This window comes from Tachysurus vachellii, chromosome 11 (assembly GCF_030014155.1).
Source record: "Tachysurus vachellii isolate PV-2020 chromosome 11, HZAU_Pvac_v1, whole genome shotgun sequence".
In the NCBI taxonomy this organism is placed as follows: domain Eukaryota; kingdom Metazoa; phylum Chordata; class Actinopteri; order Siluriformes; family Bagridae; genus Tachysurus; species Tachysurus vachellii.
In genome coordinates, this window is record NC_083470.1 from 15,137,777 (window position 1) to 15,209,865 (window position 72,089).

At 38.0% G+C, this 72,089-nt stretch overlaps 1 protein-coding gene across 6 annotated transcripts; it reads right to left on the reverse strand.

Moving 5' to 3' along the window:
- Positions 1-3,227: 3,227 nt before the first annotated feature.
- On the reverse strand, positions 3,228-56,721 carry LOC132853504 (citron Rho-interacting kinase). 6 transcript variants are annotated; one of them, XM_060881303.1, is made up of 40 exons: positions 56,508-56,721; positions 48,454-48,541; positions 46,738-46,920; positions 46,522-46,641; positions 43,520-43,690; positions 43,330-43,383; positions 43,153-43,206; positions 42,875-43,015; positions 42,469-42,594; positions 41,959-42,054; positions 41,245-41,361; positions 36,197-36,306; positions 35,804-35,978; positions 34,177-34,374; positions 29,897-29,950; positions 28,263-28,460; positions 26,512-26,705; positions 26,305-26,440; positions 25,913-26,017; positions 24,411-24,551; positions 24,178-24,285; positions 20,820-21,018; positions 20,440-20,613; positions 20,169-20,192; positions 17,438-17,593; positions 16,667-16,847; positions 15,953-16,041; positions 15,594-15,698; positions 15,239-15,408; positions 13,026-13,106; positions 12,633-12,768; positions 6,874-7,013; positions 6,668-6,760; positions 6,224-6,332; positions 5,846-5,974; positions 5,558-5,638; positions 5,349-5,427; positions 4,274-4,447; positions 3,825-4,155; positions 3,228-3,495 (listed from the first exon to the last, which is right to left on the reverse strand). In XM_060881303.1, exons 3-40 carry the CDS (start codon positions 46,885-46,887, stop codon positions 3,472-3,474), a joined length of 4,923 nt encoding a protein of 1,640 aa, XP_060737286.1. In that variant the 5' UTR covers positions 46,888-46,920; positions 48,454-48,541; positions 56,508-56,721; the 3' UTR covers positions 3,228-3,471. The 6 variants fall into 6 exon arrangements, with proteins under 6 accessions (XP_060737286.1, XP_060737287.1, XP_060737285.1 ...); XM_060881304.1 differs by lacking the exon at positions 3,228-3,495 and having other exon boundaries at positions 3,783-4,155; positions 24,205-24,285; XM_060881302.1 differs by lacking the exon at positions 3,228-3,495 and having other exon boundaries at positions 3,783-4,155; positions 20,440-20,610.
- Positions 56,722-72,089: the final 15,368 nt, after the last annotated feature.

A 72,089-nucleotide genomic window follows, 5' to 3' on the forward strand; every position in this document is an offset into this window, starting at 1 on the left:
CAAGGCAGGATACACCCTGGACGGAGTGCCAACCCATCGCAGGGCACACACACACTCTCATTCACTCACGCAATCACACACTAGGGACAATTTTCCAGAGATGCCAATCAACCTACCATGCATGTCTTTGGACCGGGGGAGGAAACCGGAGTACCCGGAGGAAACCCCCGAGGCACGGAGAGAACATGCAAACTCCACACACACAAGGTGGAGGCGGGAATCGAACCCCGACCCTGGAGGTGTGAGGCGAACGTGCTAACCACTAAGCCTTTCTATACATAAAAACTGCTATACTGTAAAACTGCTTTGAGACAATGTGACTTGTTAAATGTAAAAATTGATAAATAAATTAATTTAATTAAATACTTAATTCACCAAGATTTACCATGAAAATTAACGCTACCTTTCAAATGTTTTAATCAAATGTTAACATTTTACTAACAAACATATTACTGGAGTTTAGTGAGGAATCAGCCATTTCTATCTGTAGTGTAAAAATCTGCCTGGTCATCCAGTCTTAACCCATTCAAACTCATGTATGATCCAAACCTGCCAACCTTGGAAAACATTTTTGAGTAGCAACTTACTCAACTTACTTTACATTTGAGTAGCAACTAAAATAAAGAGTATAACGTTATGTGCATGATCGTTTTTGTGTATAATATCGGCATACTGTTTTAACAACTCTTTATGTATTGCCATATATTAGATCTAATGAACTAAACAGTAACTTCATATCTGACAACACATACATGTGTTCATTTTCTCAGCAATAATGCAAGACTCTAGACTTCACTATGGTTTTGACTGGCTGATCATATAATAATACCTCCCTCATCATTTCTACTTTCTGCTTCTATTTCCCTGCTTTTCACAAAAAATCTGATGTCCATCAGATGTGATCTACAGGAGCCAGTAACAATCGAGTCAGAATACGATTGATATTTAAAAAATTACATTAGTTTCGTCATGTTATAGCATGACTGCGTGCTATAAAAGGGATACACAGACGCTCGCGGATATTGATTTCTGCGTGCTCGCGCCAGTTTGTCTTTTCCGTTAAAATACGACGGCAATGCGTTTACAGGCATAACTTACGTTTCCTATATAAATACTGGCAAATAAAGTAAAACTTGATCTGTGCGTAAAACTTAAACTTGAGGCACAACACCGGACACTTGGGCACATGCCCCAGTAAAGGAGTCTAACGACGCCTGTGGTTTGGCAGGCTTATTAAAATGGATGAAATTCACAATTCTGGCCATTTACCTTTGAAACGTTAAGTCCTCACTTGTAAAAAACAGTCACTGTAAGAAGAATTGAAGACGGACAGAGACAGATGAAAACCACATTCGTTTTGACGGCTCTCCGCTTGTAGCGATGAAGAGTTTTAAACTGCCGCTATGATTGGTCCAATTATTATTTTCCCAGATTGCTGTACAATGCGGTTACACCCATAGGCGCATTGCCTGGTGTGCAAATGCACAGACAGTTGAATTCAAAGGCATCAATGGTTTTTTACAATGCGTATTTTGAAGTGACAAATCGTAGCAGCGTACTTTAATGTCTAAATGCGTATCTGCTACACAAAATGCATAAAGGTTGGCAGGTCTGTATGATCATGTATGAAATACTGTATAAAAATACAGTATGGTATTTTTGTTATTGCTTTTTTTATTCCATTTATTAGATGATTAAAATAGAGCATGGGGAATAGATGTAACAAAAGTAAACTTTCCTGTGAAAGTTTTGCTGTGGTTAATGAAACATTCACATTAGCATAAAGTATGTTTTTTTGTTTATAAGTTTAAACATAAGAAAATGTAAAATAGAATGAGAAACAAAATAGAAATGCACTGTTCCAAATACTGGTGAGAGTGGGGGCATTTTACATTTTCTTTAAATTAAATGACTGTTGCTAGTCAGTCAAAATGTGTTTTTGATTGTACAGAGCTCAGCCTGCTTGGATGAAAATATCCAATTGATGTGAAATATACTGGTATAGTTTCCAGAATACTGTTGTGGTATACAGTATTACCTCTGAAATTTTGCTTTTCTATACTTTTTGTTTTGTTTAATTTTTTTTTCTTTGTTTGTTTTTCTTTTATGACAACATAGGCATGGCAACTTGAACACTAGTTAGGCTGGCTATCAATCTAAGATGCATGACTAACTCAGCGTGAATACTGTGTTTGTAATGGGATTAGTGGGTAGAGCCAAAAATATCCTTGTCTAGCTATAGGAGAGTGCTTAGCATGTCTATGCACTAACATGAGGACAGTAAGAGAACTGCTTCTGCTTGATTTTATAATCCTCCCAATAGTCTATTTATCAAGCTTTGTAAAGAATAATCATAAGACAGGCTTGTAAGACCTTTTTAGTCACCACTAGCAGTTGGGATAGTGCAAAGCAAACATGACATCATGCATTAGTTAAGATAGACATCAGTCATTCCAGTCCAGAAAGAACTTTGTCAGCAGGACCCATAACTTGTATAGACTGTCATCTGATCAGTTTCAGTACACTTTAGGCTGGACTTTCTGCACTACTTCTTGCAGTCAAACAAACTGTGATATTTCAATCTCAATTGTAGTCAGAATTGTTACAAGTAGAAAAGGTGTATATGTCTTTTCCAATGCAAGGATGAGAAGATCATTTCTGTCGGTCAGCTCCCCACTTTTAAAGCAGTCAGGGCAAGATCATGATCAAAACTACTGTTGGTGAAGGATTCCTAAAGTATGAGTCTACAAATTTGTACCCTTTATAGGTCTGTGAGGAGTAAGTAAAAACCAAAAAAAAAAAAAACAGTTATCAGCACATGCCTAAGTTTTGACTGTCAGCTCTTACAAAATTGAGAACAAAAGATTGACAGACAATATCAGAAAAGCAGCCAGTCTGATGCTTGATATCCACAAAAGCAGCTATGTAAAAGTGAAAACTTGTGTTTTCTGTAAGAAATTTTGTTTTAAATTTATACAAACCTTTTTTATCTTTAAAAAATAGACATGGCTTTGTCATTCAACTCTCAGACTTTTAACTATATACCTTTCTCATACCTTTTAACTATAAAAGCTGGCCACATATTTACAGTTAGCATGTGCTATGTTTTTATGTTCATATATATATATATATATATATATATATATATATATATATATATATATATATATATATATATATATATATATATATATGAAAAGGATTTTGTGTATCTTAATAATCACTTAAAATATTTCACCAATCAGTTCCCTTCTTCATAAATCCTATGTAAATATGTATAATATATGAGCAAAATATGTCAATTTGGACAACAGCTAAATCCAAAAAAATATAAATAAGATGTGGTTCTGCTCACAGCAGCCAATGCCAAGATGGAATAGTTGTATTACAAGAGATGCCTGTAAAACGGCATGTCCATCCATGCTGGGACTGGACGATGGCTCTTACACTTCAGCTGTCCAGGGAGCTCGGTCACACTGAAGACTGGTCCCACACCTACACCAGCACCAGGACAGAGAGGTTACAGAGTTCAGCAGGCTCTGTCTAAGAGAGCCAAGCTCACAAATCACTAGTTACTCATAGAAGGAACAAAACTCACCAAAGTCAGTTTGAATTAAACTTATCTTTATATTTACTTCTTCTTAGGTTGTTTTTGTTCACAGCTGAATGTCATTATTAATTACAGTTTCATCTCTTGTTTGTGTAGGGATGCTTCCTAATACACAGTATCAAAGCGGTGGCATGTATCCTTGTATAGCTTTTAAAACCCTGATCCTGGCATCCTAAAAGGACACACAGTTAACGTGGCAGTGTCGCATGCGTACCTTGTTAACTGGTGTGAGTTGAGTGCGGACTGAGCTTGTGTGCAGACGTGTGCGCTCACGCTCTCTCTCTCGCTCATCCAGTGGCCGTCCTGGAGATCTCTCTCTGCGTGCATCAATCACAGCACGCCCTGGTGACTTCTCACGGTCCAGTGGCCGAGCTGGGGACTTGTCTCTGCGGAACTCAGTGCGGCCCTCGCGGTATCGGTGTGGTGTACTAGGGTCCCGGTGCACAACACTGTCCTGAGCTTGAGGACTTGAGGCTAGCCGCTTTGAAATGTGCTCATTATAAGTGGGTGGGCCACGCTTGCTTGGGCTGCTGCAGAGGTCAAAGCTGTCAAACAAGCATAGGTAAAATCAAGCTTATGTACAACTTTTACTAACATTTATTCAAGAATATATGTGTGAATCTAATATTTTTGACAGAGTTTATTTTACGTCAAACGTAATACCTCCTATTAGAACCTGTCCGTTGCAATTCTCCTGACTCTCGTACTACATGGCCCTTGCAGCAGATCACTCTCAGTTTGTTCTGGTAAGATGAGGCCAAGTAAATGGCACCTGATGAGATGGCTGGGCCTAGGTAGCGTGGGTTAGGGACATCCAAGTGAACAAGTGCAGGAGGCCTGAACAAAGTTTACAAAAACCACAAAAAAATTAACAGAGTTTATAAATGCTGAAATCCACAAATTCATCCTCAAAACAGAGTTGTCCAAGTTGCCAAATAACCACCACAAATATATAATTTTGAAAATCAACATTAAAAACCAAATAAACAATTAAGCCAAATAATGAATTATGTTGTTTGATTGCATAAAAAAGTAATATGATTTAGTCTTATTTTTATTCTTATTATTATTCTTATTGTTATATAATTGTAGCATTTTTAACAGGTTAAACATCCTTTTTTTGCATAACATTTTTTACTTATATTAATTACTACTGTAATTCAGTATTACTACTGAAATTCATGGTTGGTTATTTTTATTAATGCACTGAATTATTCTAGTTTATTGTACCTTAATGGATCAGCCATTATACAGTATCTAGTATAGTAAACAGGGTTAAATGCCTTGATCTTGTGCATGAATTGGCAGTGTGGAGTGTGAATCTTCTAATCTTCCAACCTTCTAATCACAAGCCCAGATACTTTAACCACCACTTTCCCTTGCCTATTTACTAATAGTCTCATTTAATTTTCTTGCATTGACATAACTTTTATAAATTTTACTTGATGACATGATAAAACTATGCAAATATACAAATGAAATATAAGCTGGCTGTGATTTGTCTATTGATGAAGTAAGAAAAGGCACAAATTCTATCAACATATCCACACATGAACTCTGAACTCACCCTCGACTGTACCTTATGTCAAGTAAATTGTAATTTACTTATAGATAGATAAATAGAAATATCATACCTTGCTTTCAAGTAGTTGCCTAAGTACTACCCTTTTATCATAATAGCCTTAACTTTAACTCCTACAACTACTAGATGTCTATGTGGTGTTATTTTGACACGCACCCAAGAGCAGCATGACCCTGAAGCTCAATAACATCCAGTGAGTTGAAGTAAGTCACAAATAGGTATGGCTCTCTAAAGGCTGGGAACAGAGAGGATTAAGACAGTACTATACTAATACACATACTTAATTGCTGATTTATGAAAAGCAAAAATTTATGTAATGGTCAGGCACTCTTTAAATATGAACACATTTTTTTCAAGACATGTACCAAATGTTAGAGGAAGACGACTCCATTTGAGCTCATCTGTGCGACTTCTTCGGCCATAGGCATCCACAAACACTCCAAATTCTGCCAGTGCAAACATTGCAAGTATTTAAGGCTATATCAAATTTCAGCTTGTAAAAAATATAGTCAGTATACTAGCTACAAACTATATGTTTTATTATGAACAGTCATGCCCAAGCATGGTCCTTTTTTAATATTGGAAAATGTACATAGATAATAATCAATACAGTGATAGAATAATATCAATCTCAATCTGAATTTCAATCTGACCATGGAAACAGAGCAGGTATTCCTCTTTCTGAGCTGCACTCGACACCTGCATGATGGCGATGGGGAAGCTGTAGGAGGATGCGGTAAACATAGCTGAAGCCAATGACACATCATTTTTGTCCAGGAATTCTGTGAAAAAGCACAAAATGCCTGATTAGTTTAACAATATGCAAGTATTGTTATATATACACCAAATGTTAAATATACCAAATCCTTAAACAAGACTTTCCAAATGGTTTCTCTGCAGTATAGTTGGTAATGTCTATCTAGTGTTAAATATGTGCAGTTGTATTCATATAAAAAGAGCAGTATGACAACCCTTTTATCTAAACCAATTCCAGTAGTGGAAGGAATAGATATTACTGAAATCGTACATACCCTCCAGCACATATTGCTTCATCTCAATCTCATAGAACTTGTTGGTGCCAATGACGATGCTGTAGTTGGTGAAGTAAATACAGCTACAGGGTTCTAAAGTCTCAATCTCCTGAGAGAAAGAGAGAGAGAAAGACCACAAGGGTGATTAAGGAGCAAGAGTGCACCTGTCTGTTTATAAACCCATCCCTATGGAAGGTCATTACAACCAACCTATTAACCAAGAAATCCTCACACATAAATGTTTCATAATAATTTATATTTTTTTATATTAATTATTTTTTTAATTAATTTATATGATTAAATAAATGTATTCTTCACATGACAAATGTATTCTTCACATTCTTCACATGATAAATTACAGGTTATAATTTGTCATGTGTCTTTTATTAGATATAATGAGTCAGCCTTAATTATGTTTGTGTAAAAGCTAGGTTTAGTTCTCACCTTGCGAATGCAAAATTTGCTCAGATTGTCGTTGTAGCGCAAAATTGTGACTTTACTGGGCATTGCTGCGCAAATGCAGGAACCATTTTCAATCTACAGATAGTAAAATTACACAAAAGCTATTATAAAGCACGAAAGCAGTAGACCCAAAATAGATTCTACAGTACAGAATCTATTTACGTGCACTAGAGAGATAGCAGTCATACCCTCCCTGCAGCAAAAAGATGACAACCCTTGACAGTCTCAAAAATGTATGGAACAATTTCGGGCAAGGTTGGGAGGTGGGACTGAGAGAGTGACTGTTTCACCTTCTTTATCTCCACCAGGCAGAGTGCCCTCTCATCACCTGTAAAAGAAAGCTATACCTCAAAATAGTGTTCAGTACAAGTTAACGTATATATAGACACTGAATAGTTAAGGTATATTGAATAAATCACAGTCACTTACACACATGTATGAAAATCATGGTAACACATGTTAAGTGTTGACTAACATTATGTGATTACTAATATAAAGTAATCATTAATTGTTGCATCAATTAACAAAAACAACAATGTTGGTAGGGGCATCAATGTAATTTCTAAAAATAAATATTTTTGCAGTATATATGTATATAGTGTATATATGTATACTAGTATATATGTATACATTTCTGTCAGAAAACAAAGTGTTCATTGTGTGACTGTGTTTTTAAATATCTTTCAATTCTGAGTAAAAAATTATTCCAAAAATGAAAATAAAAATAAAGTATTTATACAACTAACAAATCAAATCCAAAATTTAAAACCATATAATATTTTAATTAAAATTTTTTTGGAATCATTTTAAAAATGACTATATGTGACTATATTTCACTATATAACACTATATTTCTGTACAAACATAAGAAGTATGCTTAATATAACTCCACAAAGCTCATGAAGATTTAATTAACATTAAATCTTGTAAAACAAAATTGTACTTTCTTTGTGTTTAGGATCATTCTCTATTATTAAAATAAAACATTCGGGGGAAATCATAAGGCCATTATAATAAAATGCTACTTGAAGGGCCCAGGTTGACTTGCAGAAGAGAAGCATTGTGAGTCTGTCACAGTTTTATAATAAATAGCTCTGAAATGTAACAAACCTTAAATACAATTAAATCTACTAATATTATTATATGGCTTTTGAAAAAAGATATAAAGCTTGCCATGAAGGTCCAGAGGATAACTAGTTCGGGAGTTAAAATAATTCCCTAAGGCACAGTGGAAGGGTTAACATTAAAAAAGTATGGATCATGGTATGGTATGGATCATGTCTATTCCTGGTTTAAATCTAAATATAAAAATAGATCTTTAATTTTTTGAGCATTTACAGATACAGATACAGAGACAGATAATGGCATCAGTTTCACCCCCAGTGTTGGTAGAAGTCGCCACCACATGTCTGCCACTAGATTTAAGATTTATGTGTATAACTGTAAATTAATGTTGTACTAAGACTTAATCCAGTGCTACTTAGGGTTCATATTTAGTCTTGAGTTAAACATAATAGGAATCTAATATATATTAAATAAACATTTTTTTAATAATCAAATAAAACAGTAAATAAAGCTAGCTTGGAATGTAACTAACCTACCTAAGTTGCATAAAAGTCTTAAAAAAAACTTTGTAAAAGGTTAGCCACAGAAGATGGTTGGGACATGGCTGATATATATTCAATATAGCCATGAAGTTTCTTGATTTGAAAAACATATACTGTATATTATATAAGTGTAGGGAAATCTGTACCCACTATAGATGCAGATTCCTGTTCTTTACCGACAAGAGTGGAACCTGGTATGATACCAGTGCAGCAGCATAGCCAATCAAAATAATTGTGGGCAGGATCAACCACTAGTGTGTTATAAATTATATTGTATTTACAGTATATAATGTATTACAGTGTGAGTTGAACATATATGTAGAGCTGCTAAGTCATGCATTATATATTCTTGCCTTGATCTATTCATACAGAAGAACAGTGAATGAATGTGATCACTTAGTGGTTAAGGTGTTGGGCTACCAATCAGAAGGTTGTGAGTCCCTCAAACACACTCTTCATCCTCCTACTATCTGGAAAAAGGTATTGAAGCATTCAGGACCTCACAAACAGACTGTGCAACAGTTTCTTCCTGTAATCCATCAGACTTTTCAACACCCAGAACTGTCCCGAACACACACTCAAACACACTGTATGTACTGCATTAACTGTACCAAATCAAAAACACGCTCAATCACTCATTCAATATACATCCATGTCTACCACCCATATTAAACTGTTTATACATGCTGTTTTTGCACATGCTGTTTTGCACACTCACTCAATTGCTGTTTTGCACACCACATTTCAATACCTCATTCAACTGCTGCTAATACACAAGTGTTTACTGGAACCCTCTTAATTCATAATTTGCACAATATACACCAGCTGCATGAGATTGGAATAAACAATAAAAAGCTTCTTAACTTGACTTGACTTGACTCCAGCAGATCCTAAGTCTGCCCCAGGGCATATATCGTGTGGGACATAACTTATATAATTCTAACTGGAGCTGAGCAACTGTGGCTTAGTGGTTAGCACATTCGCATCACACCTCCAGGGTTGGGGGTTTGAGTCCTGCCTCCGCCTTGTGTGTTTGGAGTTTGCATGTTCTCCCCGTGCCTCGGGGGTTTCCTCCGGGTGCTCCGGTTTCCTCCCCCCGTCCAAAGACATGCATGGTAGGTTGATTGGCATCTCTGGAAAAATTGTCCGTAGTGTGTGAGTGAATGAGAGTGTGTGTGTGCCCTGTGATGGGTTGGCATTCTGTCCAGGGTGTATCCTGCCTTGATGCGCGATGACGCCTGAGACGCACAGGCTCCCCGTGACCCAAGGTAGTTCGGATAAGCGGTAGTGAGTAAGTGATCTCAATGTTCTTCCCCTTTGATGTTCGGTTAATAAATCTGATAAGTAAGATGGTGCAAGGGCATGCAGAGATTTGTATACTAGTAAAAGTAACTTAAAATCAATCCTGTACTGTACAGGAAGCCAATGCAGGGAGACCAGGGACGGAGTGATGTGTTCATGTTTTTTAATATTCATTAATCATCTTGCAGCGGCATTTTGAACCTTCTGCAGCCAAAAGATAGAGGCTTGACTAATTCCTTTATATAACGAATTACAATAGTCCAGTCTTGATGATATGAGAGCATGAATTGCAATTTCGAGACTCTTAAATGTCAGACAAGATTTCATCTTGGCCAGATTTCTCAGATTAAAAAACTAGACTATACAACATGATTTATCTGTGTGTTCAGCTTCAGAGAGCTATCAATAAATACACCCAAATTTTTAACACATTCTTTAACTTTCATTGACAGCGGGCCAAGATTAAACTCTGCTACGCCCTTTGCTCCTCTAGGGCTGAACACTACAACCTCCATCTTGTTTTTGTTAAGGTATAAGAAATTAGAAGCCAGAAAAAAAGAAATTATTAATTTTTCTTTAATATCAGAAAGGCAGGACATTAAAGGTTCTAGACTATTTCTATTAGTTAACGGTAGATATATTTGTAAATCATCCGCATAGCAGTGAAATGCTACATTGTATCTTCTAAAAATATCCCCCAATGGGAGCATGTAAAGTGAAAAAAGTGTGGGGGCCAGGATGGAGCCTTGTGGCACACCACATATAAGTGATGTTGCTCTTGCTGTATATGACTCAAATCGTACTGCCATGCTTCTGTCAGTCAAGTATGATTTGAACCAATTTAGAGCCTTATCCTGCAAACCTACGTATTCTTCTAGCCATGAAAGCAGCACTGTATGATCTATTGTATCGAAGGCTGCAGTTAGGTCTAATAAAATAAACACTGCTGAATCACCAGCATCCACAGTCACCAATAAATCATTAAAAACCTTTACAAGGGCTGTCTCCATGGAATGATATTTTCTGAAGCCGGACTGGTGAAGTTCACCAATCTTATTCTGTTCTAAAAAAATTTAACTGACTAAACAACACTAAAATTTTTGTCAAAAAAGATAGATGAGAAACTGGTCTAAAATTTGTCAAGTCAGTCGGATCTAAGTTGGGTTTTTTTTAGTATAGGTTGCTCAAAGGCCTGTTTCAGCATGTTAGGAAAAACCCCTGTATCTAAGCTTTTATTTACAATCTGAAGAATACTAAGTCCAATAGCCTCCATGTCTCAGTAATGAACATTAGATCTAAACAAGTGCAGTAAAAAAGTCATTTAACATGAATGTCATTCATCACTGACCTCACATTGATCAAACCAATCTTCAGCTTTATTGTATCATCCTCAGTATGAGTTGTCCGATGCAGCGGTTTAATATTACACAATCTTACCCCGCCGAGTCGAAGATGCGGTGAGCGAAACACTTGTAGCGATCCAGTAAATGTAGGGAAAATCAGGACATTCCAGTTACAGTATATAACGATTCCATGGAGCGCCATCTCACAAAACGAGAGCAGTCCATTCCGTCAACTACCAGAGCTTGAACCCCGTATGTCCTCCGGTTACTTCCAAGGGCAAGTTTAAGTTTAACCGCGAAACCACCTCTTTTCCCTCGACACTTCCTTCGTTTCTTTCCTGGCGGCAAACATTGCACCCGACAAAGGTAGGGCGGCACAACAGTGGCGGAAGAGTCCCACCAGTACACAGCATTAACCGATGTGTTTGACCATCTACCAAAGGCCAATATTCAGCAGAGTTTGCCGGTCGTAAACTAGCCCAGGAGACACGCTTTGGCTTAAGACAACAGGTGAGTTAAAGATGCCATGATTTTAAAGGCAATTAAAAAAAACCATAGTACAAACAGGCTTGAGCGTCTCAGAGACTGACGGCATGCCAGGAACATCGGCGCCATCTTGGATCTTAACCAAGACATCTGACCTCTCAATTAAATTAGAAGAGACTTAAAAGCATCCCTCCCTGTTTCTGTCCATCAGCACTTAGTAGGGTTACCACCATGACACCAACAACCTTCTGGCCACATACACTTTTTGAAGCTGCTTCTATGATTTAGGATTTGAACATGGTCCAACTCATTTGGTACAAAAGTGAAGACCTTTTGGATTTTGAAGCTAAATTTGTCTGTCTTCTGTCAAATTTCTAAGAAACACACATTGCTTATACATTCTACATATCGTCGCTGTCGGGCGGAAACCTCGTATGTCCAAATTTGGTCAATTTCATATTTTTTCACATATCGATGCTATTGGTCAGTCCCCACGTGGGTCTGTTATTTTTACAAGTTATTAACCAATCTAAAGTCTTGAAAAAGCTTGAGCGCAAATCTCATAACTCCATTGGACACTTCAACTGTCCACCTCTTCCTCACTCAGAGGGAGCACTTCGCGGCATATTTCTCCTCAAGAAGAGTCGCAATGAATCAACACGTCTTCTGAGGTAAATGTCTTCAAAACACTGGGCTCAAAGAAAAAAAAATCTTGACCCCCGCTAGTTCTGGTGCTCGTCTGAGGACAGGAATTTAGCACAAGACAATCCACTGCAACGCGGACTAAACCCTGTGCACTGCAGATAAGGTACAGCATTTTTTTAATTTCCTGAAAAATAACGGTTTTGGAGATACGAGGATTCCGCCTAACATCGACGATATACAAATGTGTGAATACAAATAACAAATGAAAATTGGAAATGATTCTTGGTATTATTTTAACATGTTGTACAACTTAATGTTATTACTTCACATTCGCATTAGCATTACTTAATGTTTCTTTATCAGCACAAAACAAACTAACCATTATTAACTTATGCATTAACTATTAAGCATGCTACAGATGCATTACTTTTTCAGTTAGCTGTGTAAACAAAACATAAATAGTAATAATGGTGGAAATTTGTGAGGTTGAATTTATTGTAAATATTGTAGGCATCTCAGTTTTACAACACATAAAACTGCCATATGCAGTTGAAGCTCACTCACCCACAATCATGAGCAGCTTGTCTTGCTCTTTGATGATGTAGATTTGAAACACAGAGCCCAAGCCTGGGATGTGAGTCAATGAGTTCTTTATAACATTCAGTGCATACAGACCTTCCTCTGAACCCACTAACACAATCTGAGCACAAAGCAAAAACATTAAATTAAAAATGTTTTTCGACTTGCAGTTTTATTCAGTGAGTATGACATTTTCTAATATATTCATCCTCGATACTTATACTTAATTAAGAAACTATGTTAATAACTATAGTAAGGTGTGAACTGATGGGCACTTCAATAACTGATCTGCATTGTAAACCTGGGTCCCAAACATTATTAAATTATTTTAATAATATCCACTGGTCCTGCAGTAGTTTGTTATATGCCCTCTGGTACCTGGTCAGTTAGAGGGAGTGTGCAGTTGATGTCCAGCCTGTCATCTCCCTCCAGCTTCAATAGAGAATTTCCCAGCAGCTTCTGAAAGTAGGAAAGAATATTATTTTCATTGTTTTTATAATAATAATAATAATAATAATAATAATAATAATAATAATAATAATAATAATAATACTTTGATTATTAAGCAAGGGCCAAACTAGAGAATCGACAGCCACTTCCTAGACAGCAAAGACAGCCAGCTCATGTGGCAGGGCATCCAGGTGATCACAAACTATAGGACAATGTCACCTGCGTGTGACGGTGATGCCTTCCTACCAGATGCGCTGAATGACTTCTACACTCGGTTTAAAGCGTAGAACAATGTAGCGGCATGGAGGACCATCCCTAATCCCACCGACCAGGTACTCTGTCTAACCACGGCCAATGTGAGAAGAACTCACATTGAGAACTCAATTAAGAGAAGAACTCAATTAAGTAGAATTAACCCATGGAAGGCTGCTGGCCCGGACAACATTACTGATAGGGTGCTCAGAACGGTGTAGCAATGCACAGCTCAAAACACATCATCATGTTCGCTGATGATACAACCCTGGTGGGTCTCTTTTGTAAGAATGATGAGTCAGCATGCAGATAGATGAGTCAGCATATAGAGCTAACAACCTGTCTCTGAATGTTGACAAAACTAAAGAGATGGTTGTTGACTTCAGGAAAGCACAGAGCAACCAACTCTCCGCTGAACATATACGGATCATCTGTGGAGACCGTCAAGAGCACCAAATTCATTTTTGTTCATCTGGTGGAGAACTTGTCACTCAGCTGGTCACTCAACACCAGCTCTAACAGTAAGAAAGCCCAGCAGCACCTCTACTTCCCACAAAGACTGAGGAAAACCCATTTCCCTGCCCCCATCCTGGCAACATTTTATAGAGGGATCATCAAGAGCATTCTGAGCAGCTGCATCATTGTCTGGTTTAGGAACTGCACCATCCTGGACTGTAAGACCCTTCGGGACAGCATCAGAATCTCTCCTCCTTCTATTATGAATATTCATAACACACACTGCATCCACAAAGCCAACAGCATTGTGGATGAGCCCACATATCCCTCACAAACACTCTGCACTCTCCTTCTATCTGGAAAAAGATATTGTAGCATTCACAACCAGACTGTGCAATAGTTTGTTCCCTCAAGCCATCAGACTCCTCAATGAACAGAACTAATCTATACCAAACACACACTCACACCCAACTGTGTGATCTACACTGGACAGTACAAATCAATCACTCACTTAATTGCTGTTTTGCACAACCACATTTTAATACCTCACCAAACTGCTGCCACTACATGGAAGTTTGTATATGTTTATAATTGCTCTAAATTCACAACGTAATTTATAACATGCATGTAATGTTTTATATTGTGTTTGCACTGTCTAATGTCATCCCCCCTCCCACTAACATACGACAACATGCACCAGTCACTTTGTGCAGCATTGGTCTGCTTTTTTTCACTTTATCTGCATGTGCCTTGCACTGCTTTATTTAAATTCCATTGTTAATATTATGCACCTTGGGACTGAGAGAACTACAATTTCAATTCTCTATGTATGTACTGTACATGTGGAAGAATTGACAATAAAGAAACTTGAACTTGACTCACACTGTTGCACTAGGTTGCGCAAAATTGCACTTTATGTGGCTATGACTTAAGTCCTTAGGTCTGTGGTGTTTTATGTAGCTTTATGTAATTTTATGTACTCCATGGTCCTGGAGAAACGTTGTTTTATTTTACTGTGTACTGCATCAGCTATATATTGATGAAATGACAGTAAAAGCTTCTTGTCTTGACGTTTATATGACACTTACTCAGATGATACTTAAATACTGTACTCAAAATATTACATTAAATTAAACAAATTATTAGAAAATGTATTATATTTCTGTTTGTGCATTGCTTTCCTAATACTGTAATCATGTATTTGTTTTTGTTGTCATCATATGGAAATTCATTATTCATTAAAAGTCTGATGTAACCAAGCCTAATTTTTGTCTTCACTAAAGTTGACCCTGTATTTGCCTATTCTATTTAGCCATTATACTGTACCACTGTCTACACCTCATTCGACTTCAACCTATTTAACCTGCTTTTTGGCAGGGGCCACTATATAATAACATCAAAATGTGCCGATCAGATTTTTCCTCTATACTCACTGCATCTGCCTCTGCTTTTTCACGGGCACCACGAGCACTTGCCACAATGGCCTCCAAAACTGCCACCCAGCGCTGCTTCTCCGCAAAGCTTGAGCACAAGAGGTAAAGGGTCTGTGCTGGCCAGCAGGATGTATGGGGGAGCGACTCCAACTTTAGCACAAATGGCACATCTGAGAACCCAAAACACCATCATTATACTACACATGAGAAACTGAAAAGTCACTTCGCTACTCCTAATTGCAACTTTTACAACTAGAGATTTTCAAAAGTCTGTAAGTGAAATCATTTAATGTATAAACTTATTAGCACAATATAATGCTGATTATAATTTTTCATTTATTTTCTATTATCTTACCAGACTTTGCAGTGTTGGTGAGCTCTGAACCACCCACAGCACTGTGCACAATCACTTCACCCTCAGATATATACAGATCAAACTCATCCACTGGCTTCAGTGACTCTGCAATGCAGTGGGTCAATTAGCATGGAATGAACACAGTACAGCCCTTAATTGTGTTGTTTTATTATACCATTGGACCTGTTATAAGGAGTCTTTTTCATGGCAGTGCAGTAAATCAGTATAATTATTTTCTTGTTATAGTAAATTTCTGACTGTGGTTCCTATCAACAAAAATGTTTATATAATATATATAACTGACTACAGACAAGCATTTTTTTTGTATTTTTAAGTACAGTAGTTGAGAAAGTAAAGACCTTCTCTGGGCTCAGTCTCATAGGTAAGAACCTTGTTCCCTTCGAGCACCACATACTTCCTCTCCCAGCCCTGACCACGCTTGCCATTCCTACAATAAGGACGCAAACACACACTTCACAGTCCTTATATTTGGACATTGAACAAATGATTAAAAAATGTTATTTTAGATGTCTACTAAGAGTCAGACAACTAAATTTAAACAAAGAATGGTTCAGGCTTTTTTTCACATCCAAATTGGATAAACAGTGTAGAATTACAGCACATTTTAGATGTGACTTTTTATAATACTCTTCGTATTATTCTAGTACAATTTTGTCTCATCTGTAAATAGAATGTTGTTTCAGAAATGTCTTTTTTAAATATGTTTTTGGGAAATTTCTAATTTCATATTCCTGTTTTTGTGGCTTACCAAAGGTTTACATCATGTGGTAAACCATCTGTATTTACTAGTTTTAAATGATTGTTGATTTTAAATTGCATCATTCTAGAACTACAGACGTCTGACCATTTCAAAGCTAAGCAGCCAACTGTCCAGTTACCCATGGAGGGTCACATATCAAAAGCGCTGTAATTCCTATATAACCCAAGAAAGGTACAGCTTTCATAATACTTTACCACTTTTACTAACTGTACTCTTTTGCACTGTCCAATTTGTCCTACTTGATGTAGAAATTATATCAATTAGTATTGAAGATAGAATGCAGTGTTCTGACCTAGGTTGTTTCATCCAGCCCTCCAGCCTCATGTGTCCACTGGAGTCTTTGAGCTGTAGGCCTGAGTTACTGCTCTTCTCCCTGCACAAAGCCTCAGATAGATGAAGGGCATATTCGGTGGGCACACCACATGTGGCTGGAAGGTAGGGAGAGCATTTTGGGTGGCACAAAGCGTGGCATTCTATTGTGGGAAAGAAAAATACAGCTAAAACAATATTATCAGTACATGTTTACAGTGGCAATGGTGGCGTTGTTGAAAGTGGCGTTGTTGAAAGCTGCAGACAGAGGGGAGGTGGGTGAGGATTCTCACCCGTGTCTTATTTTTGTCAGTCTGTTATTGTGTATTTCTTTAGGAAGAGAGAGAGAGAGAGAGAGAGAGATGAGAACAGTAGCTTGTGCATACACATTTTTCCGTTTAAAACGCTTACGCAGGCAATTCATGAGTTGTCCTATTTCTATATGCATGCTCATCTATTTTCCTCTCTCGACTGTAATTTACCGATGCGTGAGTGGCAATAACATCAATAACAACAATAATAAGATAGGTGTGAGAATTTTTACGCTTTACTTGCCTGCTCAACCAGCCTCCTCCCTGTCTACAGTTGATGCTCGACCACGCCGCCACTGCCACAGTCATTTTTAAGAATTTTTATGTACCATTAAATCTAGACAATCTGCATAAATCTGCACTAGTTTTTCACACCTTATTATGAAATTGGACCTTATTATGTAACATTTGTGTGAAATGTCATAGATGCCTTGATTGCGTACCGATGCAAGTAGCCGCCTGACGGGCAAAATGGACGGTGTCTAGACACACAGTGCACTTGGCTGCCCTCATGTTGAGACCCTGGGTGAACCGGTGTGGGGTGCTGTGACTACCATGAGTACTGTGGTGAAGCCTCTCTTTTACACGTCGGACATATTCTAAACAGTGGACAAAACACAACCGGGTCATCATCCTTTGCTAACCAAATTATCCTGCCAACCCATCATACCCACTCCAGTTGAAAAGATGAGCGTTTGGCTAAACAGAAACATAACAATTTGTCTGGACCCTAAAAAAGTTGCCCATGATTAGTTGACTAGCATTTCAAATAAAATAGATCATTTATAATGTATCAGATCAGGTCATTAGTTTGGCCTAAGGTTGCACTCAGAGATAAGCTCGGTCCTCATATTACAGTGGGGTTCGAAAGTTTGGGCACCCCAGGTAAAAATTTGTATTAATGTGCATAAAGAAGCAAAGAAAAGATGGAAAAATCTCCAAAAGGCATCAAATTACAGATTAAACATTCTTATAATTTGTCTAAAAAAGTTAGATTTTATTTCCATCATTTACACTTTCAAAATAACAGAAAATAAAAAAATGGCGTCTGCAAAAGTTTGGGCACCCTGCAGAGTTTATAACATGCACCGCCCCCTTTGAAAAGCTGAGACCTGACAGTGTCATGGAATGTTAATCATCAACTGGAAAGACCAGGTGATGTCAATCTCAAAGGTTTTAAATGCCCAGACTCATCTGACCTTGCCCCAACAATCAGCACCATGGGATCTTCTAAGCAGTCTAGAAAACTGAAACTGAAAATAGTTAGCAGGAGAACGCTATAAGAAGATAGCAAAGCATTTTCAGATTTTATATTTTATTTTATTGATGTTTTTTTGACAGGGACAAATGCATAAAACATTGCTTTATAAAATACAATGTAGATGCCATGCATACAGGTTTATAGCCATGACTAATTTGCAACCCCTGTCACTGGTTAGGCTTGTAAAGTTAAAACAGGAATTACAGAATATTAAATCAAGAATTTATAGCTATTAAAATACATGCAATAAATACATTCCGTCCATAAGCTAAAATGGGCTTAAATAAATATAGCAATCACTATAAAACAGAGTCTAGACATATTTAACAATACAAAACACAAAAGTATGCATATGTCTGTGCATGCTGACATATGCAACCTTATGTTTGCATACATTGCGTGTTATCCTATACAGTCAATGTTCACAGAGTTGTTTCAGTTTCAGCCACTGCTTTAAATGTGTATTAAAAACCTGGAGTCTTGTTAATGTTTTAATTTCTGGTGGTAAATCGTTAAATAAATTTATGCCTCTTACTAAAAATGACGAACAGATGCCAATATCCTCTGTTCGGAATGTATTTAAGAAATGGCAGTTATCAGGAACAGTGGAAGATAAAGCAAGATCTGGAAGACCAAGAAAATATCGGACAGAACAGCTCACAGGATTGTGAGAAAAGCAAGTCAAAACCCACGTTTGACTGCACGATCCCTCCAGAAAGATCTGGCAGACACTGGATTGTGGTACACCATTCCACTTTAAAGAGATTCTTGTACAAATATGGTCTTCATGGAAGAGTCATCAGAAGAAAACCTCTTCTACTATGGTCCTCACCACAAAAATCAGTGTTTGAAGTTTGCAAATGAACATATAGACAAGCCTGATGCATTTTGGAAACAAGTTGTGTGGACTGATGAGGTTAAAACCGAACATTTTGGCCAGAATGAGCAAAGGTACGTTTGGAGAAGAAAGGGCACAGAATTTAATGAAAAGAACCTCTGTCCAACTGTTAAGCATGGGGTGGATCAATCATGCTTTGGGGTTGTATTGCAGCCAGTGGCACAGGGAACATTTCACGAGTAGAAGGAAAAATGGATTTAATCAAATTTCAGCAAATTTTGGACTCTAACTTAATGCAATCTGTGAAGAAGCTGAAGTTAAAGAGAGGATGGCTTCTACAAATGGATAATGATCCTAAACACACCTCAAAATCCATGGTGGATTACATCAAGAAGCGTAAACTGAAGGTTTTGCCATGGCCTTCACAATCTCCTGACCTCAACATAATTGAAAATCTATGGATAGACCTTAAAAGAGCAGTGCGTGACAGACAGCCCAGAAATCTCAAACACCTGGAAGACTTTTGTAAGGAAGAATGGGCGAAGACACCTCAAAAAAGAATTGAAAGACTCTTGACTTGTTACAAAAAGGGTTTACAAGCTGTGATACTTGCCAAAGGGGGCAGTACAAGGTATTAACTCTGCAGGGTGCCCAAACCTTTGCAGACGCCATTTTTTTGTTTTCTATTATTTTGAAAGTGTAAATGATGGAAATAAAATCTAACTTTTTTTGACAAATTATAAGAATGTTTAATCTGTATTTTGATGCCTTTTGGAGATTTTTTCATCTTTTCTTGGCTTCTTTATGCACATTAATACAAATTTTTACCTCGGGTGCCCAAACTTTCGAACCCCACTGTATGATATACTGTAATGATGAACCACTGTTACATAGGTAACACTATTACTTATATGTTACAGCAAATGATAGCCTAATAAATTGCACACTATTATAATGATACAATAAATCATATAGGTTTATACTGATACTGTATAAGCTGACTTATTTTAGAGCATGAAAGAGTTCATAAGAGTTCAGCCAGAAAAAGCAAGAATCCTAATGCATAATAACTTACTTTCCGAAGTTGCTCTTCTTATTTCTGCAGGGGAATGAAGCATAGGAGATAAGAATGGTCGATATTAATAGATATTCATTATATAAAAATAAAGGTTCTCTCATTGAATGTAAAAAAACTGGTAACTAAGGATCTTATCAAATGTCATTGTTTTTTGTAGTGTAGGCAAAATGACTGGTCAAATGGACCACACTGGTGAAATGGACCAAATACAGTGATACCCAATTCCTCATAAGGAAGAATGTCACAAAAAATGAGGTTGTGTGCTGACCGTCATTGGAGGCTGTCTCCTTCCTGCGGCTGGATTGTGATTGTGCCAAGCTGGAAGGGTTGGGCTGGTGTTCAGGGGATTTGGTAGACTTAGTTGACATCATGAGCTGCTGCCGTGCCAGACCAGGAGTGGCAGGGGTACCACCATGTTCCATTGCTTTATTAAACTGCACTGCTAAAGGAAAGGGGTCATTAGGAACAAATGAGTAATCTAAAAAATACACATTTATTGATTGCAAGTATTTCATTTGTTTGAACATCTTGATCAATGACCATTAAATGTTTTATGACTAAGGCCAAAATATTTACTTTGCACAGCTCTAATAATCTGAAATAACCGTTTTATGTTATCTTCTTATGATTATGTAAACTACATCACACCCTCTCTAAGTTCCATGCGTGTCTTTTGGAGGGCCTCCTCTAGTTCAGAACAACGGGCACGCTCTTTATCCAGCGCTGCCTTCATATCACTGTACTGCAGGGGCACTGGTGTTACAACAGGCACAGAGGTTGTCTGGGTCTGACTCTGGGCTGCCAACGCAGCCAGCAGGTCCTCCCGACGCCTGCCACCGAAGATTCCCTGCACACAAAGCAAAGCCAGAGTGAACCGCCCAGGCTCAATGATTTATTGACATATGCTTGAAAAAAATCCTAACCATAACCTCACTTAGCTAGACTGTCCATGTATTTAGATATTCAGTCAAATTTGGTTTCTCTCTATGCATCTTACATATTTGTATAGTTCTGATGCTTGGGCAAAGACATACATGCAGGCTAATTAGAATATGACAATGTAAGTGTGCAGCTCCCAAAATTGCAGACTACAGCTTCAATGGTCCTCAGCTCAAAAACATATCATATGAGCTCAAGTGAAACTCATGCCTGGCCTGCTCAACTCATTACTTATGGAACTCACTTATTTGCAGTCACACAATTCCTTTGAAACAGACTCTTTGTAAGTAACTTTGTGATGTACTGCTTCAGCACTTTCTCTGTAAGGATTCCAAGCCTTTGTTATATATCTTGTCCTTGTTAAACCGTATGTTGACCATACTAAATCTATATGGCATCAAGGTCCCTTAGGTTTGCAGATAACTTGGTTGAGGTGATCTAGCATTTGCAGTTGCTACTCCTAAGCTCTGGAATTCATTACCATTGTCAGTGAGGCTGTCCCCAACATTGTTTTTAAATCTAGTCTTAAAATATATTTTTATTTTTTGTCATTTAACATAGTTTAGAGGTGTGTGCTGTCTTATTCCTTTGTGTTGTTTCACTCTTTTACGGCTGGATGTACAGCATTTTGGTCAAATTCGGTTGTGTAAAATGTGGTCTACAAATAAAATAAACTTTAAACATAATATTGAACAAGCAATAGTGCGGTTATTCTGAATATGTGCACAACTGTGATTCTGCATTGGCATGAATCTATATGCTAATATTCAGTATAGTGTTAATTTCGTCAGACGAGACAAGACGAAATATGTTCGTCAACAACCTTTTTTTCATGACTAAGACGAGACGATGACAAGACTGCGCCACTGTCCAAAAACGCTAAACGCTAGACTAAGACTAAATTAACATGCATTATTGTTGACGAAAAAAGAGGAGACGAAAATGTTTTGTATAAAATAAAAACTAAGATAAAATCTCTTCATTTTCATCTACAATTGTCTCTGCTGTCAACGCTCTGTTTTTCATGGCAACGGTGTGTTATAGTTCGCAGCGGTCTGTTATCAAGAAATAAAATAGTGTGTGCGTAGAAAGAATTCGTCCACACGCCGCTCAAAAAATAAATAATTAAAATAAATAAAAATCCTGAGCGCAAGTACACCCTAGGTCTAGGCAGCTTTTTGAGTTAAATTATAATTCCTGTCGCTGCGCAGGCTCTTTTATTGTACATGACAGCTTATGTCCCGATGACCGGTCTTTGCATTACGATTAAAAGCAGCATCAATAATGTAAAAAATGTTCGAGTGTATGCACTGTTTAAACGAGTGTTCTCAACTTCTCACTGATACTTTTGTGATTCCCGGAGTTTTGACAAGTTTTATAGCCCTGATATTGTTTCTTATTCAAAAGTGGTGACAGAAAAAACTCAGCACCCCAACCTGAAACCTCTTCCCACGCCCCTGTCACAATCACATTATAATCAAAATTAATAATTAGGCTTAAAAGCAAATGTATATGTAAGGGAATCAAGTTTAACAATTACATGTAATATTGCTCCAAATATCATCAATAATGGTGTGTGCAATACCATGTATAACTTGCATTAAGTTGGTAATTTATATATATATATATATATATATATATATATATATATATATATATATATATATATATATATATATATATATATATACAACTACAGTTTTGATCTTAGGCTTTTCATTAAGTTATTTATTTCCACTATAACACTTGTGTTCCTGATTATTATTGCATTTAATGAGGCCTCGTATTTATTCTTACAATAGATTCCAAACTTACAAACAGATGTGGTCAAGCTACAATTTTTTGACTAAAACTAGACTAAAATTAAAAGACTTTTAGTCGACTAAAACTTGAATAAAGCACTATTCGTACGGGACTAGTTTTACAGGGGGTCGTTAGAGAAATTTCAGTTTCACAGACTGATTTTAATCCTGTCCGAATCTGTCATGTCTGTCTTTTTATCACACGACCTGTGTAAAAATTCCAGAGCAAATTACCTACTGTTTTTCAGCAAAATCGGCGCTCCTCTGAGAAACCTAATCCCGTCCGAATGCGAATGTCTGTGATTGCCGAAAATGTTTTTTCCAAAACGCGTTTTCTTGTCTGTCCCGTCCGAATAGTGCTTAAGTCAGTATAAATGCACCCTTGGTTGCCCCACCCCATCCCCCACCCAGGCAACCAAGTGCTCCTCCTTGTCCTTGTCCTCCTCCTTGTCTGTAAGTTTCTAGCTGACTGGCAGGGCCTGTACACAGTCCTTGAGAGGGTAGGACCAGTGGACTACTGACCGCAGCAGCTGGATAAGACACCCAGACAAACTATATTAATGTAGTAAAAAAGTGGATTGAGCCCTCACCACTGGTTCTTACTATTTCTCCTGCATTTACCCAAGAAAGTTTCCTGGAGAAACGGACCAGCACATTGGAGTGGACGTTTTTAGAAATTCAAGAAGGCCCTCACTAGTTTCCCAGTCTTTTGGAATCCCATATTCAACCTGCCCATCATCATCCACACAGACCTCCACTCAGATATCGTTTTTTACACTGAAAAGAGCTCCCGGTCCTAAACATGAGCCGAATGCTGAACCCTGCCAAAAGGAAGTATGCCTTATACTTATACTTGTATCATAGCTTTCTTCAGCTCATTGTACCACACCATACCTCTGCTGAGTATTAAATAAGAGAGCAGCTCTCCTGTGCTTGTGTTCTACAATCTGTTACACTGATTTTTACTAAAACCAGAAAACTTGCATTTGTGTCCTTCTGTCTGCTTCATGACACAATGAACCATGGTCATGCAAAATTTTTACCACACTTATGTGGTTATAGAGACCACACTTATGTGGTTGTAGAGACCACACTTATGTGATTGTAGAGACCACACTTATGTGGTTGTAGAGACCACATTTATGTGGTTGTAGAGACCACACTTATGTGGTTATAGGGACAATTGTTAAAGGCTTCAGTGAGAAGCATTTTCAGCAAGCAATTAGTTGGTGGGGAAATGAGACAAATGCCCAGCAGACTCTGACCTTTTTCTTCTTAGAGGGATGGTCTACCTTGGCCTGCAGGAAGTCTATAAGCTTGGTCTGTTGGGTGATGGTGCCTTCCATCTTCACCTTCTCATGAGAATATGCTGCCTGAAAGAATTTATGCACAAATGTTTTTAATGAAATCACTAGATTTTGTTTTTGGTTCTGAATTTGAAAAGATCTTGATTAATCTCACTTTCAGTCAGGAATTCATGAATATTTCGGGTTTATACCTGTATGTTTTCCAGCTGATACTCTAGATCTGTTCTCTCAGTCTTTAGTAGGTCTGTCTGGTCCAGTGCATCCTGCAAGCCCTGTGTCAGTCTGAAAATATGGCTCTTTTGCATGTCCAGCTGTTGCTGAAGCTTTGCTTGCTGCACAAAAATGTGTACACATAAAAACACAACCAGGGGAGATTTCTGCTTTAGTGTATATCAGCTTGCTTTGGGTCATTGTCTTATTGCATGTTAAAGTACCTCTCAATTAGATTGGATGCATTTCTCTGGAAATTTTATATCAAATGTTTCTGTAGACTTTTGAATTCATTCTGCTGCTACCATCATGAATTGCATCATCAGTATAATGAGCCTGATCCAGAAACAGACAGCTTCTGATCTTCCTATTTTTAAGTTTTATATGACTTTTATTTAATACAGTTATGTTATTTATTACTTGTTTGAATCTGTGTGGTGACTTTGAGTGAATATAAAGGTGTCTCATTAATCTATGAAGACAAATGCTTGTTTCCTGGATTTTATTGTTTATATGCATTAATTATATACTACAATTATTTTTTTTACTATTTTTCTGTACAGAAAAGAAACTATAAAATGAGATTGAAGTGATTAAAGTATATATACTGTACAGCAACATATACAAGCTCAAACTTTAAGGATACCAATCTGTCCAACCTGAAATCATCAAGTGATTGTAAATCAGTCAAAATGCCTTGATCCAGTTCTGGAAGGAGATTCCCAGGACACAATCCACCATCTCATACTGTAGGAATATTTTCAGAAGTGCAAACAAGCTGGTGGGGGCCAGACACACTACTGACCTTCTTTATGAGTTGCTATAATTAAGTTAAGCTGAATCAGATTGTAATTTTAAGATTTTAACTTTTTCGTTATGACTTTGGATCCAGACCTGATTGGGTTGATGATTCTGGTTTCCATTGTTCATCAAGATCCAATGTGTGATTTAAGTGTTATTTTTATCTTTTGAGCAGTGTCTTTCTGTAAGATATATTTACAATAATAACTGTATTTTACTGATATTACTATTAAATGATGGTACAAGAATGTATATTCACATCATTACTGTACTAAATTCCTGTGTAACTAAAATGGCAGTATTAGACTATTCAGAATGGCAAACCTCATTCATCTACAGTGGGAATCATTTAACTATTTTATGCATATGGTTCAATTTATTTTTGTTTACTTAGGGATGGGATGAAGTGAAAATAATGAGATTTATTATGGGATGCATTTTTCTCCAACTCACTTATGTACGGCATTTGCAGATACCCTTATCCAGAGTGACTTATATTTTATCTCATTTTATACAACTTTTTTATGCAATTGAGGGTTAAGGGTTTTGCTCACATTTCACTGTCTATCTGTTAATGTACCTTATGTCATCACTGCTGAATCTTGAGTTCTGTCTTCTCTCAGCAATTGCTGTGATAGTATTGTCTAATAATTAGCTACCCACTAAAACAGATAGTTAGTACCTCATCCACCAGCCTCTGTTTAAGCTCTCGCTCAGTCTCCAGTTTCTGCTGCAAGCTGCGTGCATTCATGTCCAGCATGGAGTGTTTCTTCTCTAGGTCACTCAGCTAAAGGAAAGTAAGGAAGCGTAGCATTCATTCTCTTCCTTTCATTCAAAATACTAGATAAATCATTCTGAGGAGTACAACCACCTGGAACATTTTGATGTTCACATGCTTTAACTCAACTAATTAATAAAAGTAATTAGCAATGACGAAAATCATTAATTTATATCATTCTGCTGTCGATTTATTCAGGTAAAAATAGAAAAGAAATTATGAAAAATAACTGCAACAATCTGAATGCATGAATTCATGAAACAAATGAAAAAAAATAGTGTTATTCAACAGCATACTGTATCGGAAAGCCCTTCTGCTTTCAGTTTCTGATCCTTCAAGGCCTGCTGCAGCACCAGGATCTCAGCCTTGTGTTCCTTTACTGCCAGTTCAATGGCCTGACGAGACTCGGAGCTCCGCTGGTCAGCACGCAACCTGAATAGGACAATGCATGTCAGTGAACTTGACATTAAAATATGTGCATAAGTGTATTTGTGCATTGTCACCTATTCTGTTTTTCATTGTCCAGCTGTCTCTGTATTTCTCGAGCCCTGCGTTCAGCCTGGTTTTTCTCCTCTTCCAGCGCTGTCCTCCAGCTCTCCCACTGTCTCTCCTTCTCCAACAGCTCATCGTTCAGTGTCTCTAACTCCAGCACCTGCTCTTCCAGCATGGTACATGTAGTCTTCAGGGTCTCTATGTTCTATACACACACATACAAAACACCCACTCACAGATTACTAATTCATTCTGACTTATTGATTATTCATCAAGTAATTAAGAGGTAATATGAGGTGTTGCAGTCTGTGACATTAAATTCAGCATGTGACAGTTGGGTGTAAGCACTGAGAGGGAGGTGTATTGGATACAAGGTAGCAAGATAGATAAGTAATTAACAGTGTCTCACTTATGTTTATTTGAACTCTCTCTCTCCCTGAGGAGTGTGTGTGTGTGTGTGTGTGTGTGTGTGTGTTTTAGTTAAAGAGAAAGCAGGCTGCCGTGGGTGAGCTGTAAAGCTGCAACATGGTTTGTTTTGAAATTTTACATTACTGTTTTTCTACTATGCCAAGGGCACAAGTCCAACTTAAAAAAAAAAATACCCATGCTCTTTTACCCTGACTCTGCTATCTTTATTGAACAGGAGATTTTTACAGATGTTTATGCCAGTAATTCAGAGTAGTCTCAAGTTATTTATAAGGAAAAAGCAGAAATTATTATTATTATTATTATTATTATTATTATTATTATTATTATTATTATTATTATTATTATTATTATTACTGCATCACAATGTCCCAGTTATACATCTAGTGGTCTTTAAACCCCCAGCAAGATCATAACACTTAAAGATATACTGTGTGTAACTGGGCAGCTCTGTGACAGTTTTTATGTACAGTATAGTCTAATCCTAATGCACCAAATTGACAAAGAATAAGCAAAAAAGAAAGAGAAAATAAATGTGAAAAGAGGATACCAAATATATCCATGTATAAGTGCCCCTTGCAATGTCCAACAAAGCTGAGCAGAGGGTTCCTGAGAGTGTGGATGACACATCTCTGCTTCCCACAAGTGCCTATGATTACTATTCGCTTATGTTATACAACAGATAGCACTGAGACAGTGCACACCCACACAAACCGCCTCCCACACACACACATGCAACCGCTCCATCTCTCTCTCTCTCTCTCTCTCTCTCTCTCTCTCTCTCTCTCTCGCTCTCTCTGTCTCTCTCTTAAAGCTGTTAAAGCAATCTTTTAAAATATAAAAATGTATATATGTAGGACCTATTTCCAAAATTAAGATGCAAAAAATTATGATAAACACCAGTAACTAATAATATAGAATCTAGAATAAAATGTATATTAAAAATAGAATAAAAGATTCAAAATTTGTAAATGTAAAAAAATTCAGGATGAAATTTGTTCTCCGGAAAATCTTTATTAGAACCCAGTCAGAAGAGAGAAAATGGCAGCAAGCAACAGCAGGAAGCTCATTAATCTCTCTCTCTCTCTCTCTCTCTCTCTCTCTCTCTCTCTCTCTCTCTCTCTCTCCCTCTTTCTCTCTCTCTTGCTTTCTCTCTCCTGTGAAACAAAGGAAGAAAGGAAGTATCTTGCTTTATTTTCTAATTTGTCAAATTTCCCTTGTCAATCACCCCTAGTTATTTCTATAACAAAATAAAATCTATTACAAAACAATTATTATAAATGAAGAAAATGGATTCTGTATGTGTGTGCATGTACATACGTATGTGTGTGTTTACTTGTTTCTGGTTGTTGAGGTGCATCTCTCTGTCAGCCACCTCTCTGCGCAACCGATCAACCTCTTGGCTAAGCTGCAGTCTCTCCTCATTTTCATCTGTGGCTTCATCCAGCTGTTTGGACAGGTAGAAGTTCTGCCTGTTTAATTCTGCATTTTCCTGTGTCAACTGTGTCAACTGCTCCTCTAGGTCAGTGATCACCTTAACATAAGTAGACAAGATAATATGAGATATTTACAGCATGGACAAATCAGTATCACAGTTTCTTATAGAGTATTGGGTCTTTTCTGGTATATTTCTGTAAGTTATCATGTTGAGTGTTGAGTGTTGAATAATTCATACTAATCATTGAATAATATGATTTTACTGGGACTTTTATGTGTTTAAAGTATGTAGAACATAGGGAAACACTACAGTTACAGTAAAATCATTACATACAGTGTAATATCCTCTACCGTTTTGTGATTGTCCAAAATCTCTGTAAACTGAACATCTTATCTGCCCTTCTCTCTCTCTCTCTCTCTCTCTCTCTCTCTCTTAAAGCTGTCTTTTACATATATAAATGTAAGACCTATTTCCAAAATTATGATGCAAAAAATCATGATAAACGCCACTAACTACTAATGTAGAATATAAAATAAAATATATATTAAAAATAGAATAAAAGATTCTAAATTTGTAAATATGAAAAAATTCAGGATGAAATTTGCTCTGAAAATCTTTATTAGCACCCGGTCAGAAGAGAGAAAATGGTAGCAAGCAATAGCAAGAAGCTCATTAATTATTTTTTTTATAGCAATGGGTATAATATATAGTATACAATTACTTCTCTTAATGTACATTAAGTCCTATTTTGTCAATGATCCCTCAGCACATTAGCACATAATAACCCTACTCATGATGCACAGAAAACAGGAGAACAAACTTCAGAATAAAGCAACATGGTAGAGCTGTCACAAAATGTGGCACTGGCTGATCTAGAGCCATGGTGAAGAAACTCAAACAGCTTGTGTGTGGGTGGACAGTAAAAGTAGGGCAACAAGCTAAGAAGGGAAAGATGACTATAGATTAGATAACAGTGAAGAGAAACCCATAGGTATTGCAGATAATGCTACTTTTAAAATTTATTTAAATATTAAATATGGCTATAACCCTAAGAAATTTGGCATCTATGGAATTAAATTCACCAAAACAAATACTTAATTTTTGCTTTTATAAGTAATAAAAAGAAAGGTCAGTATAATATCACAACAAATTATACACTATCTAGGCTGTATTAAGAGAGCGTGCAGTGGTATTGAGCGTGCAAATTCAAACATAACATAAATTATAACACAAAGTAGGAAAATGTAAGCCAGAAAAAGGACGCACTGCATTATTCTAAGTCTATTCTGTCATGGAAGCTCTGAGCTACTGAAAGTACTGAGAACAGATCATGTTAATGATTGCAAAAGGCCATGTGGCATGAACTGGTTCACACCAAATATGTTTCCACAATATGTCTGCTTACTCTGCAAACAGCCCCATAATTATAAGGTTTAAAAATGTTGAACGGTTCCTTTAATATAATATAGACTATTAAACAGTACAAACAAGGTGGCCCAAGGTGTAGTTAAATCTAAAAATAAAAGGCATACCGCACAACTGTCTCTCAAAGCATCAAACTTTCGTTGGATTTCATCCCGGTGAGCCTTAACAAAGAAAGCCACATCAGTTACATCCAAAATGTAAAACATGTTACAAAACTAGAGATACAGAGTTTAAATAATATAGTGAACACAAATATGCAGGATGAACATTATAAACATACATTCATGTCCATAAATATTTAAACACTGACAAAGTTATTGTTATTTTAACTTCCTACTGAAGGAAATTATTTGTCAAATTAATTTTGGTCTCATTAAAATGGAAAATATATAAATTTATAATTTTTTTTATTATATTTCATTTCATTCAACGCCCTAAAACATCATCAGAGGTCCTGTAGGTTGACTGAGAGAACCCAATTAACCAAATGAGACAAAAAATTTATGAATGGTCATTTATTTATTTGGGGAAAATAATCCAATTGCACATACAATATTCATGATTTGGTAAGTTTGAAGGTGAGTCTGGGATTTTTAATCAAGGGGTTGGCAGGTATGAGGGAGCACCCTGTTTATTTTAAAGTACAGGGGTTTGATCTTCACAACACATGTTTGTGAGAGTGTATCATGTAATGAACAAAGGAGATTTTTTAGGGCCCAGATTTTGTAAAATAGAATAAATACCACTGTTACCCTCCCTAGGAGAGGTCAACCAGCAAAGAAGAGCAAAGAGCAAGATGTGTAATATTCTGTGAGGTCACAAAGAAATACAGGGTAAAATCTAATCAACTAAAGGCCTATCTCACATTGGATAATTTGAATTTTTATCTGTCCAACATCAGAAAATACTGAATAACAGTGTTGTACATGCCAGGACATCAAGAAGAAGGTTTGCTAAAGATTACATGGACAAGCCAGAAAATACTTTGTGGCTGGATGAGACCAAATTAGAAATGTTTGGAACTAGAAAAATTGTTGAACCTTACCGCATCTGTGAAAAATGTTGGTTGTAGTAGCATGGTTTGGGACTGTCTTCATTGATTGAACACAGAATTCTGAATTTTTCAAGCGAATTCAAAAGGAAAATATAGCTGCAAGCAGCGATGGCGGGCCATCGCACATTTTTTTATCGCTATACGGTGCCTCCCAGAAAACAATGCACGGTGGGCAAGTGCAGCCAGTGGGTAAATATCAGTGGACTATTTTATGTTGTTACTGACCCATTTGGGGACTGTAGGTAAATGAAACCCCACATTTTAGACAAACAGGGGGCGCTAGTGAGCCACTTAAGAGACACCCCTTTGTCTGACCTTTTTGTCCACACTTAACAGCCGACAAATGTGATGTCAAATTTCAAGTTAATCTAAGCACACCAAAAGCCTTAAATATGCCTGAAATAAAAGTAAAATTTGACACGATGTCATGACAACAGTGTTTGAGATATCAAAAATCCGTTCGCAATTTCGCATCTCCAATATCTCTGCGTCATGGTGGCCAAGTCTGGTCTCAATTGCATGAATCCCCTAGGAGGAGTATTTAAAAGTTTACCGCATGCAGCTGTCAAAAAATCCACCTTTGTGACTGCACACTTCCTGGGGCCTGTTGGTGGCGCTATACCCAGGACTCACAATAAGCACATCGAAGCGATCGAAGCGATGTTGGGCAGAGCTCATAGTTTAGAGCGCGAAAGTTGTTCGGGTCGATGAGATCTATATGCGTACCAACTTTCGTACATGTGCGTACATAATTGCCCGATCTGTGCACCAATGTTTGTTTTTGCATTACAGGGGGCGCTACAGAGCCCCCCTGCCACGCCTGTATTCCAACCTTTGTCCAATCCTAGTGTCACGCGACTCTGACGTGTGTGCCAAATTTCAAGAGTTTTCGAGCATGTTAAGGGACCCCAATTGGCCAATGTGTGGGAAAAAAAATAAATAAATAAAAAAATAAAAAATAATACTCCCGAGGAAAAACAATAGGGCTTCGCACCATTCGGTGCTCAGGCCCTAAAAATATAGCTGCAAGTAGCGATGACGGGCCTTCGCACGTTTGTTCTTCGCTATACAGTGCCTTCCAGAAAACAATGCACGGTGGGCAAGTGCCTCAAGTGGGTAAATATCAGTGGACTATTTTATGTTGTTACTGACCCATTTGGGGACTGTAGGTAAATGAAACCCCACCTTTTTAGACAAACGGGGTCGCTAGTGAGCCACTTAAGAGACACACCTTTGTCTGACCTTTTTGTCCACACTTAACAGCCGACAAATGTGATGTATGTGTCAAATTTCAAGCACGCCATCTAAGCACGCCAAAAGCCTTAAATATGTCTGAAATAAAAGTAAACTTTGACACGATGCCATGGCAACAGTGTTTGAGATATCAAAAATCCGTTCCCAATTTCGCATCTGCAATATCTCTGCGTCATGGTGGCCAAGTCTGGTCTCAATTGCATGAATCCTCTAGGAGGAGTATTTAAAAGTTTACCACATGCAGCTGACAAAAAAATCCACCTTTGTGACTGACACACTTCCTGGGGCCTGTTGGTGGCGCTATACCCGGGACTCACAATAAGCACATCGATGCGATCGGAATCCTTGGCCGAACATACACACCGCGTGTCATCACAATAAGACATTTTTTGCTTTAGATATTAGACATTTCCTGTTTCTCTGAATTCGCCATAACTTTGTAGCCTCGCCATGGCAGCACCGTTCGAGATATCAAAAATCCCTTCGCAATTTAGCAAGTGCAATGTCTCGGCATCATGTTCACCATGTTTGATGTCAATCGCATGAATTCCCTAGGAGGAGTATTTAAAAGTTCACCGCATGCAACTGTTGTGACTGACACACTTCCTGGTGCCTGTTGGTGGCGCTATGTCCAAGATTCACAATAGGCACATCGATGCGATCGGAATCCTTGGCCGAACATACACACCGCGTGTCATCCCAATAAGACATTTTTTGCTTTAGATATTAGACACTTTCTGTTTCTCTGAATTCGCCATAATTTTGTCGCCTCGCCATGGCAGCAACGTTCGAGATATCAAAAATCCCTTCGCAATTTAGCAAGTGCAATGTCTCGGCATCATGTTCACCACGTTTCATGTCAATCGCATGAATGCCCTAGGAGGAGTATTTAAAAGTTCACCGCATGCACTTATAAAACAATCCAAATTGGCCGACTTCCTGTTGGGCGGAGCTCATAGTTTAGAGCGCGAAAGTTGTGCGGGTCGATGAGATCTATATGCGTACCAACTCTCGTACATGTGCGTACATAATTGCCCGATCTGTGCACCAATGTTTGTTTTTGCATTACAGGGGGCACTACAGAGCCCCCTTGCCACGCCTGTATTCCAACCTTTGTCCAATCCTAGTGTCGCGCGACTCTGACGTGTGTGCCAAATTTCAAGAGTTTTCGAGCATGTTAAGGGACCCCAATTGGCCAATGTGTGGGAAAAAAAAATAAATAAATAAAAAATAATATTAATACTCCCGAGGAAAAACAATAGGGCTTCGCACCATTCGGTGCTCAGGCCCTAATAATACTCCCGAGGAAAAACAATAGGGCCATTCGGTGCTCAGGCCCTAATAATACTCCCGAGGAAAAACAATAGGGCTTCGCACCATTCGGTGCTCGGGCCCTAATAAATCCGAGCAAAAACAATATGGGTTCACACCTTTCGGTGCTCGGGCCCTAAATATCAGGACAGCTGTCTTTGAACTGAATCATAAAAGAAAGTGGATCATGCAGAAAGACATTAACCTAAGCACACAAATTGTTCTACCAAAGAATGGTTAATGAAGAATAAAGTTAATGGTTTGGAATGGCCATGTCCTGACCTTTCTTCAATAGAAATTTTGTGGAAGGTCATGAAGCAAGCATTTCATCTGAGGAATCCCAGCAATATTCCAGAGTTGAAGCTGTTCTGTACTGAGGAATGGCTAAAGTTCCTCCAAGCCGATGTGCAGGACTGATCAGCAGTTACCAGAAATATTTTGTTCCAGTTATTGATAAAAGAGGGGGTCGCACCAGCAAAGGTTTACATGCTTTTGATACTCACATACATGATGTACTGGATAATTTTCCTCAATAATTAAATTGCCAATTATTATATTTTTGTCTTATTTGTTTAAAAGGATTCTTTTTGTTTACTGTTAGGACTTGTATGATCCTCTGATGAAGACTTATTTAGACAGATCTATCAAAAAGTCTAAAGGTGTCACAAACTTTCAAGCATCAATCTATATTATTTGGTAACATACATATTTCATATTTATATTTCTTGGTCTCAAAAATTATTTTTAACTTAATAAATGTTATATTACCCGAAGAACAGTGATTTCCTCCTCTGCCTCAGCAGTGGTCTCCTCTAGCTCAGTCTTGGCCTGCTGTAGCTGGCTTTCCAATGCATGGCGAGCAGCCTGCAGGCTGCTGATCTGAGACTCTCTCTCCTGTAATGACAGTGTCAGCTCGGAAACTTGCCGCTTCAAATCCAACTTCTGCTCCTCGTGTTCCAGGCCAATCTAAAGGGTAGAGGGATTTTTTTTTTTTTTTTAGCAATTGTGTGCACAGTGTCTCTATTATTGTGTTTAAACTTATTTCTATGTTCAGTCCCTTTCATTATAAAAATTATTTTTGTTCATTAGAGAACTTATTAATTGTTTGAGCTCAGTAATTAATGGGTGTGCTAAAGTATTCCATGTGTCACTACAAATTAATTTGATGATTAATATAAACTGTAAGGAACCAACATTTAGTTCAATTTGCTTTTAGAAATACTCGATTTCTTTGTGAATTCAAAACTGGCTTCCAATTCTTACAGCTTATGAATGGTTTGTACCTTGTAGTTTGTTCTCTATATTTCTGCTTATAAAGTCTTCTTTGAAGAAGGTTAAACCTTAACTCTGCCCTGTGGAGGTTCTTACTGATGACACTGACTGTAGCGTTTGTTTTTTATATACAGCTAAACAATGTTTTTGTCATCAACTGCTAGGTTGAACTCTTGGTTTGGTTGTAGGTTTCTTTCATTTTTAATGCATTCTAAATTGTTGTACTCACTATGCTCAATACTTGTACATAGGCTTTTCTCCCATTGACTGCACTGTCCTCATGTTGGTTCATCCTTTTTTAACAACAAATGTATTCTTCACAGGTGAAACTCAGGACTCTGACTAAGAGTAAACATTCAGCAATACTAATAGTTTAAACACTCAATCCAACAGGGCATATCTGTGCAACAAAAATTGCCTGTCAGTAGCATTTTGTAATATTTTTGATGATTTAAGAAAATGGGTGGGTTTGAAAAAAGTTGACGGTCCAAATTGTTTAACACATACAACTGTATGTATCTATGAAAAGCTGAAATTCTAGTGCCAAATGTCTTGACTGTATACCAAACACAAAATAATTGACTTTGCCCATCTAATACTTTTGGAGATGTATGTAAGGACAGTATATGGCCAAATATTTGTAGAGTCCTATAGAAGAAATCAAGTGGCCTGTGCACAAAGCCCTATTCTCAATTCAACTCGAATGCTAACTGTGCCACAGGCCTCCTTGCAAAATGTCATTGTTGGGTACCATTAATGCTGTAGGGCAAATATTGGCAAATTCCCAAAGCTGTGTTCCAAAATCTAAACAACTGCCTCCCCAGAACAGTGAAGATTATTATAACAGCAAAGCAGAGACTAAATCTGGAATGTGATATTCAAAATGCACAGAGGGGTGCAATAGTCAGGTGTCCACAAACATTCAGCTTAAGGTTTAAAAAACATAGTTACTGTATAATAACAGAGGTACCGAAAATGAGAGGCCTATCTTTAGAGGTTTCCACTGTACAGTAAGTAAGATCTTTAGGCTTTTCACTATGCCCTTGTGCACCAATTCACATTTTATTTTAACAGTGAAATAGCATTTCTGTTTTCGCAATTTCAGTGAAATAGCAACTCTCACCTCTCTGAGTCTGGCCTCCAGCTCCAGCAAACGGCTCTTGTTGGCTTGTTCTTGTTGACTCATTTTCTCCAGATGCTCCTCTAGCTTAGCATTCTGGGCCTCCAGTTTGCCTGCCTGTGACTCCAGGTAGAATTTTTGCTGCCTCAGTTCAGATATCATTTCCTCTTGGGCTTTCCTGGAAAGGCCAAGAGGAAATTGGCATTTCTTAGTCATAAACCATTTGTTTCCTCAAATTCTTTATATATCCATTAATATTCAGAGAAAATACTCTGAAAGTTGTCAACAACATAAATGAGCTATAATTAAACAATTTCTCACTTTTATAATTGAAATACATTTAAATACAAAACTAATTACTGTAAGATGTGAACATATGTTTCACTCTGAACTCACATGTTCTTTTGCGTGTAGATACTGCTGTTAGCCGCCAGTTTGTTGGCCTCAGAGAGCTCAGAAATCCTCTGCTCCATGCTGGACATCTTCGACTCCATAGCACTGATAGTCTGCAAAAGTATAGACCTTATTAACATGAGTAGCACGGGTGACTTGTATCAGTGAGCTGGCAGTCTAACACTATAAGTCCTAATACTAACATCATCTTACTTGTAGTTAACAAATGTTCTAATAAGGCTTATTTGAGATTATCCATTTTTTCTTCTTTTTTGAACAAGTACTAACCAACAAATAACTATGAAGTGAAAACTCATCATGAACTAAGTGTTTGAAATTCTATGTTTAAAATACTAAAAAGATTATAAATTGCTAATGTAGCTACTGATCTTCTGAACAGCAACTTACCGAATTATTATTATTATTATTATTATTATTATTATTATTATTATTATTATTAGCAGCAGCAGCAGCAGGAATAGTAGTAGTAGTATCATCAATGAAACCATGAGATATAATACTGATTTTATCCCTCCCATTTCATATCACCACCAGTCACTCAGAAATAAAAGCAGAACTTTACATTCCACACTTTTATGTTACCATGTGTGTTTTGTTTTGTTTCGATCCACTTCCCACCACCCATTTCCTATCACTGGATCTCTCTCTCATGTTTCCTGATCTCACCAATTTCAGTTTGCCCTGTAATTAGTTTGTGCTTGTGGAAAAGTAGTTTTCAGAGTTTGCACCTGGGACTATCGTGCCATTTTGTTCTATGTTGCTATTCTGTTTTTTTTTTTTTTTTTAATCTTGTTCTGTTTATTTATTCCTGTATTTTGGATTATCCCCACTATTATTTTGTGTACATTGCCTCTGTCTGTATCTCATTATCAATATTGATTCAAATTTGAAATTTGTCTATCTGCCTTTAAAATATACAGCTTTTACTGCAGGTGCACCCATCTTAAATTGCATCACCATAAATTACAAATTACCTCACAGATAACATGGAGGCATGGAAAACAGCATAATGCCAGGATGACATTGCCATTATTCAACTCAGTGCACTTACTCGAGTAGACTTTCATGTATGCCCCAGAACCTTGTTGATGGCTCTTAAGACCTTCTGAAAGGATTCTTCCTTCAATGTTAATTAGATTTTGGGACAGGTGACATTTTTGGGGAGGGCCTGCATGTTGGCTGAACCCTCAACCTATTATGAGCCTGAAGCCAACATGGTGGCCTGCACGGCAGAGATCCTTCTAGGGGCTGACAGGGCTCTCTCCACAGCAAAGCTCCAGCCTAAGGCAGATATGGCATCCTCCACTATAGAGCTCCCTCAAGAGGCTGATAGAGCAGACCTCCACCATACAAATCCAGCTTACCCTAAGTCTGCTCTCAAAAAGATCTGCCTAGGTCTGTGGACCAAGTCCAATCAGAGTACCAGATAGTGGACTACACACATTGTGCTCACACTCAAGGCTACCAGCATGGCACACACAACTGAGCTCCTGGCAAAGGCTGGTGGTTAGTCTTCTAAGTCCAAGTCAAGGCTGAGGTCTACAGCATGGTCTCCCAATTCTTGCTCACTCCTTAGGACAACAGTGCAGCTTCCCAAACCTTGTTCCTGTCACCTGACACCAGAGAACCAGTAACTGACTCATTGCCTGCTTCTCCCTAAGATTTATTTATTTATTTATTTATTTATTTATTACAGGGACAATGCATATTAATAAACATTTCTGTCAATATGCCAGAGTTAGCCAGATGGCTATTTTACACCTGTAGTCCCTAGACAGTCACCCTAAAAAATAAAAGTAAATAAAAGTACAGTACATATTGAAATAACAATAAAGCTACAATACATTTAATAAAAGTACTAAAAGTAGCTATAATGTACATTAGAAACACAAGATGCCAGCAATCAAACAAATATCAGACAAATACATAAACACATACACACACAATAAACAAAAAACCATCAGGGGGCAACAAGAGCAGGTCAAAAACTAAGCTAATGTTGACAGCTCTGGTTAATAATAAACCACTTTTTTAACTGGATCTTAAATGTAATATACGTGTTCAGGTTTCTGATGTTTATAGGGGTAAGGTTCCACTCAGTAGCAGCTCGAACAGAAAAAGCAGTTTGGCCAAATACACTTTTCCTAAAGGGAATGATCCAATCTCCCCTCACTGCACCAAGCCTTGACTTGGACTCTATCTACTATGATCAGCTGTTCGGATGTTGACAAACTGATGGAGGGGAGGGGATGATAAACCATGAATAATTTTATAATCAAGACATAAATTTGAGAATTTTACCATGTTTTCCCAGCTGAGTAATCTATATTTTTGTAATATTGGACAATAATGAGAAATGTTCGATTTCTTATCCAGAATTTTTACAGTTCGTTTGTAAAGTGATTGAAGTGGTTTCAGAGATGTAACACTAGCCTGTGACTAAACGGGCAAATAGTAAGAGATATGTGAAAAAATCATAGAGTGCATGTACATTTTTGCTGCCTGTGTAGACATTTGATGGCGAATGTGTCTAAAATTACTGAGGTTGATTTTGATTATATTACTGACCTTTTTTACATGCGATTTAAAAGACAACTTGGAATCAATTAAAATTCCTAGATATTTGTATTCTGACACGATCTGTAGCCTTTCCCCTGACACAAAAACATCTGGCTCAACACTGAACTTATTGTTAGACTTGGTGAAAAACATTGCTACTGTTTTTGATGTATTTAACTGCAGGCAAGAATGTTTCAACCATTCTGTAATATTAACCACAGAGTTAGTGATTTTCGCAGCTACCTGAGAAATATTACTACCATGAACATAGATTACAGTGTCATCAGCATACATTTGCACAGAAACATCTGGACAGACAGTCGGTAGGTCATTTATATAAAGTGAGAACAACAAAGGTCCTAAAATTGATCCTTGAGGAAGACCGGTAGATAGACTGAGAGCCGCTGATTTAACTGACTGGACATTGACATATGGGGAACGGTCAGTGAGGTAAGACTCGATCCATTTAAAAGCATTTGAGGAAAAATTAAAACTGCATAATTTTGTCAGCAAGATTTTATGATTGACAGTGACAAAAGCCTTCTTAAGGTCCAGGAACACAGTTCCAACCACCCCACCTCGATCCAACAACGCTATAATATTTTCAGTAAAGAACCAAGTAGCAGTTTCGGTTGAATAATTGGCTCTAAAGCCAAACTGCATAGGGTGGAGAGCATAGGGTGTGGTATTTAGGTTAATTTAACATAGAATGAAGGTCTCCACTTTTGAAAACAGGAACAATAACCACTGATTTCCACATACTTGGGAACATAATTTGTGAAATTGATAAATTGATAATTTTGGTAATGGGGCGTGTGACTGTTGTACTAAGCTCCTTGAGCATCACTGTATCCATACCAAAAATATCTTTACAGCTAGACAGTTTAAGTGATTTAATGATCTGTGATACCTCTGATTCTGTGATGGTTATTAAACTGAAAACAGATTGACTTGTGTCTACTGGAGGAGCGTATGTGTTCTTAGGTGTAAAACAGCTTGCTATATTAGCCACAGAATCAATAAAATAGTGATTGAATGCCTCCGCTACAACCGAAATATTGTTTGTTAGTTGTTCATTTATTTTAATTTCTAAAGTGTTATGTTCTTTGGGGCAATATCCTGACATTTTTCTTAGCTGGTTCTATATTATTTTAGCATTCCCATTTGATTTTTCAATTAAAGTAAGAAAGAAATCTGCCTTTGCTTTCCTTAATGATCTTACAAGTTTATTCCTCAACATGGTGAAACGTCCTCTGTCATGAGTTGATTTATTTTTATTTGCTATTTTTAAAGCTTGATCTCGTTCTTTCATGAGTTTTATAATGTCCGGATTTATCCAGGGTACAGTATTTTTGTGTTGTTTGAGCTTAATCTTAGGTGTGAATTCTTTAATAGTTCTCTCAAGTGTTTTTAGAAATATTTGGCTGTCTTTTTCATAATCAACGAAAGATAAAATGTCATTCCACTGAATTTGATTAGCTGCAGCTATAAAGTTTTGATATTTACTTTTAGGAATTGTAGTAATTTCTTTATTTTCTTTAGCACAAGGATAAAAACGTTTTTTGGTTAGCTTTCTAGTGATAAGAGTTAGATTGTGATCTGATAAGCCTGTTAACATATTAAATGATTTTACAATTGTTTCTGGCCTATTGGTAAATATGAGGTCAATTTGTGTCTTTGAAGAGTTTGTTATCCGTGTCGACCGACAAACAACTTGTGTTAAATCAAACCTATCTGTGATTTGTTTGAGCCTTTTTCTAGAGGATTTGTCTTCCCAGTTGATGTTAAAATCCCCCATAATAATAATTTCTTTATCAAGATCGCTTTCTTTTAACAGCTTTTCAAAATTTTCATAAAAGCTGTTATCTGAAGAGGGAGGCCTGTAAATTATAACAAGGACAAAGCACATTTGTGGTGAAAGACTAACATTGAGACCTAGACATTCTAGTAAATTACAATTAGATGCCCTATGTCTGCTTAATAGTTTAATTATAAAAAGAAAACATGACGGAGTATGCTTGCCTCAGGACCTTGGGTGTTGCATGGATCACAGGGGGCAGTGTTTGTAGGTGCTGAGAGGCCTGTCAGGTATGAGACCTGTTAGGTATTTCCCCCTTGACAAAGTGCTGTGACGTGTACACTTTTATGTTGTGACATGTTTATTTATGCTACCATGTGTATTTTGTTTTGATTCTTGTCTTTGATTCTCCCACACAATTGCTATTGAGAAATTCTGTGGTATTTATGTAGCTATTTGTGCCTTCTGTTACCTTGTTCCTGTTTTTTTTAATATCCTCTCTCTTTGTACATCACCTGACCTCATTATCTATTGACTCACATTTTGTATTTGTTTGGAACCCTTTAAAATAAAATACTGCATCTCCTCTGCCGTACATGATACAGCTACATACTACTATCACATTTATCATATCACAATTGTGAAATCATCACAAATTTTATGGTGGTCTTACCGCTGCCTGTTCACTGATCAGTTTGCTTTTCTCCCGAGCTTCCCCTTCATATATGTCCTGTTTTGATTCCAGGAGCTCTTTATCAGCCAAGTCTAGCCTCATTTGGGTCTCCAAAACCTTGTTAACATAATGTACAGAAAGTGTGTCTCATACAATGTGCTAAAGTACTGTTTCAGAATATATACCAGATCACTTTTGATGCTGGAAATGCAAATGTATATTGTACAACATATTCCACTGGAATATAGTCCTTATACTACATGTAAACAAAATGCTTTTATTAGTTATATACAGTGAACCTTTAGACATTTTCTAAAAGCTAGACATGAAATGAATGTAATCAGCATTTGAATTATACAATTTTATAGGAAAAAGGGATAATTAGGCAAAAAATAGATAAGAAAAAGATATCTGTTGATTGTATAAGCATTTACTCCACATGGTCAATATAAACTATATATTTAATATAGTTTAATATATATGCTAATATATAATATATTAATATATAATATATATCTATTTATTTTGAAAGCAGATGACACTTTGATTGTACACGTTAGCTCTATTCAGCTAATTATGTGACTTATGGAAATCCCAACTAAGTCCATGAAAGTTCCAGGGTGTAACATTACAAAATGTAGAAGTTCAAGGGATGAGTATTCATGCAAGGCACTGCCAAATTCACAGTGAAAGTAATTTTTGCTAATATACCACCTTGATCTTATCCTCATATAGTTTCTCTTTCTGCTCCAGATGAGTCTCCATACGCTGGGCTGTGGCATGTGTTTCGCGTAAGTTCTCCTCCAGTTCCTGTTAGCACAAGAGACATTAATTCCACTGTGTAAACAGGTTATGACCAATAGTGGTATGATAGCTCCCCAATCCCTCCAGGGGCTAAAAATGATTCTCTATAAGTATTATTTTTTTTTACAGATTTTACAGATTTAATTGCTGACTACATCACTGAACATTAAACATTGATCACATTTTATGTCTGTATTTCATACTATTGCTATATATTATGGCATCAAATACTTTTGAGCAATTAGTGTAGCAACACAATCTAAAAGATAAACACAATCATTGCTTGTAGTCTGTTGCTTCTGAAACTGAGACAGGTGCAGGGAACATGCTAGGTGCAGTAGGAGCCACTGTTCAGTCAGCCAGAAGAGACCAAAAATATGTGTGTGCTTGTGTATCAGTAGGTGACCTGCTGTCCCTTACCATGATTTTGTCGGCCATCTGTTGTATCTGCTGTGATTTGGTCTGGATGTCCTCTTTAAGTTTGCTCTCCCTGCGCTCCACAATCTCCAGTCTCTTTACTTGATTCTCCAGGGTCTTTCTGCCATCCTGCTCCATCATACAACCCATGAATGGTGCATGACCATTGAAAAAGAGACTAGTTCATATGCACTATAGGGTTATTCATGTTTTCACACCTTCAAAAATCAGATACATTTCAATCGTTCCTGAGATTTCTATATTTGTACTCTTAATGTTTGAGTGTATTGTTTAAAGAACAATAAAATAAAATATCCAAAAAATGCATGTGTTTATAAATATATATATACTACAGATACCACCTTATGTCTGCTCACTCAGTTAAACAGCTTGTTTTCATATATCTAACCTCTGTCTCACGCAAGCGCCTGCGCAGGCTGTCAGTGGAGTCTTCTCTGGTCTGAAGACGTGTCACATCCCGCTCAAGGCGCTCTTTAGCCTGACGAACATTCTGCAGGAGTTCTGTGGCCTCAGTACTCGCTTTTACTGCCTAAGAGAGATTATATAGAGTGACAGAATCTCTGCCTGAAAGAATTATTTTTCAACAGTTCAACAGTAATATACAATTACAAAATAAGCTACAGAATAGTTGACTGTAAATTCTGACATGAAGGTTATTATCAGCACCTTGTCTAGTTTGTCCTGAAGCTCCTCAAGCTTTGCTTGTTGCTCTTCATTGGTCTAAGTAAATAAGAAAATATAAATCCAGATTTATTTTTACAGATGTGTTTACACACTTTAAAGTCCAGGAAAACATTCAACTCAACACAATGCCCTATTACACTGAGAAAAGATTTGAAAAACCTTCTGCAGTTTAGTTAAGAGCTCCTCCATCTCAGCCTTGCCTTGTTCTTTGGCCTGTAAAACATTTATACCATGTGACATTGGAGGGTATACTCTCTTCATAATCAAGTAACTATAAGTCAGCTTCTGTGTATTTGTTTTGTATTACGTGTGTGTATTTCTAACCCCACCCTATGGCATCTTATCTGACCTTCTGGATTTTCTGTTGGTAGTCTGCTGCTTTCCTTTTTAGCTCCTCACTAGTCTGCCGTGACTCTTTCAACTCAGACTCATATAAGTCGCTGCGACGGCGAGCAGCAGAGAGGTTCTCCTCCAACTGACGAATGGACACTCGCATCTCTTCCAGCTGAGCATGATACTCCTGTAGTAAAAAGACAATTCCAGCACTAATGGTTTTAAAAAGAATAGAAACACTGCAGAAGACAAAAGGAAAAAACAAAGCCAGCCAGTGGATTCCCTGTGGATTAAGAGTATATAGAGAGACAGAAGGATACTGTGAAAAAGGTACTGTAGTGCATCAGGAAGAAAACAACAACAACAACAACAACAACAACAATAATAATAATAATAATAATAATAATTATGATGCAGAATTACATGATGCAGAAACATTAGTTCATGCCTTTGTTAACTGTAGGTTATATTATTGTATTGCTTTACTGTCTAGATGTTCCAGTAGAAGCATAAACAAGTTCCAGTTAGTCCACAATGCAGAAGCTAGAGTCCTAACTAGAAAATATGAACAAATCACTCCTATCTTATCCACACTGCATTGGCTCCCAGTCAAATTTTGAATTGATCATAATATACTATTATTAATGCACCTGACAGATATTTATTTATTTATTTTTTTAAGATCTGTTGATTCAATCCATTGTCCATTCAATCAAAAGGTTCAGGCTATTTGGTAGTACCTCAAGTACTAAAGGCTACAGCAGGGGGCAGAGCCTTTTCTAACAGAGTCCCACAGTTATGGAACAGCCTTCCAATTAGTGCTCAGGACTCAGACACAGTCTCAGAGTTTAAGTCCAGGCAGTGTTTAAGCTTTTCTTAGGTAAAGGTGCAGATCAGAACAGTAGAGGGTTCATGAGCATAGCGTGTTTGGTGAATTGGGATGTCTGGATGCTGTCGGCTGTGGAGTGGTGGGATTACATCTCAGGAAGCATTATTTACTGTTTAGAGTCAACCAAATGAGGATTGGTTACTGAGCCTGGTTCCTCACAAGGTTTCTTCCTCATATCAACTCACTTCCTGGCCACCGTTGCCTCTGGCTCGTTCATTAGGGATAATGTTAGAGATATATAGCAACTTAATTTAAAATTTTAATTCTGTTTCTATACATATGTAAAGCTGCTTCAAGACAATGTGAATTGTTAAAATCTTTAATTATTTAATTGAATTAGAATATATGGGTGTAAAATTGACACATAATAAATAAAAATCGTGAATTGTTCTTAATAATAAAATCTTTAAACTACAGAATTGAATATCACAGGAATTCAAATGTTAAAGGAACAGCAGAACAGTTTATGGTAACAAAGTTATAATAATAGGCAAACAGAAAAATGAAATGTTAGACATTTTGCTGAAGACTATAATATGAACCAAACTGTTGGTCTATACACAGTGAGTCAACATAGTCTGGTTAAGTAAATCCTCTCATCTGACATGAACATTTAATTATCAAATTCAAGATAATTGCTCTGCTGTCCAAACAACTTCAGTCTAACAAACTATCTAAAAATAAACAAATCCAATAATTACAATACATTGCAAGTATTGCATATTAACCTTGCAAAACACAGTCACCGACACAGTCAAACACTTCACAGATGCTTAAAACTGGTAGCAGGATCAGACTCTGCTGCAGTTTTCCTTCACACACAGTTAAAAACATTACACAAAACACTTACTCCGTTCAATGTTTGAAACAGAAATAAGACTGGGAGAGGATAAAAAAAATCTCTGTCATCAGATGTCTTTATAAGTACAGGAGGTAAATTGTTAATCTATCTGAAATGCTGAGAACAACTAATTGAAGCTCTTTTACCAGCATGCCATGCCTGCCTCCTCACTCATCTGCACACTCTTCAATCCTGGCTACCATTTTTGGTTGCCATGGAAACCAGAGTGAAAATGCACAGAGAGTTGAAGGAACAGAATTTTGCCTAAGAGCAGTTTTTTTATTATTATTTTTAGCCCACACCTTATAATGCACATGTAATAATAATGGATTAACACAGATTATACTAACACTCTGTGTACCCTGTGTGCTAGTATTCCCTAGAGTAAAATGTAAGAATGAAATTGAAGTAAGATTGCAGCACAGCATGGGCTCATTTTGCTTGGAAGCCATAGCTTCAGTACATAACATTACATGAGCATTTGTAAAGTTCTCAGTCTGTGCCATGCGCCATTAAATCTGATGCAGGAAGAAATGTGTTGCGCCTGGTGTGTATTTAATTAACACATGCATAACAGGAAGCTGACACCAATGTAAAAAAAAAACACACACGGTGTAAGCTAATGACAATGGGTCCAACATACTCCAAAGTTAATAGCTCTAACCAATGCATATAGTCTAAACTTTCACATTTTACCCAATTACATATACTGTAAGAGGCTAATATCATGCAGCCATAACACCAGCAGAAGGTCTTTCATCCCTGATACATGTACTGTAGGTTAATACACTATCACCATCTGCCAAACAAGGTTTTCATGACAATTTAATTTTTTTGTATGCCCTGTTTATTTGTTTTAGGATCATCTCTACCATATCTCTTTATAGCAACCCTGCATGTGATGAATATTGCATACAATGTGACCTACTGAAAATAGTTGGTCTATATATTGAATATAGTTAAATCAATTTGATATTTCCTGTCACAAGATTACAATAAGCCATTATTATTAATTTTTGATTATTCATCCTACTGTATTTCTAGACAGAGCTGGATAAGACTAAAACATCTACCACCTGGTGAGTCGAGAGTTGTGAAACACTGGCATGCATCATCTCCACCTAACTTCAGAACCTAAACACACTCACCAGTAGCTCCAGATAAGCTAAGATCATTATTTTGCGATATATGAAAGCTGAACACTGATGAACCCCGGAGAAGCAGTCACTGAAGATCACCGTAAATGTGTTTAAACGGTATGAGGATTATGTCTTAAGTCTTTCTGTACCTGTTCTTTAATCTCCTGCAGTTTATTGCTCTGCTCACGGATGTTGTGGAGCAGCTGCAGAGCTTTATCATCCTCCTGAGAGACCTCCATACGTGCCTGCTCCAAACTACGCTTCAAACTCTACACAGAAAACATTTAAATGTTCAAGATTGATATACAATACCATATGATTTTAAAAGGATAGGTTATGCATAATTTGTTTATATATAAACCTACACTGCACTCTGTGATATAGGTCGCCAGATCCTGTTCCAGGATGCTTCGCTGGGTCTCAGAAGCTTTCAGTTCAACATCCTTCTGCTGTAGGACTGACTCCAAGTCAGACATTGTCCTCTGCACTTTAGAAATCTCCTGCTCCATCTTCATAAGCCTTCACAAGCAAGAATGCATACCACTGCACTAGGAAGATACATATACATATATAAACTGTATATATAGTGAATCCATAAAGTATTCAGACCTGCTTCATTTTTTTTATCAAGTTTGTCACAATGCAGCCTGATACTTATTTCTCATTAATCTACACTCACTGCACTAACCCATAAGGTAAAGTCTGTTTGGGAATGACACAACAAGCTATGCACACATGGATTTGAGGATTTTCTGACATTCTTTTTTGCAAATCACCACAAGCTTTTTCAGGTTGAATGGGGATGGTCAGTGAACAGCCATTTCCAGGTCTCTCCAGAGATGTACAATAGGGTTCAAGTCAGGGCTCTAGCATACAGTAGTTCACAGAATTGTCTGTTGTCATGTTGGAAGGGGAACGTCAGCCCAGTCAGAGGTCCTGAGAGCTGTGAAACAGGTTTTATATCACTGTACTTTGCTCCATTTAGCCTTTCCTCAACCCTGACCGGTTTCCCAGTCCCTGCTGCTAGAGAACACCCCCACAGCATGATGCTGCCACCACCATGCTTCACTGTTGGTATGTATTGGGCAGGTGATGAGTGTTGTTTTGATTTCTCCAGACATAACTTTTAAAATTGAGGCCAAACAGTTCAATTTTGAAAAAATTGTTCAGATTGTTCAATTGTTCAAAAAGTTCAGCCCAGATCGGTGATGGCTTTCCTTCTGGACGTTTGTCCCATCTCCACACAGGATCTCTGGAGCTCAGTCAGACCATCAAGTTCTTGGTCACCTCTCTTACTAAGGCCCTTCTCCCTCGATTGAAAGAGTCCTGGATGTGAGCAACTTTTACATTTTTTTTTTTACATTTTTTTTGTAGACTTCCCCCCGATCTGTGCCTTGCAAGGATCATGGTTAGGTTTCTGCTCTGATATGCAATGTCAGCTGTGAGGGCTTTCATAAAGATGTGTGTGCCCTTTCAAATCATGTCCAATCAATTTAATTTACCAGGTGATTTTTTTTTTCTTTTTAATCAATTTACAGTCATTTGTAGATTCCCTGGGGGGGCACGGTGGCTTAGTGGTTAGCACGTTCGCCTCACACCTCCAGGGTCGGGGTTCGATTCCCGCCTCCACCTTGTGTGTGTGGAGTTTGCATGTTCTCCCCGTGCCTCGGGGGTTTCCTCCGGGTACTCCGGTTTCCTCCCCCGGTCCAAAGACATGCATGGTAGGTTGATTTTCATCTCTGGAAAAATTGTCCCCAGTGTGTGATTGCGTGAGTGAATGAGTGTGTGTGTGCCCTGCGATGGGTTAGCACTCCGTCCAGGGTGTATCCTGCCTTGATGCCCGATGACGCCTGAGATAGGCACAGGCTCCCCGTGACCCGAGGTACAGTAGTTTGGATAAGCGGTAGAAGATGAATGAATGTAGATTACCTTAATTTGGCATTATGGGGTACAGAGTGTAGATTAATGAGGAAAAAAATAAGAATTTGAATGATTGTAGTACAACCTAAAAAAAGTGAAAAAAACGTGAAGGGGGGTCTGAATACTTTCTGAATGCACTGTACAGCAATTATAATAGCTACCTTCAAATATATTTCTTGGTGCAGGTAGGGAGCTGAAATGTTTTTTCTCTTGTGATGCTGTTGGCCTAAAAGGAGTGCAGTTCTTGCCCTTTAAAGAACAAGAGGAGGTATGAAAACATATATGCCATAAATCTGTGCTTCTCAAACCAGTCCTTTGGGCCCCCAAGAGGTTCACATCTCTGTCCTTATGAGTTGGGATAAAGTAAAAATTGTGGACCATTTGGGGACTCTGAAGAATGATTTGACCACTGCAGAGGATCACTAATCACTGGACTGGACAATATATATGGCTGCATGTAGCCATATATACATCTAAATGATAAAACAATTTAAACACGCAGGAACCAAAAAACACAAAAAAAAATTGTTGGAAAACAACACTAAATTATGTATACTTTCCACTTATTTAGTTATGTAAAATATACTGTATTTATGTGTGTGTGTAATAAGATGATAATCTTATTATAATTAGAATAATCATTATAACGCATTGTACAACATCATTAACCAAAGAGGCTAATAAAAGTCATTTCAAGAACATAGTAAAGTTTTCCAAGGCAGAATTCCAAATAGTTTCAAATTGTACAAATGTTTATTTGGATAAAAATAAGAAGATAACTAATATAAATATAATAATTTGTGGAGAAAGGCTATCCAACAAATGGAAGGTGAAATATTTCCTGATTCCTATTAAAAATACAAAGCATTTGTCACTTTTGGTATTAGGCATGCACTTAAGATACATGCCATTTGTTGTGGTTGAAACTGAGAGAGAGAATGAGGGAGAGAAAATTAGCATTCGTAAAAGAGGAGATATTAAAAGAATGGACATGAGAAATGTGGAAGGATTGTTCTCTACTCCTAGGGTTAGGAGGGTTATCTGCATTGTCAAAGAATATTGTTTGTTGATGCACTCAGCTGCGCTATAAAAATGTATTAAATAAATTTATTCAAAACATGTGAATTGTTGAACTTTTACAGCCCCTTGCAGCCCCTTTAAAAGGCAGTTGTGAAAAATAAATTACACTCTGAGGGTTATTTCCCTGCAATTGGGAAAATTAGGCATTTCAAGTTGATGCTGTCACATGCTCATAACTAAAATGCTTTATCTATCTTATACCTCGAGGGTTAATTGTCCTAACAAAAGTATGTCTGGTCTCTGGAAACAGGATTTCACTTTTCCAGAATGTTGGTGAACACCTACTGTAATCACAAGAACATGGACCAAATATCCCTAAATAAAAGTGGGAAAATGGAAGGCATGTAACCCAATGTGTGACATGCAAATTAGTAAGAGGGGGAGAACAAATCCTAAAAGCCTGTCCTAAAAGATAATTTGGGATTGGCTGAAACCTCTAGTTGGCTGGATTAGCCAGTAAGATTTAAAAACCCATGACAAGAGTGAATCTTTGAGCTGGCTATAGGCCTCATCTTCTTCTCTTGTTTGTTTGCTTTCAAACAACACACTATCCAATCTAGACAACACAAGTAAGATATGTCACAATTCTTATTATATGGTGCAGTCAAATTCAAGAACTTTTGCAATTCAGTCATGATAACACATGAGTTGAAATTAATACTGGTTGTAATAATAATAACAATAATAATAATAACAATAATAATAATCATCATCATCATCATCATCATCATCATCATCATCATCCGTGAAGTGTAATTAATTTTATTTATATATTATTAATTTCCCGCCTCCGCCTTGTGTGTGTGGAGTTTGCATGTTCTCCCCGTGCCTCGGGGGTTTCCTCCGGGTACTCCGGTTTCCTCCCCCGGCATCTCTGGAAAAATTGTCCATAGTGTGTGAGTGCATGAGTGAATGAGAGTGTGTGTGCCCTGCGATGGGTTGGCACTCCGTCCAGGGTGTATCCTGCCTTGATGCCCAATGACACCTGAGATAGTCACAGGCTCCCCGTGACCCGAGATAGTTCGGATAAGCGGTAGAAAATGAATGAATGAATGAATGAATGAATATTATTAATTTAGAAATAAAATCAGGTATGATAAGTTTTTTCAAGGGGGGCACGGTGGCTTAGTGGTTAGCACGTTCGCCTCACACCTCCAGGGTCAGGGTTCGATTCCCGCCTCCATCTTGTGTGTGTGGAGTTTGCATGTTCTCCCCGTGCCTCGGGGGTTTCCTCTGGGTACTCCGGTCCAAAGACATGCATGGTACGTTGATTGGCATCTCTGGAAAATTGTCCCTAGTGTGTGATTGCGTGAGTGAATGAGTGTGTGTGTGCCCTGCGATGGGTTGGCACTCTGTCCAGGGTGTATCCTACCAATGACACCTGAGATAGGCACAGGCTCCCCGTTACCCGAGGTAGTTCGGATAAGCGGTAGAAGATGAATGAATGAATGATGAATAAGTTTTTCATGGAATCATTAATAAAAGTAAGTAAAATCATAAAATACTTTTTATGTTTGATTACTGAAATATCAAATCATACAACTGAAAAATTTAAACCTACGAAACAAATCTAAGCATTTAAAATTTCCCCAAAATTTATGCTAATAAAAAATACTTGCCTGTCACACATTAAATAAAGCCTTTATTTACACTAGTTTTTATGTTAAAAGTGAAATAGATTTGCCACTGGAGAGATAAAAGTTTTTACAGCTGTGATGCTACTCAGTATTCAGTAATTCAGTTTTCAAATATTCATTCATTCATTCATTCATTTTCTACCGCTTATCCGAACTACCTCGGGTCACGGGGAGCCTGTGCCTATCTCAGGCGTCATCAGGCATCAAGGCAGGATACACCCTGGACGGAGTGCCAACCCATCGCAGGGCACACACACACTCTCATTCACTCACGCAATCACACACTAGGAACAATTTTTTCCAGAGATGCCAATCAACCTACCATGCATGTCTTTGGACCGGGGGAGGAAACTGGAGTACCCGGAGGGAGAACATGCAAACTCCACACACACAAGGTGGAGGCGGGAATCGAACCCCGACCCTGGAGGTGTGAGGCGAACGTGCTAACCACTAAGCCACAGTGCCCCCCTGTTTTCAAATATTTAGAAACCTATTCTGAGTTTGCTAATTTCACTTCTCAAATGATTTCTAGTTCCCTCAATTTGTGTTTTTTAGTCAGGTGTGCATGTATGTGCATGTGTGTGGGCGTGTGTGCGTGTGTGTGCTCGTATGTGCGCGTGTGTGCGCGTGCTTAACCTGGTTCTAAATTAGTCATTAATCAGAATCAGAATCAGAATAAGGTTTAGTGCCAGGCAGGGTTTACATGTACAGGAATTTGTCTTGGTGTGTTGGTGCATAGCAATAATAGAGAAGTATATAAATATAAGAAACAAAAGTTATAAAAAATAATTAGAAAGCATAAATATTTACAATAAAACAAACAATTAGATGGAAATAAAGACTATTCAGTTGCTGGTTTGAGCTATATTTAGAATGTTGTTACATTTAGCAATAATCTTTACAGCTCATGTGAATTAAAACTAAGACTAATCACTGAAAAACACAAAAAAAATTAAATCTTTACTGAAATACTTACACATTTCCTAACACAATAACCTTTCGATACAAAACAAGAAATACTGACATATATTTCTCTATTTTGCTCAAAATCCATGGAATCAATCAACTGGCACCCAGGGTATGGCATGGACTTTTTTAATTTCACATTTGGTACTAAATATTTGAAAAAATTAACATATCTGCAACAATCTAATATTTACACTAAAGTTTTTTTAGTTTATAGCCTTACCTACAACACACAAAGCTCAGATGGAGAGAGAGACATAAATATTTTTTTTTTTAAATCTTTTAACATTTCCAACATTTTAAGATTTCCAAGTTGAACTGTAAGATGTTTAATGACTTAAATACACATTTAACAGTGTTTAACAGTGTAATTCGTATTATGCTTATTCTTGCTATATCTCAAATCAAACTTCAATGCTTCTAATAATTTGTGTAAATGAATGAAACAAAAAGAGGAAAGCAAGAGACTCCACATACTGTCACAACCTATAGTTTGGGAGTTCCTGACTTAAACAGAGTTTCAGGATGGACACACGAACTGTTGTGTACAGTATGTGTATGTTAGCATTATAACTGTTTAGAGAGTGGTAAGATTTAGATGAACCTGAGAAGCTGTCAAATACTGTATATACTGACTACTCAAAAATACTCAATGGTGTTTGGATGCTGACAAAAGGTATTTTAATATGAGTGCTTTATATTTAAATAATATATACATCACAATAAATATATATTTTTTTAAAAGTGTAAAATTTTCATTTTACAGTTTTGAAATTGCTATTAGTAAGATTCATATTCTAAAAAATCATATTCTAAAAAACCATTCCAAAGCAAAGTAAAGTTGGCAAATATGTAACATTTCCATGCCTAATGAGAAATAAACTTTCTTTACTACAGTAGTGAAAGAAATGACTGAATGTCTGATATGTCAGCAGGCTTTAGCACAGAGCAGATAGGAGCCCCATCACACCAATTACCCCTTCAAAATTTAAAGATTCATTTATATGAGCAAAATACAACAGAAGAGAATTCAAGAATTAAAATACATTTTAAAAGCCTAGTGAGGCTTAAAAATAAAACCCACTGAGTGAGCTAAAGCTGCTTTAAAAATTATTGCCCTTAAGCCTTTTAGTTACTTTTGACATCAAGTACTGTGTTAGTTCTCAGTTAAAATTTTGACCACCAACATGATTTTAGCGCAAAGGATGAAGACCACTGCTGTAGAACAAGAACAGCAAGAAAGGTAAATAACAGGTGGTGAGGCCAGTCCTGGGCCAAAAAACCTTCCCCAGGAGGCTGTCCGGCTCTGTTAAGAATAACAACTGGAAAAGTGCTAGCTTGGAACAATAGAGTATGAATGGCCCATAACATGCTGAAGGGCATGTGGACTTCATCAGGTATGCAAGGGACAGTCATCCACATACTGTATGGCAAGATCTGGTGGCCCTCAGAACAGACTATGTCACGCTGTGTGCCAATAGCCATCAGAGCAGTCTATGACATTGCATGCACCTTCTGAAAGGTAAAACATTAAATTGTAAAGCTTTTCCTTGCCCATTGAAATTGATGCTCCTGATGTTTTTATCATCCATAGTTCTCAGATATAATATGCTAAATCATCAGAGCATATCCTTTGTGTATGTGTGCTGCTGGTGCACACAAATACCCACCAGTACCTAAGTTTTTGTTTCCACTGCCACAGGCACTGTATAAACAATGGAAAAACATGATTCATATGCTAGTACAGATGCACCTATGACAAATATAAGATTAAGTCTTATTTAACTGACTGTTATCAGCTTCCATAGTTATGCTGATAACAACACAGTTCAGCAAAGCCAGATGAAAGTTACCAGCTTAATAAAGATTAGGTGATCAGACAGTGAAAGCTTATTAACTTCCTCCTACTTAATTCTGACAAAACAAAATTACTTGTTCTAGAACCACATGCAGCCAGAAGTAAGCTCTCTGGTTACAACTCCTGATGGTCTCTGTTTCATCATGTGCAGCAGTAAAAGATCTTGGTGTGATTATTGTCTCCAGTCTTTCATTTGAAGCACATGTAGATAAAATTACTAGGATAACCTTCTTTCATCTCAGTAGTATTGCTAAGATAAGAAATATAATATGGATTCATGAACATAGAGTGTTTTGGCAAACTGGGATGTTTGGATGCTGTCACCCTCTCCACCTTTACATGTTCAGTCTGTTTTGTTGACATTAGAGGGCACCTTCATGTCCGTGTGACGTTCTGGCTCTCCCTTTTAGTTATGCTGTAATAGCTAGTCTTGCCAGAGTCCTAGTCTACCAGAGTCCCTTTTTGCAATGAACTTTGTCCTTAGCTATTACATGATCATTACATGTCACCGACCACTTCTGCTCTGTGGAGCTGCCAGATCTATTCTGATGCCCTACTTCTGGGTGGAGTCTCATGACTTTGAGTTTTGCTGAGCATACATGACAACCTGGAGATACATGGGATTGCTGTGCATAGTATCACTCAGAAACCATGAAGATGGCTTTGGACTGCAATTGCCATGACAGTTTTTCACTCAACAGCTGTTGATAACTTTAACAAGACAGACTTGATGTTATAAATAGAATGAATCTTCTGGTTACTCAACTGCCTGTTTGACCATATAATACAGTTATTGAACAGAAATAGTTTTAGAGCTGCAATATCTGGTGTCTCCCAGATAAGAATGGGCTCCAGAGTCTGGTTGTTCCTAACATCAGTTTAGGGAGTTTTCCTTGCCATTGTCACCTCTGGCTTCCTCAATAGGGATAAATGTACATGTAAAATGTATATCCTGAATTTATATTTCCCTGTAAAGCTGCTTTTTGACCGTCCGTTGTTGAAAGTGCTAAACAATAAACTGAATTGAACAAAATCACTGTACACACGTTGTGGACATTAAACGTGTTACCATGGAAAGCATATTTCACATAATTCGAAAAATTATTGGATTTGACCCTAATGGCCTCTCATATATTCATCCTGCGTGTTTTGTGGTTCACGCTTGTCCATCGACCGTAGCCATGGTCACGATGCGTCACGCGCACTTGTCACGACTCCAGGAAAAGGACCTTAGTGATGGACATAACAAATAAATGTGTGTTTTCACACGAGTCTTATATATGGGAGAGGAGACGTTTTTTCCAAAACGGGCTGTTTAAGAAAAGTCGGGGATTACTGAAAGCTGCAAACTGCTCACGACTCCTATTAAGATGCCTATTAACATGTGGCGCAGTGGAAATGCCAGCCTGCCTAAATCTTCTGTAAGGCTACATCTAACACATTTTTACGCTATGACAACTAATGCACACTCTTTTGCTTGCAAAGTTGAAATGCACTAAGTTTAAAATGAATTTAAAAAATGTTAAACTAGCCGCATTGATCAAGTAAGATGACTTAGCAAGCATTTCTCTGTTTAGAGTAAAAGAGGTGCAGAGTATGTGAGTAGCTTGACACCAATGTGAGTCTTACACAAACACCAAAAGTACACTAAGTATTAACTTTGCTTCTGTGATTTTCATACTGCACTTTCATTGGTCAGCCGCTGCCATTACATAAGTGCTATTCGTGCTGTGTGCATGTTTGTTGGGGTGCGGGGGTGGTGCGGGGGAGGTGGGGGGGGGGGTGCTGTTTCGGGGTGAGGTAGAAGATTTGTGGAGGGTGGGCATCTTTGTAAGATCTGTTTGTTGCTATGTTCATATCTGCTGCATCTTGTCTCTTTACCTTTAACTATATTAAGAAATTCCATGAAGGTTGGGGGGCTGGAGATCCTGTTTCCATAGAAATATGTCTCATCCACCATCTTAGCTCTTCGTTCTGCTCGTTTTCTGATGTATGCTTCTACACCCACATAGTACTTTTCTATCTCAGCATACATGGGCATCCAGCCATTACAGCACACACTTCCAGCTACAATTTGTAAGTAAATGTTTGTAAATACCTTTTAATACCATTTAAAAATGACAAAAAAAAAAGAAAAAAATCAATGTTAGAAGTTATTTGTTTCAGAGTGAAATATAATGACTTCTAACACTCTCCAGCACTGCAAGCATGTCTTTTCTGCCTCTGGGTAAGGTACCAGCTGCAACAATTTGATCTCACACAAAATTCAGATGTCCTAAAAAGCATAAGCGATTTTACTGTATTTGACATCAATTAAGCAAATGGGAAAACCTACAACTGCTAATAAGACACAATTTCACTTCGCTTATCAATCATAACTTTTTTTATACCAGTCAGCTCATGTGAATTCTGATCTTTTAAGTGGCAATAATGACTGTGTTTGCTACACTGGAGAAAATATACATGCTCTCTCTCTCTCTCTCTCTCTCTCTCTCTCTCTCTCTCTCTCTCTCTCTCTCTCTCTCTATCTATCTATCTATCTCTCTCTCTCATGCAGACATCCATACATGAACAGTACACTTGGAAATCAAAGCAATCTTTGTGCATCTGTCAATTGTTAATTCAATTGTGCCTTGTAGTCAGACAGTCTATTTTCCATTTTGTACTCACTTACCAAGCCTAGTGACTGAGGTTCCACTTCAGAGAGGACAGGTCCTTAGGAAGGATGCCCAGTGGTGTGGCAGCTTGGAGGTCCATAGACAGTGAGATGGGTTTATGTGTCTGGATGCATTCAGGGAAGTCATCTTCAGAGCAGAGTATAAACAGCAACCTAGAGAAGAGCAGCAATCACACTCAGAAACAGCTCAGATATACGCTCTTGCACGGTGAGCTGGGTAAAGCGCTCCCTCTCTCCCTTGTACTCTTATAGTGTGTTCGCTCTCTCCCCCTCTCTCTCTCTCTCTCTCTCTCTCTCTCTCTCTCTCTCTCAATCTCTCTGTCTCTCTCTCTCCCTCTCTCTCTCTCTTTCTCTGTCACTGCAGTAGCTCTACATAGCAACTGAGTCATTGCCTAAACTCAGTGATATCTGTTTATTGCTATCTCAACAGGAATCTCTTTTTAGAGATAGAAAGTTAGCATTATGCCATTTCCCACTGATAAAAGCGAGGCCTTGTCATACCATCATACTGTAATTATGAACCCATTTAAAGGTGCCTTAGACAGGTTTCTTCTCTGATGACCCTCATTGTATAAAACATTTATAAAATGGCCTGGATCTTTATTAAACTGGTATGCATTTTAATAGACTTATTTTATACACCCTTATTTTGTACACATGTACATTCATGCAGTAATGCAAAAAAAGAGTGAGCAACAGTTCTATGGGTGAAAATGCCTTGTTGATTGGTGTGGTCAGAGAGGAATGGACAGATTGATTTTGAGCATGTAATAAGTTGAATAAATTAACTGTGGTCAGGGCTGCAACAGAATTAGACAACATTGAATCAGATCACTCCTGTCCACCAAGAACAAGAATCTGATGCTATTCAGGTTCACCCAAACTGGACAATTGAAGATTAGACAAATAAATCACCTGATCTTTTTCTGGTCGTCAACTCTCTAGTTTATGTCCAGGCTTCAGATTTCGTGTTGTTGTCTGACAGGAGTGGAACCTCATGTGGTCTTCTGTTGCAGCTCATCCATTTCAAGGTATGGTTTTGATGTATTGTGCATTCTAATATTTTTTCTGCTAACCAGAGTTGTAGTAAAGGGTGCTTATTGAGTTACTATACACTTCCTATCAGCTAAAAACTCTGGTCAGTCTCCTCTCATATTTATCAACAACAATGTGTTTCAACCTGCAGATACCCTCACACAGTACTCAAAAGCCCATCTGGTACCAACAACCATTGCACAGTTAAAGTCAATCACAGGTTTTCCCCCATTCTGTTGTTTGATGTGATCATTAACTGAAGCTCTTATTTCAGTTAATGTTTACATGTTATGCATTGTGCTGCTGCCACATGATTGATTGGGTAAGATTGATTACACTATTAGAGAAATAAAAAAAAAGATTTTATCACTTCCTTCATGCTATAACCAAATATAATTTTCACATTTTAATTTGGGAAGTTTTCCAGATAAAATATTTAAAAAGGGCATGCACACTCTAGAGTTGACAATTAACTAAAGGTTTAAAAAGCAGAATAACCTTTGGTTATTTTTTATTAAGGACTGAAACAATTCTAAAACTCACAAAAGGAAATAATCATGATATTTTAAATAATAAGTTATCATCTATTATTACTTTTTATTCAAATAACAATACCTGGAATTGCCAGGTCTCATGCTGTTGCTCTGTCCCTGCCAACATATTTCTGGATATGTTACTAAGCAACAAGGTGTTGTTTGCAGTTTAATCTCAGACTCTTGTTTCTTGCTTCGTTTAAAATGTGTCTTAGACATGATATATGCATTTTGCCATGTTACCATGTTAAAATTACATTTACATCTACTACTGCAAAGAGGTTCATCAGTAATCTTCCAGAGTTATCATTTATGATTGGATAATCTCCACAAAACTTGATCAGGCGACTGATTACTTAGATTCAAAGTTTTTCTACACTAGATAATTCAGATAACTCTACAACTCAGAAGAAAAATAATTACAGAGAAAAATATAGTACACCCTAAAATAATGACCCCACATGCACCTTAAAGCAGACCACTAGGATATTCATTGTTTCTTTCTGTTTGTTTTTCTTGTGTCAATCCTGTTTCCTGTATGACTATGTGGGATTTCTCTTAATAAACACAGTGTATGGATTCTACACCCCCTGTGTCACAACCAGAAATAATCAATTCTTCTCTTAGTGCTGGCTATGAACCTAAACTACCAGTTATAAAATCACTGTTTGAAAAACCTGACCTCAACCCCTGTCAGCAGGCCAATATTAGCACAGACGTTATGCTCATACCTGCATAGGAATACATTACATGAAATGTAGCCAGGATTTAGGCCAGGGTTTACCGGAGCACTTTGCAGTTCGGGCGGCCCGCCTAAGCTGGGAAACCCTACCGCCTTAACTAGGTCGTCCAAAAAAAATAATTCCGCTGCACAAAAGGCCGTCAAGTGCATCTCGGAAAATAGCGCGGACGCGCTTCACACCGTGAGCGGGCATGCGCGCCACACGGCCGAAATGAGAGAAAGACGTGGTCTGTCACTGTCTGGAGGATAACTAGCCAGTTGATAAAACGCGTGTCCGTGAGAGAAGTGGACTTATGTTTTGAGTTTATTTAAGCCTGTTATTGTATTAGTCTATAGTTCTTGCAAATTTAAAGTAAGTTAGCTGGTGATTTTGTTGTTTGAGTTCTTTACCTGCTAGCTAGGTTGCACGTGCCTGTTGATTCGATATAATTGTTGAGCGCTCTATCTCATGTTATTATTATTTACATACAGTAGTTACACTTCATTAAGATTATGTAATTAATAGTGGGAAATAATCAGTTTTTTCATAATCAGTTAATCAAAACCAAGAAGGATAGCCTGTAGCAATGCTATATGTCAGCTCTGCCATAAGCAGTGACTGATCACCTTGCACATTTTGACAATGTTGTTTTCCACTTGTAGTTGTAGTTTGTATACTGTTTGTTAAAATTGTTTTTTGTTAAGGCAAATTTTGAATGATGTTTTGCACTCTTATTTATTATTATATAGTATTTAAATTTTATATTTAGTGTTAAATAAATAATTGTTAAATGCAGTACAGAGTCTGTGGTCTATCTCACAAAGATCCCTAATGTAAACGACACTTTCTTTTTCTCACTTTCAGTTATGACGTCATAATGAGTAAATCTAATAAAAGGAAAATAGAGTTTCTTTACACCTGTACTGCTTATTTCATTAAATAATGTGATTTTGGCAAAAGGATTATCAATTATTACTATTATTATTATTATTATTATTATTATTATTATTATTATTATACATTTTACTATTTTTAGCTAGGGTTTTAAAAATATGTTTTTACTAGAAAGTCTTTTATTTTGTTTATGTTTATATATGACTGGTTTCTGAAAGAAATTAAAGAATAACCATTAATAATATATCCAATTAACAAAACAAATCTTGCAATACAATGGTTGAATGTATATTTCAATGAATAAACCTACATAATAAATTTGAGCCTTTTTAAGTAATGCAAAGTAAAATAGAGACAAATAGCCACTAGTCGGAGCTCTCGCTCTATGGTGCTAAAGAAAAATTAAGGGCTCATTATATCCCATAGATATATACCATAGATGTCACCTTGGGGTCCTAAAAATGCATCAAAACAGCCACCATCTTTGTACAGGGCTCTTGTACTTCTAATGCATGCATGATGCCGGACTTCTGTGCTGTGTTTGGTTGTTCAAATGAAAGAAATCTAAAAACCAGACAGCAAGGGATTACATTTCACAAGTGAGAATGTGTTTTATGGTATTAAATGTTAGGAAATTATATTTCTGGTTCTGTTGGTTTGTTTTAGTCCTTTAACTAGCTAATCCCTGCTAGTTACCCATTAGTTTTTGACAGTTAGGAAAACCGACAATGTTTGTAGATTCCGAAGCTCTTAATAAGGACATTAAAAATTGACCCATGTTTTTTTTCCTTAAAGGTGAAGACCCAACTTTATGTATGTTTTGTAAGATTACCTTATCTGTCAAACATATTTTATTAGATTGTCCTGGACCTAACACAAGCAGAATGCTCTTTTATCAAGTTACTTCACTTAAGGACATATTTAATGACATTATGCCTGAAAAGGACTTGGATTTTTTTATCGTATGTTAATTAAAAAAAATTGTATAACATGACTTGCTGTTTATTTGTTTTGTTTTTATTGTATTTATATGATATTTGTGTTTTTGTAATTGAATTTTTGCCATGAAAATAGCTTTGATTGCTGACATGGTATTAAATAAAATAATCTGAAACCGAATCTAAAGTAGAAGTAGGCTCTGAGGACATATTTGGTCTTCGTGATCACATTGACAACCATCACTTTAGCTTAATGTCACTGGTTGTCTGTAACTTTCATAAGTTGAGACAACACCATGTCGCAAAGGTTCATACTCTGCAACTGCAGAGCAAAAGTCTAAGGAAGAAACTGTCAAGTAGTGTTGTTGCAGGGATACTATATAAACCAATACAAATAAACCAATACAATTTATTTTTTTGTAATTCACTTTTTTATTTTGATAGAATATGCAAAAATACAACACAACAGAAAGAGAAAAAACCTTTTTAAACTAATAGTGAATCCAGTGCTTAGCAGAAAGGTCATGCGGGGGTTTCTAGCGTTGAACTAATAGTTTCTTTGCCACAGTCAAAGCTGCTAGCCAAAATTTCAGTTGTTTCCCATTTACAGAAAAAAATTTTGTACACCTGGACAGTCCCATAACATATGCCTGAAAGTGTCAAGGCAACCTGGTCCGCAAAACATGCAATACGGCTGAGGTGAAATACCCATCGCATAACGTATACGTGTGGTTAAATATGCTCTGTGAATAATTTTAAAGTGAATAAATTTGTGGTTAGAGTTTGAGGACGCATGGAATGTATTAACCCATACTGTGTCCCAATCAATGCTTCTATTATAGGGAGTCAGATCTGCTTCCCACACTCTAGCTTTAGGGAAGTCATCAGAATTAAGGTTTGAGAGGCAAAATAAAAATAAGAGACCATTCCTATGCTTGGTGCTTTTTGAATCCATTGCATTACTGGGTGGATCAGAAGATTATTGCCCCAGGGAACTTTTAGATCTTTTAATGTGGAACGAAGTTGAAAATATAGAAATAAAATGTTACGGGAAATGTTAAATCTTCCTGTTAAGTCTTGAAAATTCAAAATGGATTTTTCTCCACTTATATCTTTTAACGTTAGAACACCTTTTGCAGCCCAATTTGGCTGTACAAATGGTTGCCCACCAGAAAGTAGATTCCGATTGTGCCATATAGGAGTATGAGTATGCCATATTGTTTTAGAAGGAAAAAGGGATTCAATCTTTTTAAATATTTGGAGAGTGTAGGAGAGTATAGGTCCATAATGTAATGAGCACTTCCTATATGAGAGACCAGAAAATAAAAAATCTTGCAATCGAATTGGTGAAATAATCTCTCACTCTATTACTTTCCACGAGAACTGTGAACAAGATCAAACCATTTCTTGACCGAGAGCAGAACAAAGGACCAATGATACAATTTAAAATTTGGGCAGCCCCATCCACCTTTCGTTTTAATTCTTTGAAGTGTAGACCACTTAACGCAGGGACGTTTTCCATTCCAAATATATTTTCTTAGTAAAGAATCTATTTTCTTCCAATAATTTGTAGGTGGGGGGAGAGGAAGCATGGAACTAATAAAATTAATGCGAGGCAGAATATTCATCTTTATCACTGACATCCGGGCTGAAGGTGATGAGGGTAGATACATCCACCGTTGAATATCAGCCTCAATTTTCTCAGAGATTGACATAAAGTTTATTTTTGAGATTAGGGATAAAGTAGGTCTGAGTTCGATCCCTAAGTATTTAACTTGTGTTGATATTAAGATATTGCTTGGAATAGAAAGGTTTAGACCATCGGAATTAAGAGGCATCAAAATAGTTTTCGAAAGATTAATTTTAAATCCCGATAGTATGCCAAATTCGTCTATAATTTTGAGGGCATTAGGAAGCGAGCGCTGCAAGTCAGATAGAAATAATAATATGTCATATGCATATAGGGAAATAGAGTGGCTTGAAGCACCTAACCGGATTGGTGTAACCAGATTGCACTGCCTAACATACTGTGCCAGAGGTTCTATTGATAGATTGAACAAAAAGGGGGAAAGTGGACAACCCTGCCTCGTACCTCTCCATCCATCCATCCATCTTCTACCGCTTATCCGGGGCCAGGTCGCGGGGGCAGCAGTCTAAGCAAGGACACCCAGACTTCCCTCTCCCCAGACACTTCCTCCAGCTCCTCCGGGGGAATACCGAGGTGTTCCCAGGCCAGCCGAGAGACATAGTCCCTCCAGCGTGTCCTAGGTCTTCCCCGGGGCCTCCTCCCGGTTGGACATGCCCGGAACACCTCCCCCGGGAGGCGTCCAGGAGGCATCCGGAACAGATGCCCGAGCCACCTCAGCTGACTCATCTCGATGTGAAGGAGCAGCAGCTCTACTCTGAGCTCCTCCCGAGTGACCGAGCTCCTCACCCTATCTCTAAGGGAGCGCCCAGCCACCCTGCGGAGGAAACTCATTTTGGCCGCCTGTATCCGGGATCTTGTCCTTTCGGTCATGACCCAAAGCTCATGACCATAGGTTCATGACCATAGGAACGTAGATCGACTGGTAAATAGAGAGCTTCGCCTTGCGGCTCAGGTCTTTCTTCACCACAACAGATCGGTATATCGACCGCATCACTGCAGAAGATACACCGATCCGCCTGTCGATCTCCCGCTCCATCCTTCCCTCACTCGTGAACAAGACCCCAAGATACTTAAACTCCTCCACTTGAGGCAGGAGCTTTGCACCAACCTGAAGGGGACAAGCCACCCTTTTCCGGCTGAGAACCATGGCCTCGGACTTGGAGGTGCTGATTCTCATCCCCGCCACTTCACACTCGGCTGCAAACCGTCCCAGTGCACGCCGGAGGTCCTGATTTGAAGAAGCCAACAGGACAACATCATCTGCAAAAAGGAGAGACAAAATCCCGTGGTCCCCAAACCGGACACCCTCCGGCCCCTGACTGCGCCTAGAAATCCTGTCCATATAAATAATGAACAGGACCGGTGACAAAGGGCAGCCCTGCCGGAGTCCAACATGCACCGGGAACAAGTCTGACTTACTGCCGGCAATGCGAACCAAACTCCTGCTCCGGTCATATAGGGACCGGCCAGCCCTTAGCAGAGGGCCCCGGACCCCATACTCACAGAGCACCCCCCACAGATCACCACGAGGGACACAGTCGAATGCCTTCTCCATATCCACAAAGCACATGTGGACTGGTTGGGCAAACTCCCATGAACCCTCCAGCAACCTGGTGAGGGTGTAGAGATGGTCCAGTGTTCCACGACCGGGACGAAACCCGCATTGTTCCTCCTGAATCCGAGGTATATAGGTCCGAAACTATCGGCCGAATTCTCCTCTCCAGTACCCAGGCCTAGACTTTTCCGGTGAGGCTGAGGAGTGTGATCCCCCTGTAGTTGGAACACACCCTCCGGTCCCCCTTCTTAAACAGACGGACCACCACCCCAGTCTGCCAGTCCAGAGGCACTGTCCCCAGCCGCCACGCGATGTTGCAGAGGCGTGTCAACCAAGACAGCCCCACAACATCCAGAGACTTGAGGTACTCAGGGCGGATCTCATCCACCCCTGGTGCCTTGCCACTGAGGAGCTTCTCAACCACCTCAGTGACCTCAGCTTGGGGGATCGATGAGTCCTCAACTGAGCCCTCTGCCTCTGCTTCCTCAGTGGAAGACATGTCGGTGGGGTTGAGGAGATCCTCGAAGTACTCCTTCCACCGTCCAAGAATGTCCCCAGTCGAAGTCAGCAGATTCCCACTCCCACTGTAAACAGTGTGAGCAGGGCACTGCTTCCCCCTCCTGAGGCGCCGGACGGTTTGCCAGAATTTCTTCGAGGCCAACCGATAGTCCTTCTAGATCGGCCCCACGTCGCTCCTTCGGGCTGAGCCCGGCCGGGCCCCATGGAGTAAGACCCGGCCACCAGGTGCTCGCATGCGAGCCCCAACCCCGGGCCTGGCTCCAGGGTGGGGCCCCGGTTGCGCCATAGCGGGCGACGTCACGGACCTTGCTATATTTCTCTTCATAAAGGGGTTTTGAACCGCTCTTTGTCTGGCACGTCACCCAGGACCTGTTTGCCTTGGGAGACCCTACCAGGGGCAAAAAGCCCCAGACAACATAGCTCCTAGGATCATTCAGGCACGCAAACCCATCCACCACAATAAGGTGGCGGTTCAAGGAGGGGCCTCTTACCTCTATGAATATAAAAATTCATATCGGACAGATTTTATATTCATATAGCCTCGTACCTCTATGAATATAAAATCTGTCCGATATGAGTCCACCAGTAGATACCCTGGCCATGGGATTAGTGTATAGAGTTTGTATCATTCTAATAAACCGGTCACCAAAATTGAACTTCTTTAAAGTATACCACAGATAACCCCATTCAAGCCGATCAAAGGCTTTTTCGACATCAATAAATAGAAGGCCACTAGGCACTTTCGATTTCCTTGATTCCGCAATGACGTGTAACACTCGGCGGACGTTGTCAGAAGCCAGGCGTCCAGGGATAAAACCTGATTGATCTGGATCAATTAGCTTATGTATTACTACTTGTAGACATCTAGCAATAACTTTAGCATAAATTTTGACATCTTCATTTATCAAGGAAATGGGCCAATAATTAGAACAGTCTGAGTGATCCTTTCCGGGTTTAGGTAGAACAGAGATTAGAGCTGTATTTAAGTCTTGGTGAAAATGGCCTTTGAATACGGCCTCATTTATAGTACGTAACCAAATGTGGCCTAATAAATCCCATAGCACCAGGTATAACTCAGCCGGAAGACCGTCAATTCCGGGAGACTTTCCTTTTCTCGAACAGATTACTGCATTATGTAGTTCTTCTAGAGTTATATCAGAGTCAAGGTTGTCCACTTCCTCCTTTGAAAGTTTATTTAAATTCAATTGGTCAAAAAATCTTTTTAACTGGCCAGTACTGGGTTGTGTTTCTGAAACTTTTATTTTTTCAAAGAATGACATGAATATTTTGTTAATATCTTTGGGATGTGAATTGAGAACATTTTTTGAATTTCTGATCGCCCTTATATTAAAACATTGCTCATGTTTTTTCAGAGTAAGTGCAAGGAGCCGGCTTGGTCTGCTTCCATCTATATAGTATTTCTGTTTCGTAATATGCATAAGATATTCTGCTCTTCTGCGAAGCAAATCATTGAGTGCAGCACTTTCCACATTTAACTCATGTAGTTTAATATTGGAAAAGCTGTATCCTAATTCCTTTTCTAAGTCCCCACATATTTTTTCTAATACTGATATTTTTTCAAAATATTTCTTTTTAAGTCTAGCAGAAAAGGAAATGGCTTTGTTCCTTAAAAAGCCTTTGATAGATGCCCATAGCATATCATTGTTGGAGACTGAATTTTGATTCAATCTGATAAACTCAGTCAGTTCTGCTCTCAGTTGAGATAGGAATTCCTCGTTTTGTAAAAGTAGAGTATTTATTCTCCATCTTGACGATTTACAGGCTGTCTTAATCTGGAGATGTGCTAATACAGCATTATGGTCAGAAACACTTTGTGGTAGGAACTCAATGTGTATTAGATCTGAAAGTAGCGGTGATGAAAGTAAAATATAATCAATTCTTGAAAATGATTTGTGGCTTGGGGAAAAATAAGTGTATTCTTTAGCTGTTGGATTTTGTAAACGCCAGGCATCACATAAGTCTAGGTCTTTACTAAACAATCTCAGTGCTGCAGAAGAATGAGACTGTGTTACTGAAATTGAAGGATTGGAGCGATCCAAAGCCGTGTCAAACACAGCAATCATGTCTGATCCAATGACGATTGAATAGTTATGAAGAGATAAAAGAGTTTTCAAAACTTGTGGAAAAAAGGAGGCATCATATGAGTTTGGGGCATATATATTAACAAATGCATACCTATTTCCTTCAATTAAGCACAACAATACGCAACTCGGCCATCGTCATCAGAGCCTTTATGTTCAACAATAAAAATTAGAATTACGCTTAAAAAGAATTGTCACCCCTTGTTTTTTAGACTTACAACATGATGATATTATGGGAATATAACACCTGTTTTGCATTCTTTGGGTGTCCATTGCAGTAAGATGGGTTTCTTGAAGAAACGCTACATCGATTTTCTTTCTGTGCATAAGATCTAAAACCCGAGTACGTTTAATCGGAGAATTCAACCCCCTAACATTGAGAGACCATATATTTATATTAACCATAGTCTACAATTGGAATCACACAGAATAACGCATAAGGTAAAAAACAGATTGTTGAGCATATAACCAAGATTTTCACAACCATTTGCAGTAACAAAATCAGTATCGGTCCTGGGTGCTTTATGCGCCTAAGCGCCCCCTCCCTCTCCCCTATCACTCTTTTAGCAAACATCTGTGGCGATCGCGAGACAATGTCTAGAACACTATTTACCTTATTAACCTCTATGATTTAAACAAACAGAGAAATGTAGAATTATAAGACGATTATTACAGAACTCAGAATAATCATATAACATGTGATATCCAAAACTGAACTCTTTATGACCACCGGAATTAAATTATGGGCTGAGGCCCAACTTTCAAGATTAGCGAGCTTACAGTACTTCAACTAAACTCTCTACAAAGCAATATCTAACAGTCCGCACATGAGGTATAAAAATAAAAATAGAGTAAACAATTAAATAAAGTACCATATAAAAACAGGAATGTTACCATTTCACTCTGATGTGCTGACCCATGAGCAAACGCTGAACTGGTTTCTAGTGCTTGTATTAAACAAATCTGTTACCAAAAGCGATTAGAAGTCCATTGACTCCTCAGGCGGAAATCTTAAGGATCTGCGAGCAGTCGGTGTCGCTGTTTCATTAAGACCCTCCAGATACTTTTCAGCGTCCTCCGGAGATTCAAAAGAGTTTTTCTGACCTTTGTAAGTAACTTTCAGCAATGCTGGGTAGATAAGGAAAGTTTCAGCACCTTTCTGGTGAAGTTTGGATCTTACGGTTGAAAACGCCTTCCTTTTTTGTGCCGTCTCATGACTGTAGTCAGCGTAGAACTCCAGACGCGCTCCTCTGGGCAAGGTGGGTTTTGCTTTATGTGCTCCTTGAAGGATGGCTTGCCTGTCAGGATAGCGAAGAAGCCGAAATATCATCGATCATGGTTTAGATGAGTTGGAGTTCGAATAGACGCGATGGGCTCTGTCGATCTCAATCTGGCAAGAGCGCGTCGAAATGTCAGGGATCCATTTAGGCAACATTTTCTGTAGAAAACCGATGGGGTCATTGCCTTCCATTCCTGTTGGTAGATTCACCAGACGAACGTTATTGCGGCGTGACCGATCTTCGAGGTCATTGCATTTTCGTTGAATCTGCTCTAACTGAGTCAAGCAAAAGTTCGTATCCTTCTTTGAATTGCGTAAACCACCTTGAAGATTGTCCACTTGCGTTGTAATCGACGCCATACTACTACTCAGAGAGTCAATTTCTTGTTTCATTGTACGAAGAACAGCGCTGTTTTCTTTAATGTAGTCGTTGAATGCATTGAGAGCCGTCTTTATCGCCTCCGTCAACATACAAGAAACCATTTCTCGCATAGCCTCCTGTTGTGCTTCAACATCGTCGTCGAGTGTTTTGAGGCGTTTGCTGGTGGTAGCAGACTTTTGGGGAGAAATCGATTTTTTGCCGGTAGCCATCCTTGTATTAGAATTCACCAGTTGTCGAAAAGAGACAATATTCCCTATGTATGACATGAATAACTAGAAATAAGAGGTTAATATTCGGGAGCCTAGTGTTGTGCAGCCATCGTGCAGCGCGCGCCACCGGAAGCCTCCATAAACCAATACAATTTAAATGTTTAAATTAACATGTAGGGGGGCACGGTGGCTTAGTGGTTAGCACATTTGCCTCACACCTCCAAGGTTGGGGGTTCGATTCCCGCCTCCACCTTGTGTGTGTGGAGTTTGCATGTTCTCCCCGTGCCTCTGGGGTTTCCTCCCTCGGTCCAAAGACATGCATGGTAGGTTGATTGGCATCTCTGGAAAATTGTCCGTAGTGTGTGATTGCATGAGTGAATGAGAGTGTGTGTGTGCCCTGCGATGGGTTGGCACTCCGTCCAGGGTGTATCCTGCCTTGATGCCCGATGAAGCCTGAGATAGGCACAGGCTCCCCGTGACCCGAGAATAGTTCGGATAAGCGGTAGAAATGAATGAATGAATGAAATTAACATGTATAGTCACACCATTGTAGCAATGTTGCATGCAGTAGGCTATAAGGTAAGTAGTGATTGTTCATTTGAAGTTTACGCAAGTGGAAGAATGTAACTAACAAACTTACACCTACTAGCACTATGCATTATATTGTGAAAAAGTAGATTATCTTCATATCAAAACCTTAAATTTTCTCCTGACTCAATGATAAATACATGTCTGACCTTTGGAACGAACCAAAAAAACTAGAAAATCGCATTCATGACGATTTATGGTGATTTTATTTCTTTGCCTACATTGACGCTGATGCATTAAGAGGAGGGGTCCCCTGTACCTGGACTCAATTGACACATTCGTCCCAATGTACTGCCGTATACAAGGCGACATCTAGTGTATATATCTATGATTATATCCGACGTATCTTACCTATATAATCAAACCATTTACATACCAACCAGTATGATAACTGAGCAAATGTTTATTGCATTGTTACTATTACAATCACATATATTTAACATTCGATCTTCCTACATATTTTTACATGCCTGTCCCTTTATCAAATTGTACACAAAAATGCATACACATCCAAACAAACAGTATGAGCTGTCGTCATTACAGATAACAAACAAGATCAAACAGAACATGTTTGGGCATTTCCATGACCCTGTACACGTATGATGCCACAGACTAGTGTAAACTGTGGATTCAACTGGTGTTTTATACAAGCACTCACAATTTGTAAAGCAATTTGGAAATGTCATAAAATCCATGCTATCCTAAGTTATGTATTTTTGCATCAGTTGATATCTCTGGATCACAATAAGCTTGGAAACATGCTGACACAGTTTTCAATAGTATTCAATAATGACCTCTGCCACTCTAATTCTTCTGCTGATGATGGGGAGAACACGTCACTTTGTTCACTTGGACAAGAGGCTCCGGGGACATGAGAGTCCATAACCATAACTGCTTGCAACTCTCATAGGATGGTCACTATTTTGGATGGGACTGCTGGGTCTGTAGACTTGGCAAGTAGTTCTGAACAAACTAATACGGTTTCCACACCTGGACTGCAGGTGGAACTGGAACTATGCTCTTTGTTGTCATTTTCCCTTCCCTAAGTCTGCCCTACAGTAGCTTAACAGCATATTGAAACAGATCTTGAGAGGGAGAGTGGAACACTGATTAGTTCAAATATATAGTTTCAAATACCTGGTCAAAAAATGTAATTTTTTCTTAGTTAGCCCAACCCAGACTTTTACTAACAGAAACAGTTTTGGCTAATGAGCCAATCAATACTGAGGTTATTAGACTGATCACTGAGGAATGATCAGAACGACAATGAGCATGGGCTATAACTCATTAAAATGTTTAATTTGAACATTTCTGAGATATGTGCTTTAGAACATTTACAAGGCATGATTGCTTGACAATGCTTGACAGTCCTTGTGCATTAAAGGCAGTATGTATAGTGTGTTGAAGGTTCTGATTTACAGTATCAGATTATTCAGTCTAAAGCACTCGATCTCTGCTACGGCATGCCTAATTGTTGTGAAGGCAAGTGATTCAGCTGTCTTCTCCAACTAAAGGTAACATACTGTTTTGGGGAGAATTGTTGTCCTTTATCCTTTATCATTAGCCAGAATGGCAGGAAGATTGTAAATGACCTTAGCCATCAATCAATGGACTCTTTTCTTTGTTGAAAGAAAACACAGAGAGAATGAGGAGAAGCTTCTTCCCGCAGGACATTCAGAGTTTAAACCAGGAAACACCCAGGATCTAGCACTCCATCTTCACTTTTTTTCTGCACAACCTTTTTTTGCACTATGACAATTTAACTCTGGGCTGTCACTTTAACTCTGGACTTGCACAGCACAGTGCCACTTTAAACACACCATACTGCACATGGACAATTTAAGGACAATCATTAAAACTATATGCATTATTGTATATACATATATTTTCATATATTTATATAGCTTATACTTTTTATTTATCTACATCCTTTTGGTTTTATTTTTATCCTTAATTCCATTTCTTTTTATGCTTGAATACCAGACAGACGTAAAAAGCATTTCACTGCATGTTGTAAAAATTTTAATTTGATTTGATTTGATATGATTTGATTTGATTTGAACTGTATCCAGTATTCTCACTTTGCTGTAGAGTCTGACCTAAACCATTTTCAACATGCCTGAGTGAGTGGCCTGATCAAGATAAAGGGTACTGTATTCATATTAAAGATGCTCTTGTTGATGTTAGATGCCATTTCATAGATAATTTATACTGTAGGTGTTGTTAATCCCAATTGGCACATGTATTTTTCATTGTGCAGTTATTAGGCTTCTACATTTCCAACATCTGTTGTTATTATTTATCCATCCAGTTATTTGTGCAATGGTCGGTTTGGAACAGTTTGGAAAATTAGAACAAGAGTTGTGGTTATGTAGTTGGCATTTACAAAAAGGTCAACAGAGCTTAAAGTGTTTGGCTGAGAAGACAAGGTAGATAAGGCAGAGGACTTCTCTCACACATGATACGTACCATAATAAATTGTGGACTGTACTGTTTGGTGGCTTTAGGGTTTTTGATATATTTGTAAATATTTTGGCTTGTCTCACTGTTGCCCTGGGCTGAATGTGTTACACCATTTGTTTATGAACTCATCTAGGACCTTGTCTATCTATATGATTTAGCCTGGATATTTTTTCTGTTCTGAATAAAGAAACTCAAAGAAAGGATTTAGATGAGAATGGTTTATTAGCAGTAAAGCAATGCAGCAAAACAAACCAACTTGTACCAGGAGTACAAGTGGCATAATTATCCAGTCACATTGGACTTCAGTGTCCTTTCATATATTTAATTCATGCTCCTCTTTTCAAAGACCTTTGTCTTTCTTAGCCAGTCCCCCCAGTCCCCTGTCTAGACCCCTGTGTAGCTCTTGTTGTGATATGATAAATGTGTTGATTCCTATTACTTTATCTATTTACTGTGCAATCTTAAATTAATTTAATTTTTTCAAATCACTTGCATTTTGCAGTCAGTCATTGAGGTTCAGGGCTTTTGTTGTATATATATATATGTGTGTGTGTGTGTGTGTGTATGTATTTTTTTTAACTTCCTATAAACCGCACAGTATCTTTTATTGTCTTGGAGGATTCTTCTAAGACCAACAAAAGTATAACCGTTTTGGCAAAACATCATCTCAAGAGCAATATATAAACTTATCTGGCTGGCTGTGTGAGACAAA

Excerpts from the sequence above, each read along its gene's own strand:
- LOC132853504 (XM_060881300.1), bottom strand. The coding sequence starts at position 46,887 with ATGAAGATGGAGCAGGAGATTTCTAAAGTGCAGAGGACAATGTCTGAC. Across the intron at positions 43,207-43,329 it reads TCTTAACTAAACTGCAGAAG|ACCAATGAAGAGCAACAAGC; the intron begins GTTTTTCAAATC and ends TTATTTACTTAG. Across the intron at positions 29,951-34,176 it reads AGGAAATCACTGTTCTTCGG|GCTCACCGGGATGAAATCCA; the intron begins GTAATATAACAT and ends TTCTTTGTTAAG.